Below are 60,948 nucleotides of genomic sequence, written 5' to 3'. Positions count from 1 at the left end.
TCCAAAAACGAACAAAAGTAAACGTTGACGTGGGGATTAGCAAATTAAATTTGCAATTGGCAGGCATTTTGCTATTCAGTTGAGATGGCAATCTTTGGGTTCTGAAATGAAAACCACGGATCTGCAAGCGCAACGTGAGACAGGGTGGACAGACGGGCTTTTTACGATAATTGAAAGACGCTAAATGCAAGCTGCTTCTAAACGGTCTTATTGGAAATCTATGGAGAAGCCAGCAGTTGACGCCCTAAGTCTTTATGATGAATTCATTGCTTTTAAGTTATATGGACATTGTCTTAAATTTTAATAAAAAATAATAATTTTAATCATTACGAATGTGTAAAATATGTGTTAAGATTAATTGTGATTTTAAGTATACAGTGATAAGTACACGTAATAACATAAACCAAAGGGATTTTTAATAAACTATTCAAATTATACAGCAGCATAAAAATTACGACCATGCAGCGTTTCGTTAAATTCGGTAGTGACGTATTGAATTTACTTAAAATCAATAATGCACCAGTACCGGCATTATGAAAGGTGAATGAACTCTTTTTTTTTGTTTGTTAAGATCATCAATTGCTCAAACCAAAATATCGTGTCATTGTTAAAACATGAAATGCAATAATCTGTATAGTATTGTCATATTATAATAATAAAAATTCCTTAACCGTTACGTGCAAACAGTTATACTTATTATGTTTTAATTACAATACCGCTGATGCCTGTAAATATTATTGCTCATGAATCAGAAGTTCCTGGTTCATTGTCAATCGTCATTTATGTGTTCATACATAATTGAAATAAGTTACTAACTATTAACACATTCGTTTAATTAATATATATTAATCATCATCCTGTCGGCTATTAGAAACCCATAACAAGGCATAAGTATCCTCCAAAGATCGCTATAAGGACCGTTCTCGCGCTACTCACATGCAACGACTTCTCGCAATCTTGACTATGTTGTTGGTTCACCTATGCCGCGTTTAGCGGTTCGTGGTCGCCCCTCGAAAACCTTTCAGCCCTAAAAGCAGTCGGTTGCACAAGCCATGTGACCCGTCCACTGTCACTTCAGAAGAGCAATAATCCAAGCTTCTTCGGTGATCTAGGTTCTTCCACAAATATCCTCATTTACCGTTCGATCTCGCAGCGAAGTTTCAAACACAGCTGTTTTCTTACAAGCATTATAATATCTCTCTTTCTAATAATATTATTTTAATTTTCCTATAATCTACATTTATAAAATAAACATCACAAGAATTTAGAAATGGTTCATGCCAAACAACACTAAACACAATCTTAAGTCGTATTTCCTAATCAATTTGACTAATGACGTACTTAAATGAATATATTCTTGAATTCTAGTGTCACTTCAAACAGAAGTAGGCAAACCTCCTACCACACTAAACAGTGTTCTCCACTTTTGCTATTACTAGCGTACCTTACTACATACTATTGTACTTAAGTACGTTTTAAAATATTGTTTATTTTCTATGTCAACTCAATAGCGTAAATATAATCCCTTTTTTCACTTGTTATCTACAATCTGAAAATTTTATCTCTGTTTCTTAATCCTATTAAATAAATGAAACAAAATAAATTAAATTTTGTTCAATATTACTATATAAAAAGGAAAAGAATTGCTTATGTTTACGTTGTGAGAGTTGAAGTCCTTGATTTCCACCGTTAGCATCTTATAAAGTAACGTTGTTATTAATACTTTAGTAAGGTCGAGCTGTCTAGACTGCAAAATCAAATAATTTCTAGAATTTTCATGGTACAATTGATGAATGATATTAATCTGTATTGTTACCGCATTGTTTCGTGTACTTTTGTTAAATGAAAGTAAATCATTGTTTAATTATATAACATATATTTAATGCGATGATGTTATATTATGATCTAATTGACTTTTTTCACTATAAATGGGTTCGTTAATGTATTATTAGGCTCAGTTAGCCCGCATTTCTTTCATAGTCGATTTCGTGTAGATTTGTGTTGGATTTATCAACGGTTAAAATATTACATCGCTGCTGTTCATGTAACCATTCTATTCTTTAGATGACGTCAAAGTAAATAGCAGCTCATTATTTTTACATCTTTATACAACAACTAACCAATTGGCAAGTGATTATAATATATTTCCTCGTGTATATCATTCAAATTCCAAATTTTTGCTGCCAAAAATGCCAAGAATTGTCTAAAAAATAATCTAAAAAATGCAAAATAATATGACAGTTATATTTTTAATAAAAAATAAAATAAATTTTCCAGATCAGGCAGCGTTGAGATACAAAGCAGCGTCTCAGAATGTCGTGAATCAATTGGTTTAAAAAATAGACCTCGCAATGGTTTTAAGGAATACCTTATAGACTACACCCTTAATACTAATTTACACGGTCTTAAGTATATCGGCGGAAAAGAGCAGACATACGTTGAAAAGTTAGTAATATATCGATTACACAATATCTAAATCTAAAATTCGCGTTTCTTTATTTAACAGTGTGTTAATAGTTTTAAGTGATATTACTTGATATCATAAGTAATCTATGTCATCATTGTCACATCAGCCGACAAACACCCACAGCAAGGCATAGGCCTCCCGCAAAGGCCGCCATGTTTACAGGTATTGTAATCTATGTATAATGTAGTAATATTTAAGTATTAAGTGCGCAACTAAGTTCTCGTTTTTTATTTTTATAAAAGTTCAACGTAGTTGTGCAAATTACTGACTAATTGCATATACTACTTTTTATTATTTTTCTGGGAGAGCTTGAATACCGTTTCAATAAAAGTATTCGTCTTTTGAAGCTATCAAGCTATATTTCGGTATTTTCATATGAGTGGAACTGTTGAACTGCCACACCATGTGTTATCGAACGAAACAAGTAATAATATGGCGAGACGCGTAGGACTTCCCATTAGGGGGTTTGGTAACGAGTTGGGCAACATGAGGTCGAGCGTTATCATGCGATAGAACCTCTTTTTTGTGGCTTTGCTCTTATCAACGCCGTGTGCTCAGTGTGATGGTTTCGCTTAGTTTCAACATTTCACATTAAATAATACTCACCTGGTTCCGCCTAAAGTATATGGTTGGCCGAGCTAAAAACGTAGAAGCATGACCGAGCAGTTCCCATGATATTCTTTTACTGAATTGATATAATGATCAAATTTTCATCAATCGTTACTATGTTATGTTTTTTTACTATATTTCTAAGCTTATTTCTTGACGTTTTAGATATGTCAAAATCTACCAATACTAACTGCAGAATCTATTGACAAATAGCGAAAATTTAGCAGTGTATACGCTATTTAGTATTTTAATTTAAATACTAAATGGAATGTAATGTTATTTCGTTAAAAATAATAACATTTTTATTGTGCTATTATATTCCCTTATTATATAATCACTTTTAATTTAACTTTTGTCAATCGTCTACATACGAGTTCATTTAGAAACGTAATAGCAAGCTATATTTCTTTACGCAAGGTACGATTTTTATATATTGTATTATATTATTAAGTTGTAATTAAATTTTTAAATTTTCATTTTCAGGTTTTTTTGGTTTTTTATGTTTACTTGTTGTGTGATACTAAGTGCTGGTATCGTAAGTAAAGCGTGGACTAAATGGTATGATACTCCTGCTATTATTCACTTTCAAGAAAATTCCACGCCACTTTGGAAGGTATTAATTAAAAATATTATTACGGTGTTGTAATGTCTTGTTAACTACGGCAAACCGATATTTAGACGACTATTTATGGTTATTATTTCACTTTTTATAAACGAGAAATAATATTTCATTAAACAAGGGTTAAATAGGAGTATAATGGAAAAAATAACCTAACCTTCATTAACATTTTCAGTGAAAACCAAAATATCTTTTTGGTAATTTGAATACCGAACGCCCTTTGATATTATGTTTGAAATCTGTAGAGGAATAACATTAGCAAAGAGTTCTTAACAAGAAAAAAATGCTTACGCTCTTCTGTTTCCGGCCTTCCCAGGCACCCTTAAATCTGAATGTTAAACACGTTTTGAGTGACAGCTCAAACCAAGGTCTCCAGAGGACTTTGCGCAAGGTCACTTCCCAGACCGCGTTTGCCCAAATGATTTAAGAGCTCGGAGTCTTAACCTAATAATATTATAAAATATTACGTACCGGACCTAGCAAAGCTTTCTAAGGGAGTTCTCGAACTTTGTTATCTATTTGTACCAACGCTAACGCTTTTTAAATGGAGAATGTCGGTTGTAGAAGTTCTCAACATTATTTAATAATAACAACTTACCATGTTAAGTTTTAAACCACTGAAGTATCGTCGAATTGGAATGTTATGTGTTGTGTGTGTTTATCGATAGTGAAAAGAAGATATTATTCCAGTTATGAAAGTATAGTGTTTAATAAATTTACTGGGATAACGAACTGAAAATAAAGTATATATGAATGATTATTTGAATTTAAAATTGTTCCTATAGTGCTGTCGAAACCGCTGTACTACGCCTCAGTAAAGCACTTGGAGGTGAGGGCCAAATAATAAATGTGCGGTAAAGGCTGGCTGACGGAACGGAGACCTCTTCTTATCCCGTCGCGCCTTGCATATTCTTAAGGCGCGATATAGCGATTTCAGTAACACTATAATACCAAATTTAAATGAGTAAGATTATTCGGATATTACGTAAAATTAAATAAGATTTTTTCTAAAGTAGGCAATGGTTTTTAAGAGTTAACGTATAGATTAATGCACAAGTATTTTACAATTATAATTTATATAATATAAATAAGTTATCATACTTACTAATTTATATAATATAAATATTATCATACTTACGTTATCATACTTAACTTACGTTTTTTTAAAAAGTTAAACTGCTTTTTTTTTCAGATTCCCTTCCCTGCTGTAACCGTATGTTATGAAACTAAATCACTACCGACACGGTTCAATTACACAAAATATTATCACCTCTACAAAAATAATATTACGTACATGGAAATGACAGAGCACGAGTATGTAACTTAATTCTTACGCAATGTCTGTATAATCTAATTTAATCCATGATTTTGATTCAAAGATTTTAAAAACTTTACAGAAATGCAGATTAGTTATATAAAGAATGAAAGGAACGAATGTATAACTCATTTGTCACAAAAAAATTTATACACTAATTTCCAGTCACCCTATTTGAATTGATCACTTTGAAATATGTTTATTTTTTTTTCTACTGCATTACTACAGGACAATAACTTCACAGCACTGTTTGACTAGTTCGACAATATATTTATACACTATTTGTAATTTCTGATTCCCAAAAATAAACATTTATTTTTGGGTAGGGAGTAGCATGCATTAATTGACAGCAAATGCATTACATTCGCACCTTTAAAGTTTTAGATTTATAACCAATCAGATTGTAGATAAGAATATTGGACTCATACTTCATTACCGAAATAGGTTAATCAAAAGGACTCCCATAGCCATATGCTGTAACATAAGTGACTTTTTAAATATAAACATAAAATGTGTTTGACATATAACTTTTTAATCTTTAATGACTTCAGCTTAGCAGATATATAACGTTTTACCGCCCATTTCATTCACCAACAATATTTGAACACGTTACGAAAATAGCATATGAAAAATTTTGCACAACGATTACTTGGCTAAACTAGATACCGTATGAAGTTGTAAATTAATTCCTCGAGCCATTTTAAAAGCTTGTCGTCTATATAATGACTCATGTATTTCCATTTAGATCTAGGACGATTACGTATTAGTACCAGAATGTATGTCGTCAAGGTTATATCTATTTCAAAAAGGACACAATAATATTAAATAACAAATGGCGGGCGCCAACAGAAAACTTTCTTTAATTACCTTGTCTATACATAAATTTAATTTCGAAACATCTTTGTTTAAATAGGCATTTACGCGCATTTTAGAATAGTCATAAGTTAAGAAGTAAACTTGCTGAAATACTGATCTGCTGAGAAGAGCCGGCCAGAAACTCATCAGTTGTTTTTAAATGAAATTTAGCGATATTTTGTATGTACGTTATAATATTTACCATGTAAATGAGGCAACAACCCAAGTTCAAAACAACCAGAAAGTAAAAACTCTTAAATGATATAATTAGATTTGTTTAATAATACTTAATTTACAACTAAAATCCGTATGCGTCCCATTGAGCATTTGTTGACTTTTTCAAGATGAAATTTAGCCGGAAAAACAAACCATATTTTATTGTAAGAGAGGAATAGAGGGTTTTTTTTTTTAGACGGAACATGTTTGAAGACCTCAGTTTGATATGTCACGAACGGTTGGCACCAGCAAATGGTCGAAAATTCTCTAACAGCAAAGCAACAGTCGAAAATTTAAAACAGGTAAATTAAAACAAGCATTTTAAATAATATGTATTTCATATAAAGAATTTTTAAAATTGACATTATATTCATTTGTAGGTTGTCCCAAATATAAATGAATTTTTCTTGGGTTGCAAGTGGAAAGACGTCCCTAGACACACCTGCTCTGAAACGTTTTCATCGATATTAACAGACGATGGTTTCTGTTACACTTTTAATATAATGGTCGCAGAAGAACTATTTAGAATGGAGAAGTATTATTTGGTTCTTTACTATTTTTTATTAGAAAAGAAAATACATGTCAAATCTAGTAAAAGTAATCTTTATGACGAAATAATATTTTGTATGTTATATATTTTATTTTAAAATATACCCAAAATTTTAATTTAGAGATATTAACGCCACATCAAGTGACTAGACGCCTCCTAATTATATAACTCCTGAATTCTTTTTTAGCGATCTTGAAAGATAATAAGGCTATAATTAATTTAACATACCATTGATTGTTTTTGTTTTGTTTTATTATCTTTTAGTGAACGGTTTGATACTGTTTTCAGTTTTATTCTGTAAATAGCGGTCATATATAACAAAGTATGATTATGATCAGGGCTGTGTACGCTTACAATAGGCAAACATGTTTAATTTTGTACTTTGTTTAATTAAACTAATGTAAACTTGTGTTATGTATTGCTGTTAGCATGCCTATTTGAAATAAATAAATCTACATAATATATACAATATCTGCTACCAATGGGATGATTTTGTAATTTAAAATAATAGCTGGTCCGGGTAAGTCGATTGTTGAATAGAAATCTGAAATCATACAGAAAAGTAAATACCCAACGTAGCATTAACGTGATTTGTAATTAATTTTTATGTCCTTATAACTTTCCAAAGGTTAATTTTAATTTGTTTTTAGTTTACACAAGGAGTATAGATATTTAGAAAATATAAATACTAGTCAAAAGTGGTCTTTGCAAGGGGGATATCGTCCAACGGCACCATTAGAAACTTACCCACACAGAGGCTTAGTATGTACCTAAAAATTTTTTTACTATAAATTTTTTTGCCTATTTTTAATTTATATTATTTAATTTCGCGTAATAAACTTTTATTTTTTATTTGAAACACCGCGGTAAAAAATTTCGTAATCTTTTAATTTTTCTGTCTTCTCTAAATTTTTAAACTTCTAAAAGTTCTTATTACACAATAGACTTCAATTTTTAATAATTTGACTCTAAATTTTAATTTCCAAAATACTTATGCGAACTAATCAAAGTAACCTAAGAAAACGACCACAACTACACGCACCAGCTGCATCTACAAACTACAGGCGCAACTTTTTTTCTCTTTTCTGCATACGTGTCTTAAAAGCTTATAACGATTTACAATTACACTTGGATATTGATCTATTTAACATCAACGCACGTTAAATTAGAAATACCCTAAGTAGGGAATATTTTTGTGATGATGGGAGATAGGCAATAGGTGCGACAATGTAGCACGGATTGGCATGGTTCATTAGTTTTGCTGTGTCTTTTTTTTCTCTGTTTTTTGTATGTTTACCATCAACTAATATAAACGCTAATGATACCATATAAGTGTAAGCTTGTAATCAGCAACTGTCATAAGCAATTGTCGTATTTTAAAATTTGTTATTAGTCTGTAAGCTTTCTGTAAAATAAAGTAAATTAATAAATAAATCATTATAGCTATATTTTAGGGTTACGGAATGAAAGCCGGTTTGACATTTATATTACGAAGCAAAGACAAGGATTTGGATTACATATGCAAAGGTCCTGTGCAAGGCTTTAAGGTATTTCTTTGGAACTATTTCTATTAAAGGTTAAAAAGATTACTAGGTATCCATATTGTTTTAAAAATAAATAATTGTTTTTAGATATTGTTACACAACCCTGCCGAATTGCCACGAATGTCGCAACTATATTTGAGGCTGCCCTTGTCGCACGAAGTTATTTTAGCGGTCAAACCAAAAATGACCTCTACTTCAGATGGCTTGAAACCTTATCATCCCTCTATGCAAGTTTTAATTAAAAATATGTATATTTAAGAAGAGCGATTCATATCTTTCATTATTTACATCTTTATTTCTTACAGGATAAACTTTTTACCAGTGATTGGTTAGTTGTAAAATGTGGTGGAGGTATAGCTTCTGTTAGCAAAAACTTTTAAAACGTTTACACCTCCTTCAAATCAACCTGTATAAAGTGATCGTTCTGGAATATGTTGCATTAATTTTTATTTAGTGGAGTCAGCAGGGACAGATAGTAAACAATAACTAATTTTAATATGTAGAAATATCAATTTTGTAAACGTTTTTTCTTACTGTATTGTCATAACGTTATTTATTATTTATAAAACCATTCGTTTTCGGACAGGGTATACCCTCAAGCGAATGATGCTATACACTCACCCTTTTATAGCTTTTACACCTATAGCCAATCACTCTGTATACATTAATTACATTTAATTCGATTATAGACGACAATGCTACTTACCAAGAGAGCGCTACCTTCGCTACTTTAAAGTTTACACCCAAGCAAATTGTGAAATAGAATGCTTGACGAATTTTACGTACGCTCGATGTGGGTGCGTCCATTTCGGCATGCCGCGTGAGTTGATTTATAAGCATGCAATACTACATTGTGCATTGTGCAACCTATTACGACTTAGCTAATCCATTTTTAAATTATTTTAGACGGCCCCTGTATGTCAGTATGCAATGCGGGTAGTGTTGCCTGTATGAAAAAGGCTCAGAGTAAGTATTTATTTTTAATATTATGGAATTAACGGTGACACATTCCTTAAAACACTTCTTTTCTGTGACTTGACTACTCTTAGGCTCTGAAACTTGTTATTGTAACCAGCAGTTGATTTGGTATATTGTAAAAATATTTCGTCCAAAAGATTAATATTATAATAATTATAAAAACAATAGTATTTAACTGCTACTCATACATACCACAGTGTCGGAGCTCTATGCAATAAAGGCCACGTTCTATAAAGCCGGTACAGAGCCAATCTTTGCTATAAATTATTAATAACATTAAAAGTTTTTTTACATGCCCAATGTACCAAATCAAGCCAAGTATAATATCAAGTTCTGTGAACGCTTAAAGTATGAAATGAAAAATTTTCTTACAGTCGACCTGCTTACTGTAAATATACAAGTTCAACTAGAAAAAGAATTGGTTGAAGAAGAAACAGTAGAAGAGGCGCGTAAAGTTGTTTCTCGATGTAAATGCCTGCCAGCTTGTACATCTCTTGAATACGAAGTCGAGACATCACAAGCGGAATATAATTGGAGAGATTTATTTACAGCATACAATATACCTAATGACGATGAAATGCTAGAGTAAGTTGTATGTTTTAAAAAAACTCGTGATACTTAAGTTTATTTCAGAAGAAATATTATATATGAAAAGTGAGTTGAATATTTTAATTTTCAATTCATCTATGTGACCCTTAGTTTCCAAAAAAATTACTGCAAAGAATAAAAATAAACTTGATAAGGTAATGAAACTTTATATTCACTGTCATTACTTCGGCTCTAGAATATATACTGCCAGATCTGAGCCTACCTCATAGATTTCTAAGAGGACAGTAAGCGGCCTGCAATCCACGTCTTCCGACGATCTTAACAAGGTATCTTGTACATCTTGTGAGTGGACATACAAACCTGCGCCCTTTCATGGCCTTCACCATAATATCCAAGCGGCCATCTATTCAGTGCGTTATGTGGCTGTATGCAAGCTACGTCGATAACTTTCGTTCTTATCAGGATTTCCTCATTCTTAATTCGATCACATAGGCAACACCATAGCACTCTTCATAGCTCGTTGAGCGACTATGAGTTTATCAAAAGGCCCGAAGTTGGAGACCACATATTAGTGCCATAAGTCATTTCTAGTAACACCAATATCGCCGAGGACATTTTTCTTAAGGCACTAAGGGATATTGAACTATAAAATATTTAGTAGCTGCGAATACGAGTTGATATAATCGCATAACCTTTAAAAATACATGCCATACGTCGTTACTAAACAAAGGAATTAAAGCGAATACATTGACGCGATATAAAATTAGCAGTCATAGTCATCTGTCACTGGCAGCATATAACATATGTTCCATGATATGTGCTACATTTTTAAATAAGAAATAAAATCAATTGGGCGACTCAAACTGCCTTAAAATTGATACATTTCTTTACCGTTGCGTTCTACATTTTTTGCTTCAATTATTGTTTGAAAGTAATACATTATCCTTGGTGTATTCCGCTCTAAAAATATTGTCAGAACAAAGTTCAATATGATCTCATGTCTCAAGGTAACGAAAGCAAATGCTGTGCGCTAAATTATTGACTTAGAATTCCTTGCTTAGTATTCAATTCATGACAAATTGTAAATAATTATTTGAAATTTCACTATGGTGTATATATAATTGATATAACAAATATTTCAGTCAAAAATTTACACGTGTTGTCATTTTCTTCAAAGAAGCTCTGGTCACCACTTCTCTGAGATCCAAACTCTACGACTTAACGGACTTACTGGCAACTTGCGGCGGTCTACTCGGGCTGTTTTTGGGTTTTTCAGTACTAAGTCTTGCTGAAATATTATACTTTCTCACTTTAAGGTAAATAAATCTGAGCTTCTTAAATTTATATAATAATATCTACAATAACCTAATCACAACAAATATTTAATTGATTGAAAAATAGACAGTTTACATTGAATCTCTAAGGAAATTGCGAAACATGAATCACTTTTAGTTTAAATAGATAATAACTTTAAACAGACGAAACTGTATTTTTTAACTTTTATTTTCATACTAAAATGAACTTATTAATACTATAGTTATTGTTAATAATAACTTATATTTAAAGCAAACGTCAATTAATGCTATATTCGATTCCTACATTTAAGTAAAGCTGTTCTATAATAAAACGTTCAATTAATTTGAAATCCACATTCAGAACGTTCAACTTTGTATGTTTTCAAAAGATGTCTGTAAAAGACTTTGACTTGAATTGAATAATCTTACAATCAGCCTTGGTTGAATGAGGCACGCAGCCCTCTTTGAGATGTTTGAATTTCACCAAAAGTAATATCACAAGGCAAATAGTAATTACATAAAGATTATTTGTATTTTTCATTTCAGAATCTGCTGTACTATTTGGCGTAAGAAAAAAATAAAGAATGGTAAACTTGACAAAAATAATGCACACTATATATCGAGTCCGAAACCGGTTGTTTTGAAAGATAATAATTATTGATTTTCAAAATGCCATTATTTTTTTAACATGACTTAAGCATATTATGAACATCAATAATAAATGACTTTGGTAAACTTTACTGTTTGTTTTATTTATGAATCCAACGCCAGTCTTAGTCCTAAATGAGAGTCAGTGCGAAAGTTGTCAAAATAGAAATGATCTTTGCTTCGAATTATCTATTACTTATTCGCTTGGCGGAATTAATGCAGCGGAATTTAACGGCACTTTTTTAAGCGCGTTAAAGAAATGATGTAGCAATGGTTTTAACGGACGTCGAAAATAGTAAATAAATGAAAAGATCTGTTTACACGTAGCCACTTTCTATTGACTCTCTTGGGCTAATTTACAAACTAACATATAATAACTTACTAAATTAACATTGTAATGCACTATTTTTGGTAGAGAATTACCGTTATGATGTACCATTACAATTATAACAAAGGACGACGCTACGTATTAAAGTCAAATCTCCCGGGAACGTATGTTTAACTAAAACCATGCCACATAATAATTAGAAATTAAAAGTGGGCGACTAAAATGCCGTTACCGTGACACGACTCTTTCGCATACTTTTTTGAAATACAAAATTTACATATAAGACCTTCATAATAGCAGCACATTTCTTTTTCTATATCACACAAATTGACGATTCGAAAGTGCGTGTTAGTGTGTACTTGATAAAAGACCCTTTAAATTTTAATATCAAGTTAGATAGAAATACAAATCAGCAATCACCTGTGTTAATTTAACTGTGTCTTTACGTAAAAACTGTAAATTAAAACAATTTTATTCCGTAGTCATTAATTGCAATACATGAAACCTTTCGTATGTAATCAGTCATATACATTTCACAAAAACAAAGGAACTTGTAATTGTTAATCAACTGAAAACGTATAGCGAAGAAGTGGAACAGTCTATCTGCGTCAGTATTTCCTTGAAAATTTGACGGTGACGTGGGTAGAACAGTGAATAGGCCATAACTGGACAAATACGTTGTTAACAAAGGTTACATCAAAACTTGATATAAGGTGAGTTCGTAAATCCACCCACATGAGTCATAAAACCAAATAATATTAATTAATCTTTATCAGCTATTTGATTTTCGATTTATTTGAATGCATCTAAAATTCCAATAATTAAGTAAAATTTCGATAGGTATGAGTAGAATATGGCAGAGAGGTTCGCTGTGAAATCGAATCAGAAATAAGAAGACCCCCAGAAGAACCCAGATTAACGACGTATACGGTCTGAAGTAGCAATGAACATGGCATAACGCTTTTGCAAGCGATGCCCTTTGAAGTCGAAAGGTTCTCTAGTAGAATTCACGAACCAGAAAACGCGGCGTGGGTAGGCACTTACTAGGTGAACCGACAATATATATTTAAGGTACGTGGCCAGTCATCGTGGCGATCTTTAAAGCAGATCTATTCGCTCATATTCGCTTCTATCGGCTGATATGATCAAGTAATATTTTTTATGGAGGATTTTCCTTCTTTATAAGAGCTAATCAACTGTAGTGATATTTCGTTGTAATATTTATTTGCCTGCCAAAGTTAACACATTTTTTCAACGTAATTATTGTAAGCATATGAAAAAAATAGATTATAGTAGTGGTCATCAACAATGTCAATAAATCATATCATTCTTTTTGATTGAAGAAAAATGATGTTGGGTTTTCTGTTGATCAAGAAAACGCTGGTTTGAGATAACAACGAATGTAAGAAAACGCCGAATCACAGATTAAACTTAAATTTGTTCAGAAATACGCAAAGTCGTAAGGTAAATAGGAATACTCGACGTAAGAGCAAATACAAACGACAGATGCATGTAAACACATCCTCGCCTCCTTATAACTAACCAATGAATTAATTTGTGCATTTTCTGATAAAAATTCATCCGACCAACACAGTAACATTTTATATTAGCCTAGAAGTACCTACGTAATGATCACGCATATAACGGGCCAGGTTATTTTCATTTAAAAAAAATTGTTTATTTTTAATTTTATAGCTCGCGCTAAGTCCGAAGAAGCTGTAAAAACAGATCTGCTAATAACGTCCAGCTCTAATCGAATATAGCCTATAATAAAATAGTAAATAAAGCTTTTCGTAATATCAACAGTTATACTTCAACTGCTAATTTAACACGGGTGCAATAAGCTATTGTTAATAAAAATATTTAAATAGCCACACACAATCCACTACTACACTCCTATGTATCTTTACTTAATATGCTTTTTATTTAACTAAACTTTACTTTCTACAATTTACAAAAACATGTCAAGTTCAAAATGGACAACCCTTGCTTAATATACAACTCATGAATTTTTTTTGTTTATGTTAATAATTCTAAGTATTCGCTTTAATTTCATAATTGGCAGACATTTATTTCCTAAGGGATATACGTAATGGTATTATACATTGTCCATACACCAAGCCCAAATAAAAAGCAAACTAAATACTTTTGTGAGTTATTTCAATTCGTACTGTGCAACATGAAGCGCCATTCAAGGTTTTTATCCATTTTCTATTATTAATATATAAAGCTTAAAAATCCTTTTTTAAAAAATAACTTCGTTTTAGAACGGAAAGCATAGCAGTTTCAGAGAGTGATATAGAAAAGAAAAATGAAGCACCAAAAGCTATGAAAAGGGGTAAAAAATATACTATTAAAGAATATTTAATAGACTACACAGCCAATTCTAATCTACATGGTCTTAAATACATCGGTGAAAAAGAACGAACACCTGTCGAGAAGTAAGTAAGATATAAACAAAAACATTTTGATAATGTTACAGATAATTAATTGTTTTTATAGCAGTAATAATTATAACGACACAGGGGTAAAAAATAATAAAGAGCAAGCTATTTATTTTTATAAAAGTTTTATATCTCTACTTATTTGTATCAAAAGTCATATGAATTTAAAATTTTATGTTTTAGGTGCTTCTGGCTGTTTATGTTCACGTGTTGCGTGATACTTTGCGCTGGTCTTATAAGAAAAGTGTGGATTAAATGGAACGAAAGTCCTGTCATAGTAAGCTTCGCAGAAAACTCAACTCCTGTTTGGCAGGTAATCAGATTTTGATGTTTTAGATAAAGCGTTTGCCATTAATGACAGTATTTTCTTTATTTAATTATACCAGTAAGTGAAGAGACATTCAGCCAGAATTATCATCAGGTGATTAGCCAAATCACCTGATGATAAATGTTGCTGCCCGCACACCATGTACTGGTTATGTGATACAAAACTTGCAAAAAAATATTTTGTCAACATAAATAATTGTACACGACAAATATTTTAATAATTTCTTCGTCGACCGATCAATCAAAAACAAATCACTGTAGTTTCGGCTCAATATCAATTAAAAATGGACTCAATCCAATGATAACATTTACAAAGATAAACTTCAGTTCATACCATAATATGTTATTGTAGATACCCTATCCTGCTGTAACCGTCTGTTTTGAAACCAAGTCACTGCAAACAAGATTCAACTTCACAAAATATTATCACCTCTATAATAATAATGAGACGTATATGGAATTGACAGAGGAAGAGTGAGTATTTATACTTTTTATAGGACATATTATATAATTAATTTTATTATCACAAAAAATTATTTATGCAAAAATTTACCACAGTCACTCGTTGAATTCGAGTACTACGAGTGTCATTGAGTTACCAAGTCTCCCGCAATGTGTCTGTCTCTTGCCGTGGCATTTCCTCTGTAAAGATGTAGTAGTGATTGCATTTTAATTAGCTTTTATTTTATCCGTGCCATAATGCCCTCTAGATCTTGAGCAATTCACACTGTTCTATTAAAAGTTGCGTTATGAAATACCACAACATTTATATGAATTAATTAACGATCAAATCTGAAGGCATGTTTTCTTTTTGCTATATTTACTGAATCGTTATATTGAACTAACTTGCTGTCGTAGTCCCGTGGCCTTACCTTCTGTGTATTGTTACTATCAACCGGGTGTAATAATAGAATTAATCATTTAGTGGCTAGTATATATCAGCAAGCAACGCAGTTATAATAAGATGGGAAGAATTAAAAGATTAATTAAATTAAAAAAAACTTAATTAATTTTAATGTCACTTCGTACATCATTCAGTGCAATTATTTATAGGGGTAGAAAGTATATTTACAAGGGGGTACAAGGCTATTGAAGTTGTTAATTAAATAATGCGGTATGTATTCCTTTATTTGATGTTTGATAAGGAGACCAAGTAAGGAGACACGCCATAAAATACTACTGGATTAATTTAGCTAATTAATTCACATCAACACTCTTGGTTTTATTTTCGTGATTGCAATTGAAAATAACAAACTATGAGTTTATTAATAGTTAAGATATTATAAAGGTGAATAAAAACGTTTTGATTTAGACGAAATATGTACGAAGACACGACTTTAGTATGCGATGATCATTTAGCTCCGGCAACTGGTAGAAAATTCTCCGATGGGAACGCCACCGTCGAAAATTTAAGACAGGTAAGGGAGAAACAAAAAGTGTTTTATTAATACGCGAACTTTTATTTTAAACTTTAATATTGTTTGCTTTTAAAGGTCTCACCCAACATAACCGAATTTTTCTTTGGATGCAAATGGAAAGATATACCCAAAGACAGTTGTACGGATCTTTTTACACCTATTTTAACTGAAGACGGTTTCTGCTACACTTTTAATACAATGGGGGCAGATGAACTTTTCAGAACAGAGAAGTATTACTTTATTACTAATAAGACAAGTCATGTACCAAATTATTTAACACTCGCGTCAATAACTAATAATATGTTGGAGTGCCATATAGTAGTAGAAAAAATATATCCAATGAAGGTAATATCGTCGGCGAAATAAGAGCTTGGTGGCCCTTCCATATGGTAAAATAATATTATGTAGCAGCTCCCGAGCTTAGCTACTTTAAATCTCAGTGTGGGCGCCTTTTGCACCCTCACATCTTAATTCCGCGGAAACTAGCCATTTGGGCAGCAGTGGCAATCCGATTCAAAAAGTCAGCCGAAGCATTCTAAGAGCTGAGCGGCCTCCTGTTTCGGTGAAATAGTAGTAACAGCCGTGATAGTCCGGTACAAAAAAAAGAGATAATTGACGGCGCAACATCTAAATGCCTACGTTATCCCACTAAAATACAGCAAAAAATTTACACAGGTGTCTTTGTCACATATAATAATATACATTAAATGTCAAGGTATAATTTCAAAGAACAGTTGAAGACACTGCATTATTAAGTTGATTTTCGCATTAAGATATGTAACATTTTTTTTTAAATTTGCGTCATTCAAACATATGTGCATACAAAAATAAATATTTTTATTTAAAAAGATATTAATAAAAGTTTTAACCAGTTTTACGTTTATGTGCTATAAGGTTTTAATTAATACAACCAAAAATGAGTTTGAACTTTTTTTACCTCCAAATAAAAATATAAAATACGATAATCTCCACATACTAGGTGGATTTAAAAAAAACTGGTGGGTTTTTACAATTCAAGTATTTTTTTTTATTTCCTTCTAGCTTACACAAAGAGTATAAATATTTAGAAAGTATTAATATGTCCCAAAGTTGGTCGTTAGAGGAAGGATATCCTCCATCTGCCCCATTAGAAACTTACCCGCATAGGGGTTCGGTAAGTATCTAATTCTTGCTCAAAAAGTTATAAAGGACGCGAAATACAGGCTGATTGATTACCGGTCTAAAATGTTTAAAGATGTAGTTTAAATGTATAGTTTATTTGCTGTAAATTGCTACACGGTACACCTTGCACAAATATCCAAAGTTTCTGACAAAATAAATAATGATAATAAAGAAAAAGCGTTTTCAAAATTCCAATTACTACATAATAACAATTATTATTGTTTACTATCTGTCCCTGCAGACATTGTACTGCCAGTAGTTAATGACCAATCGACTCCAAATAGAATAAAATATTTAATGTAATATATTTCAGAGTGATCATTTTATAATGTACATACTCGTAATTTCTTGTGCGATTTAAAAATGAATTGCTAAGGAAATGTGTGTTATATTAAATACTTCTAATAGTAAAGATTACAAAATTTTATTTTGTATTGTCTTAAATATGATTATACATTTAAATGTTATTCATAAACGTCTTATCATCCTGTATATCGAGTATTCCTAAAGCTTAATACTTTAGATGTTTACACTAACAAATTATAAATTAATAATATGTACATTTAACACTGTATGTTTATAATAATAACAATGTTATTGTTTACCCTTCTTATATTTTTAGGGCTACGGAGCTAAGGCTGGTTTAACGTTTTTGTTACAAACTAAAGAAGTTCATTTGGATTACCTCTGTAAAGGGCCTGTGCAAGGTTTTAAGGTTGTCTTGAAATTTATCTTGAATAATTTTATAATAATATAATAAAGAATAGTTTTTATAATGTTATAATTTAACAAAAAAAATTCAAATGTTATTTCTAGGTCTTGTTACATAACCCGGCCGAATTACCACGGCTGTCACAACAGTACTTTAGATCACCGTTATCACAAGAAGTCGTCGTAGCGGTGAGACCGAAAATGATGACGACTTCCGATGGACTAAAGCCATATCATCCCTCAGTGCAAGTATTTAATTTCTTCTTTATATACCTCAGCATGTAACAGTTTTGAGGAACAGAGCTTTGATGATATCTGAGGTAAATTATGATTATCTTATAATAAGAAAAAGAAATTACACGGCTATATATACATCTGTGAGAATGACATTATAAAGGGTTCAAAAACCGCGCGGCTTACAAGTGGATCGTTGTGAAGACGTTTGTCAATGCGGTGTATTTTAAGCGTTACATAGTCTATATAAGATTGTATCCTGACATTCTGCACACGATCAGTAACACTGACTAGACTGTCTTAAGCGCGCTAGCCGCGAATTCTGCCAGCCGACTGGGTAGCGCGAGGTTTGTGTCCTCGGGGGGTCGGCTGGGTGAGCCCCGCTGCTACTGTCTCGCGGCCACTACCTTGCTGTGACTTCCTCTTCCTTCCCCCGAGTGCTAATGGAGGTTCGAAAACTCGAATCCTTTTATTTTGTATAGTTAGAAGCTGTAAAAGCCGAAAGGCTAACAGCAAAAACATCTCAAGAGGCTATAGACTGTAGAATCGAACCCGTAACGACCCGTAACCTTTGCTCAGTTATAAACATAATTAGTAAAATAAAACTCTATCATAAGTTTTGGTTTTCTTCAATTTACAGACGACAATGCTATTTTCCGAGTGAGCGATACCTTCGTTACTATAAAGTTTACACCCAAGCCAATTGTGAAATAGAATGCTTGACGAATTTTACGTACGTTCGATGTGGTTGCGTTCATTTTGGCATGCCGCGTGAGTTGACTTAGCAACGTATTTCTTTGTTATGTATGTGCAAATATTAGCTTTAATTGACTTATTACAATTTAATTTTAGATGGCCCGGGCATGACTGTCTGTAATGCCGGAAGTGTAGCCTGTATAAAGAAAGCCCAAAGTGAGTATTGTTATAAATATTTTTTTAAGAAATATATTACCAAAATTTATCATCATTTTAGCTGTAGGCGACTCTCTCTCTTTAACAATTTCTTATTTACCTATATCTTTTTAATAAAATTATCAAAGATTAGTATAAGTCTCACTTTTCGTAACTATGACAGACAACAGTGTTGTTTTTGCCAGAATAATATATTTAAAGACGTTGAATATAATTTGAACATACTTCCTCATGCCGTCTATAGCTGAAATAGTAAAATAATGAAAAATATACAACTAGAAAAATAAATTTCCATCTTTTTTAAGATAAAACCAACTAACCCTACGGCAGTAGCAATCTATGGAGCCCAGGTTTGACTTTCTCGTATCCCATAAAGCCTCAAGATCCTTGAGCTTCTAGCCTTGCCTTACCTGATAAAGAGATACCATAAAATACACAACTTATGTTGATGATATATAAATAACAACTAATTTTAATTCACAAATATTAATAAGTTATTTAGAAGCTAACTTTTTTATTTACACGGGGGCAAAATATGATTCTAAATATATTGATTGCACGGTGCGGACTTATTCTGTTACTTTTGAAACCATTGTTTTGATTTAAATTGAAATAAATTCCTAACATGTTTTGGCGGCTCTAGAACCAAAGATTAACGCCATAGACAAAGAAAATAACAATACAAAATTGTTAATGTATAAAACCAATAACCACAGAAAATGTTTTAATACCGACATTCTTGGCTAATCTAATTTATACTTCTTTGTAATGTTGTTACAATTACAAAATTTAATAATGCAACGATTTGAATTAACAAATTTTGTATTCTGTTTTAGTGGAGCTGGTTACAGTAGAGATACAAGCGAGACTAGAGGAAGAGCTAGAGCAAAACGATACATTGGGAGACGCACGTAAAGTTGCGTCACAGTGCAAGTGTCTCCCGGCCTGTACGTCGATTGAATACGAAGCAGAAACATCGCAAGCTGATTATGACTGGAAAGCACTGTATAATGCTTACAATCTCACTATTGGCGACGACATACAGGAGTAAGTGCTACACTATTTAGTTTGACAGACATCGTTGTTTTTTTTTTTGCACCGGACTTGCTGGCCACGTGACATTTACAGATTCCGCGGGTTCGAGGTGGCAGAATGGAGAGAACGCCTATCTTAAGGCCTTATTTTAGAAATTGCTTGAACTGGAGGGCCATCGAGATCGTAGATCGCCTCGGCGGATGGTTTCGACACAAAGTTCCCTAAAAGAGCCAAGTCATTGCTATTGCTTATCTAATCACACTACAACAACTTCGGAAATCGTTAGCGCTGGGAGAAAAAGTAGTGGAAAATCCCGTGACGTCGATGCTAATGTTTTTTGCAAACAAGTACCATAACTAAAAAAATAGAGCTACACTATCAAATGTTTCACAAATAATATTGTATAGTTCGAATTAAGAAAGCAGTGAATTATCATTGTCCTGCCTATCTATTACCCGAAACCATTCAAATCGTTCTTGGTCACTGTGAACTTTCCTTTATAACTACATAGACTATGATAATTCATAATGCGAAGAACTGTAGTTACTTTATTTTACGTTTTTAAAATAATAAATAAATTCTAATGTAACATTTCCTTTCAGTCAAAAATTATCGCGTGTTATGATTTTCTTCAAAGAAGCCCAATTTATTACATCTAGACGATCGGAACTTTATGGTCAAACGGACTTTCTGGCTAACTGTGGCGGTCTCTTGGGATTGTTTATGGGTTTCTCAATACTCAGTGTTGCAGAAATTATTTATTTCCTTAGTTTAAGGTAAACAATTGTAACAATTATATCTTTACTACTATATAAAAACACAAAATGTAAATAAAAAAATTAATAAAAGCACAAACGCTATATCAGGCATTTTACCAAATTGACGACGGTTATCTGAGTATTTTAGGCTTTAAATTTCATCCGAATAAAAATTTAGATAACAATTTTTTTCATTAATATGCAGTTATAAAGTTTTTTTGTTCGTTTCTTCTTTTTTTTATTCAATATTTAAAAAAGTGTTACATAACATTATATTATTTTTCAGGATTTTCTGTATACTTTGGCGCAAGCGCAATTCAAAGAAACGTGAAATTGAGATTATACATTCTGACTTTGGTTCCAGCCCGAAACCAATTAAATTTAAAAATTAAGTTTTTGAATTATATTCCATTATATTACATGTTAAATTATTACTTAGATGTTTACACCTACTAAAATTAATATTGCGAGTGTTGTCTTTTCTTAATAGTTATAGTTATTGTGTAAAATAAATATTATTTAATAATAAAATAAAATGTCAACGACCAAATAATGACTATTACTCATAAAACCCTTATTCGGTAGTAAATTGACGGAAGTTGTTTTTTTTTGTCTGAGCAGTTACTAAGTTTGCCTTCAATAATAGCACATGGCTACTTTTTTTAAAAGTGAATAAGTAGAAGTTAATAGTATTGATATAAGTTATACAAATATTCCTTGCCATTGTTGTCGGAACAACGCACCAAATCACAGATAAAACAACAATCGTTGTAAGAAGTCTCGGGTTAAATAGAAATCAATCTTAAAACGCTGTCTTACGATAAATACGAACAATCGACAAATAATGTCGTATCTAATTATATTCTATTTTTTAAAACTTTTTTCATTTTATATGACAGAGAAAGAATAAATAGTCAGTAATATCAATAAGTAAAAGAGAAGGAGCCTTTGTTTAAAGAGGCACTAAGAGTACAAAATTATATGCATTAAAATTTTCCCATGTCTAAATTAATTATCTTAAATTTAAAACAAAATTAAAATTTGTGTTTAATGTTGTTTAGCGTAAAAGGTAGGATGCGACGTTATCTGTTCTTTTGTTCCTGTGTCAACGTATTATTTCGTTATAATTATCCAATGAGATAAGTTGTGCATTTTCTGTAATCGTCCAGCGAATGCAATATAGTAAAATTACCAGATTAATAAATCGCCCCTACTTCAAAAGACATAACTTAATAAAAAAAAAAGAAACCTATAAGTTATATTTGAAATTGCTTTAAATTACTGTACACATTGTGATTCTACAATTTTTATTCCAAACCTGCAATTATTAAGGAAGAGGGAATATGAAGTAGAAGAAAGTATAAGGGAAGCAGAAAGGAAAACTAAAACAGTTGGTTGGACGAATATTTAATAGTATAATTGCCACATTCTTATGTGTTTGCTTAGTTTGAAATTATACTGTAAATATATATTAAACAATAGTGCAAAATAAACAATAAGTGAATAGTTTCACCCCACTTTCTTGAAACCTTTCTCTTTCATTTTGCAAACTTACTAAACTTAAAAAATGATCCGAAAACAAAAAGTATTCTTGAAGAATATTTAGGTTTAAGTGAAATTTAGTTCAGATATAAAATTTTCAAAACAATATATTTAAAGACTTGAATTAATTTTACAAGAAAATGACTTGCAAAAACTAGATTATTTTAAGTACTCAACGATTCAATTAAATAATCTAACATTAACATTCTATAGGGTAAATTAGTACGAATAAAAAAAAACTCATTGCTTTTACAAATTATTTTAATTAGTATGACAATTACTTCACTACCATTATTTTATACTGTACTGGGACTGCTTGGTTTCTTTTTAGGGATATATCCAATTCTGTTGTGTATTTCTTCAGTTGTTTTAAGTCCATTGCCAAGGGTTCCTGGTGCATCTTCTTGCATATCACTGGTGGTAGATGAATTATTTGTTTGGTCTCTCCTAACAGTTTCATACTCATGCAAATCATTTAATTTTAAAGTAATTTCTGTTAATGGTCTTCGAATCATTATTTAATCTGTGAAGAAAAGTAATTAAATGTGATCGCATTTTTAACAAACAATCAATGATTGCATTTTATTATAGGTTGAAAGTTGGTACCCATGAAATACTAAGGATGTTCAATAAATTATCGAAAAATTAAAGACAATTGACTGTTAAATAATTTGGTATAAAACGAAATCCACTTTGAAAGATTTATATCTTATGCATAAACAATTAAAATAATTTTGTAAAATATATACATGTGTCTACTTGTATACGAAAATCATGCCTGAGACATATGCTAATGGTTTGATATACAAAACAAATAATTTTAACACTAGGAGGCATTATAAATTCAACAAAGTTAAAATTAAACAAAATATGCGTTATGTAATGTATCGATACTGAATGAATTAGCTTACTGTTAGCACAACTCTAGCGTTACAAATGTACAAACAAGTGACGTTAGAGAAAGAATCCACGTCAATGTGTTGAATTGATTTTGTTGTATAATAAACATTGTACACGTGAACGGATTTAAAATTTCTATACTTCATCAAATAATAAACGTAATAACACTCACCAAAATGCTTTATCTCGAGGATTATCTGGAAAGTGAGTTACTTTTTGTTCATTTAGAAACGACGCTAATGTACATTCGGTTGGTAGTATTGAGCCTATGATGGTATTAATTTTGGCGCGTACTTATAAAAAAAAGTCATGTTATCCATATTTATAAATTAATCTTTATTTTTCAGTGATCGAACATTTACCGCAAGAACTTAGAGACAGATTCACTGAAATGAGGGAAATGGATTTATCTGTACAAAGTAAGTCTAATTTAAATACAAAAACATGATAAATACGGAATATTATTTTAGCTTTCAAGTTATTTACGATTTTAGATAAACCGATTTATGTATGGAAAAAAATGTGATCATTATAAGGTTTTATTTCGTTGGAATTTTAATATACACATAAGATGTGTATTTTTAATAATAATAGCAAATTTCACATAACATAAATATATCAGTTAAGATATTGATAAAACATAAATAATGCTCATAACGATTTTAATACTTAAAACCTTTTCAGTTGGCTGTTTCATAAGTATTTATAGTTTTGACTTATTAATTAGTATGTACTACACTCTTTTTTTTTTTTCATTTTTGATTCAAAGATAACATGGATACATTAGAAAAGCGAGTCCGAACATTATTCGGCGGATGTCGTCGTGGTGAAGTGAGTACTGAACAAGCAAACACTGAATTTGCTGACATCAAAAGAGGATACAATAAGACTCTTGAAGAAGCCGATGAGAAAGTTACATTGGCTAACCAAATGTATGATCTGGTTGACAGATATTTACGCCGACTAGGTTTGTTTATTTTATATGAAAATTATTAACTAAATTTATCAAATATTACTGTTAGAATGTGACTGTAGAAATAATTTAGTTAAATTCACTTGTATCACATCCCTTTATTTTCTTATCAACTTTTCATAATTTTTTTAATTTTTTACATGACAGGGGTGCACTATTAAAGGAGCGTCACTAATTTTTGTATTAAAATTATACCTTATGCAGAAATTAGCAAATATTTACATTAAATGGTATCATACAGTTTTGTATTTGCTATATCTATTCAAATTTATTTCATTAATGGATATTTAATTATATTAATTATTAAAGACAATACCCAGGCCTTGCTAATGCCATGTGTTATAAAAGAAATTATATTTCAGAAATTTACATTATGAACATCATGTATTAGTGAATATAATTAATGTTTGTAAATTGACACATATAAAATACAAACATTTGAATTTTCAATTAAGATTATAGTTAAAATATATTGAAAACTTTCACTTTTGAAAAGCATTTTGTGAATGGTTGGTTAAGATAGTAAAACAACTCTTAATAGTCTAACTAAGGTGACAAACTTTGTCTGCTTTTGCATAGCTAGACTCGGTATATAGTTTTTATCATTATTTATCTATTAGTAACTCTTGTAGCTACCTTCTTAATTTCTTTTCCAAAAAAATAACTGCAAATAAGCATCTGAATCTGATTTGATTGACTCTCCCGTTACAAATTTATAGTTTCAAATGTATAATATTAAATAAATAATTAAAATAATACTTTACAGATACAGAGTTACATAAGTTTAAATGTGAATTAGAAGCTGACAACAAAGGTATAACTGAGTTACTGGAGAAACGCTCACTGGATCTTGACACAAACACAAATCACTCTAGCACATCTGGTAACAACCATTACAAAGAAAATAGGTTTGTATTCTATTTAAATTTATAAGTTCACATTATATTCTGTACCAGCTATCTCCTACTTGCTTCACAACTTAATGAATATCCCCATAATTAGGTAAGTCGCAATGAGTTTTTATTACATGAATTAATATTGAATATTCTACCTGCATAAAAGTAGATTTCATTTGCTATTTTGCCTACACTAGCAGAATTCATCCATCTTATTTTATTATAACAAAAATGTTCACAATAGTAAATTATCACTTCACCTTTAAGTTAAAAACCTGCATTTGAAGATCTGATTTTAATTAAAAAATGATGGTGTAACTGATAGTAGATATAGCTAAACAATTGACAGCTATAAGATATAAAAGCCCAAGATATATTTTTGGAAATAGGCATTTATATGCATATCTTCAATTATTTTTAATATTATATAAAGGTTGAACTAGCCTACCACCACTTCGGAATGTTGACCTGAGAATATCCAAATAGAAACTTAACATTCTAATATAATTCTTGCAAATAATTTTAAAAAGAATAAGTTCTACACATTTCAATGAACCATAGCTCATGGTTGTTTTGGTAACATGCTTAGTTGATGACTAAATAGATTCATAATTCTTTAATGTTTTTGATATGAAGTAAAACTGTATATTTTTAGCTTGAAAATTGAAATACAACATAATCATCAAATATAGATAAATTTAGTGAAAATCATGTGATTTTCTTAGCTTTGCACATAGACTTCATAGGTTTAGTAGATAATAATGGATTTTTTATATTTTAGGTACAGAATTCGTGCTGAAAAACGACGAGACAGTTGGGGTACAAGGGATTCAAGAGCACATACCAGTAACGGGAATCTTTCCAGGACAGATACTGCAATACAGGTTATTCTTTTATATTAATTTCCCAAAATGTACAACTCAAGTTTGACAGGTACATAATGCTATTAAGTCTACTAAGAAACCAAATGTAAATAGAGTAAAATTAGTAATAAAAGAAGAAAATTGTAAGAAAAAAAACTGGCGCAAAAAGACTGTCGGTTTAAGAATATTGTAGATTATATAACTAAGAAACGATTATGACTAATAACTAATATAACACACAAAATATTGTCTCAATGAAGGAATATTTTAGAAGTGATATTTAAATTACAGAAGACAAAATTTATACAAAAAGGAACATAATATTTATATTTTGCGTTTAAATTACTGTGAAAAATATTTATATTGGGTGTGTTGGCCATGGCAGCGCTGATGTCTAGAAGAATTAATAATAACAATTTTATGCAGTGTTCTATTCACCCATAAACAGTGAGATGTAGGTAGTGTGTATATTAAACCTGCTTTTCTTTAAAGACTTGTTTACAAAGATATCATATTTTTATTTCTCAACCTGTATATAATGCCTATACATAATGTATATAATCTTGGGACAGGCTGTACTGGGTCGAGATTCATTCTCCTTGGGACATGCAGGAAGTACCATAGCAGTAGCAGCGAGTCAAGCTATTGCTGCCACTCAACAGGTACAACTTCAACTATTATATAATTTTATTAGTTATTTCATATTATTAACTTAGACATAATATTCTTTCAGATATTTTTGATTTATCATTACTTACGTTATTTATTGATTTAAAGTTAATATTATTGTTGTTATACATAAGCTGTTTGTTATTAACATGTGTTATATAATAAAAGTAACAGAATTACCTTTTAGTTAGACATTTATATTATAAAATCAAAACTGACGTTTTTAAACTGAATGTGAATATTTATATCAGCGACTTCAGAACCAATACAAAATTTAACAATACTATGTATTGTACTGTGTAAGTGTTGCTGTACATTAACGAAATTTAAATTCTAATGAAATCATTATAAGTATTTATGCTTTGAATTAATAGTCTAAGTAGTAATTATTTAGACTCAACTATGAAAATATTGCTACTGTTTGTACCTAGTTAAATTATTATAAATCTTAATTATTGTAGTATCTGATTTGTTTTTAATGATAAAAATTATAACATGTTAAATTATTTATTGTAATATGGTAAATGTTATCTGTCTGTATAATAGTTACCTGTCCATACAACATAAAAAAATAAATGTAGCAATAAAAATACTGACTTTCTAAGTAGTGTGTTCTAAGGAAAACTATTAATAAATAATAGTGAAATGGTAATAAAAACATGTGCCGCAATTTATATTAGTTGTTATATATGTTTAATTTACAGATGCATCATGGGCGTCGAACAGCATCTCTGAAAGCTTCATATGAGGCAGTGGCTGGTGGAGAACTGGTTCACCATGCTTTGCATCAAGCTCATCACACACACCATGATCATGGTTAGAGAATTTATTTATAGATATTCTATGTGTTCTGTTTTTTAAACTTTGAACTATTTATTTTTAAATTGGACCGAAAACACAGTAGGTAAGGTCGTAGGAAGTGGTTGGATGCGTTCAGTGCGAGGGCTTTGCTGCGGGCGTCTATTGGCTAATATGATGATAATACAAGATCTTTACATTCTTGTAAAAATAATCATCTCTGTGCAATATCTTACTATATGATGTCCTTTTTAAAAAATTAAAACTATGGTAATTTTATGTGAAAAAAACTTGATGAAGGCGGTTTAATCTCTCTTCGTAGGTCATGGACTTTCTCAGTCGAGTCACGGTCAGACCAGCAGTGTACATGGACATCACACCACTTCTCATACGCATAATAACTCGTCGTCGTCCAACAAGCGTCACAACAAGCAAAAGTAAGTATATGTAAGATTAAACTAGAAAATAAACCTGGTCAATTCATAGATATAGATATATATATGCAAATTGTATACATAATGAGTTACAGGTGTATATACTTTAAAGGTGTAAATGTAATATATGCATTTGCTGCCAATTAATATATGGGTAATATAGTAAAATAAAGAGTTTTCCAAATTCGGATTACTATCTGCCCCTGAAGACTGCACTGCCTGTTGCTTTCGTAAAAAATATTAATATAAATAGTAGTATGTAGCGTCTTGAGACGAAGATCCCCTGGGAACCCACAAGCTTAGCTACCTTAAAAGAGGTCTTCTATCACCGGTTCAGAATGCCGATCTGACGTGAAGAAAGCGAGCAAGAAAATAACTACTGTTATTTTAATAAAATTAACAATGTTATAATATATACTTTATTATATCAACCTTGTGAATGAGTAAAAAAGAAACAATTTCCACATTTCAATCAACTAACAGCTCTTGAATGCTATAACAGGATTTGTTTAATAATATATTTTTTTTATTTAAATTTAAAACTAAAAATTGGAAGGTCAGATGTCTTGTGAAACATTATATGTAAATATATTTAAAATTATTTTTTTGAAGCAAATATTATAATTGACTAAGGTAATCAGCTTAGTCAATTATAATATTTATTTTATATATAATTATAATATTAATAGCTATATCGGCTCAATCGAGCCAACATGCTTTTAGGTATTGTAAAGAGCTTTATGCTAAGAACCTACAGCAAACTGCCACCTTATAGATGATTATTTAATAAATATTGTGTCTTTTCCTAGGAAAAGCACCTACAGCTCCACATCTGGTGTATCATCACATACACAACAAACTGTTTCTGCTGCTGCAAGCCGTTCATCTTCACCAACAGTAGTGTAAGTTATCTCTACAAAATATTAAAATAATCCTAAAAGACATCAATATTAACTTTGATTACTGTAATATTTACATCATTTCTTTATTGTCACAAGTTTACTATCAATATTTGAGCATATAATCATTCAGTTATTAATATTTGATACAAATTACAAACACAGCCTTATTTAATGATAATTTTAAAGTTCTGATAAAAAAAATGTATATTGCAATAGCAGTTAAAGTAGTAAAAGCAGTAAAAGTAATTTAACAATATCTGTTTTGACTGACCTCTGCACTCAAATGTCTAAACTTAATGATTTCAGAGGTACCTATATTGGGGCAGAATTACTATGATATATGTAAAATCATTCATAATAACTAATAATTCCATTTTTTTTACCTAAATTCTGGTTTAATAAGTTTATTAGCTAAAACAACTTAAACAGATACATATACAATTATTGAATCTATATTATAAATGATGTTTATTTGCAGCGGTATCGCAAATGTGGTCAATAATGTAACTATAGAAGAGCCAATGGAAGAGGAATGGACTTATGACCCTAACGAGCCACGTTATTGTATTTGCAATCAGGTGTCTTATGGTGATATGGTTGCTTGTGATAATCAAGACGTAAGTATTAAATATCAATACATTTATAGTCCAGTTTATATTTTAATTAAAAAAAAAATATTCATAAAATTTGTCCTCTTCTCCGTCTGTCTCAATCTCCAATAGCTTACCAATATAACAAATTTTTTTTAAATATTTATGTAAACATATTAGAATGTTATACTTTTCTATCTTGCCATATTATTATAAGAATAATGTGATTAAATTATATTTGTAAATTACTACTAATTTTAATATTGTGACATTTTAATTTTTATTCCCAAAAAAAATTGTATTTGACATTTTAATCCCCAGAGACGGCTTGTTTTCTTCCATTATTGTAAGTATTGATTGACTACCAAATTAATAATGATTTTTATTTGCAGTGTCCATATGAGTGGTTCCACTACCCGTGTGTGGGTATCACTGCTCCTCCAAAGGGGAAATGGTATTGTCCGCAGTGCCAAACCAACATGCGTCGTAACAGAAATCGCAAAAACTAAAACAAATATTGTAATTACACATAAAATAAAATGGTAATAAGTACATATTAATGTAGCCAATAATAAACATTGTCTTTATAACAGTTCTTATTTAGTGTCTGTATATGGAAAAAAGTTAAGAATTTACCATTCTATCCAATCAAATCCAATATAGTAATTAATTTCCATTTCACCGTTTGAATAAAAAGAACTGTAGTTAAATACTTACTAAATAAGACTTCAGTTTAGTAAATCTTAATCTAAATTAACAATATAATGTAATTTATATAGTCTCACTATGATTATAGTTAAATTAAAGCCTATACACTCAAATTAAATATCAAATAAAGCTTCTACTTACAAGGGCCATTATTGTTTAGGTTTGATTGTAGTTTCATTATGGTTATAATCTTACATCTATATTATATTCACATTACACAAGTTAATATCAAAGTTTGTCATGGAAGCGTTTACGGATATGTTGTTGGTAACGTGCGAGTTCACCTTCTCTTATGTTGATTGATCATATTCCTGCTAAAACTGGGTTTATATACGTTAAAAATATAGCCGCATATTAATTTTAACTCATCCTTAGATTTCTTTAAAATTGTTGATCCAACTGCATTGACATTTCCTGTTCATTTGTTTACAAAAAGGTCTGTATTGACTTTCCGGCGAAATAAGTATGAATTTTACGAAAGTATGAAATATATTATAACATTAGATATAAAACTACCTTAAAATTATAATTTTATTGTCAGTAAAAATTGAAGCTAAATCTAAATTTATAAAAAAAAAACATTGGTTGTATATTTAAATATTCAATAAATAAGAGTAACAAAGATACTGAACTTTTCAAACTGAGAATTTTAATTTACTTTTTGTAAAATATTACTGAACAAAAAAATTTCAACTGATTAAGATATGGAAATTATTAATTGAAAAACAGATTTCCTTTACCTTTATTGTTTATTTTTATTGCTTATGTACACTTTAGAGACATAGTATTGCTATAATTATTCAAGAATAGGCATATATCATCAAACAATAAACACCAAACATCAGTTTTACCTATTATATATAACCCATAAAAAATTCAGTATCATTATTATTAGGTATTAATTACCATGTATGTAAAAATATGTACATGCCTTCTTTTAAGACTTAAAACAAAGTAATTTTAATCACTATTACACTAAAATACATGTTCATAATGCCAAGAATGTAAGTTTCATTAAATTATTATGAACAAGTGTTGTTGTTTAGATTATAATAAAATACACAGCTTATTTATTCTGTTATATAAAGAATAATATACTGCAACATGTATTAAGTGCTAATGTAACATATTTGCTGAACAGAGCTAATATAGTGCTTTTTCAAACGCGCTTTCCAAAAGTGAAAGAATATTTTATAATGCGTTTACACTTCTCTATTATTTCATAAGAATCATTCATTCATTTATATTATCATTAAATCAGCCCTTAGGCTCGCACAGCAAGGCATTTGTCTCCCTTAAGATCTTCACAATGACTGGTCAAAAGATACGTAAGTAATATTTTTTTATTGTTTGTAAGTCGAAATTTCACACAGAGACTCAAACAGCGCGAGTCAACAATTACATTTTATTACGCTGTTAAATGATTACTTTTGTAAAATGTTTTAATCGGATTTTAAATAATAGAACCGCAAGGGAAACAACGAAAGAAGAAATGGCATCAACTTCTAACTAAAGAATTTTACTAACATTTTGCCCCCATGTAAACGTATCCTTAACGTTATTACTAATGAGGTTAAGTTGTGTAACCTCGGATATTAACTCTATTTGGCAAATACCTTTTAAAAATTATTGTCATTATCGAGCAAACAAAATAGGATTTGTTTTGTTTGCTTGATAACAGATATAATAGTTGAATATTTTATTTAAAACAATATGTGAAAATAATACGTGGTGTACACAATTAACGAGAGCGGTAAGTTGAAATTGAATGTAATAATAAACTTATTCACAAAAATGTTTTTCTTTTAATTATTAATCTGCTTTTACTAAAAGAATTAAACACAAGAAACTTTTACTACATAAAAGTTCTGTGCATCTCGTAAATCAGTCCAAAAATTTCAAAGTCTAAGATGCGCTTCGTTTTTGTCGCTCAATGAGAGACAAAATCGATGCCTTGATTTTAAGAGAGGACCTAACATCGACGCATCAGTTGGTAAACGTAGCATAAGCATTTACAAAAAGCTGTTACGACACTAGTTCACTAAAAGAAATCAAATGAACTGTGCACTCGTACATGATTGTAATCAAACCGGACCGTTTTTTGTAGAGACTGATAACAGGTTATGGAAAGTGGATCACGTTTAACAATCTTGCGAAGAAGGTTCTGATCGAAGCTCAACCAGGGTAACTCACAATAACGTGATGCTTTGTGTTTGGTGGGATTGGTAGATCATCGTCAAGTATGATCGTGTACCTCTAGGCAGAGCCAATCGATTCGAATCTTTGCTGATGGGTTAACCCTTTCAGGACCATAAGGTTACGGTACCTTATTTAATCAATTTAGCTAGATGTAATGAATTAATAGGCATCCTAAAAACATAATTTATACTAAAAATTCAAAAAAGGTTTACATATTTTTTGGAAATTTATGGGACAAATATGTCCCTATGGTCGCTAAGGGTTACTTTCTACTTAAACTCTAAATTTTGGTTTACTTATTGGTAAGTCTGTTTTGTTGAAAATAATGTACATTTGTTACTTAGTGTACTTTTTTTTACTTGTTTATGAATAATATAAATATAATAGGGCAAGTTATTTGTGGTACTCGGCGAAACAATTCCTGTTGTTAGATGATTGGTTAATGATTAGATGGATTATTTTTTGAGACGTTGAAGGGTCAGGTGATTCTTGCCGTTGAAGAGTCGTCGTTTCTTCAACCTCGACATCAAATACCCCTTGGTCATCATCCTGTACTAGAAGTCTTTGGTCTTCGTCATCAAGCACTAAGTCATCTTCCTCATCGCTATTGTCACCCACAAAAATTTGAAGAATTTTATTTTTTCGAAGTTCAAAAACTCCAAGTCCCTTACGAAACATATTCTGAGAAAAATATGAATAAGAAAATGATAGTATTTTGGTATATCACCAGGCCAAAAGTTAAGAAATTCCGTATAAAAAGTATCCCTTTACGCCGACAGGGACATCCGTGTCCCATAATCTTTATAACGATTTATCACAGAATACAACATAAATACATTACTACTGAATATTTAGAATAACAATTTACTTAACAGGTAATGATAATTTGACACTGTAAAAACTTGAAAAGCACTTTTACAATATCAATTATTTATTCCAAACAGCAGATCATTCGCGCCAAAAGAACTCTAACGTTCCGATGACGATAGACAATAAACGGTGTTAGTTATCCTATATTGCCAGTAAAAAATAATAAAAAGGTACTTTCAGAAATATTAAAACAAAAAAATAATTTACAATGGTTACGTAAATATTTAATTAATCCATGATTTTTGCTTGGGACACCGGCGTCCCCGTGGTCGTGAAAGGGTTAAAAGCAAGTAGGGCGAAAACTGTCGGAATTAATCAGATTAAAACGTGTGCTTTCAACAAGGTAACGCTAGACCACACAATTTATGAAAGAATGACTAGGAGATGATAATGCATCTGCAATATAGCTTTGACCCTGTACCGGATTTTAGATTCCCATCTGTTACGGTCTCTTTCGAATATTTAAGCAGTGTCAGTTTAACATAAAGAGAGAACTGCCAAAACTATTTGTTTCATCTTTTGATCACAAGTCTCAAACTTTCTACAGGAACGGTATATCACTATCTACTAACAATATTTCAAATAGTCTAAGAATCAATATTAAACTTAATACATTACATTTTTCAGTATTAATTCTATCAGGCGTATACTACTTTTTTCGGATATTGAAAATTTTATAAAAATTAACAATGCCATATATTTTCAGAAAACTTAAATTAACTCACGTTTATAGTTTTCGGAATAATTAAGTTAATAATTTTTTACAAATTTTCTTCTATTTAAATCGATATTTGTTGTAATCTGAAGTCATCGTAAATTCTAGAAAATGCTCGATGGCATCTATATCAATGTTTAGTTTGCCGGTTGTTCAACGTTCATCGTTGGTTGTTACGCGCACGTTATGAATTTTTCGCAGATCATTTACACAAATTGGTTATCGTGGGCATAGCTTGAACGCTTAAGCGATTTAAATTTTATTTCGTAATTACTTATTGAGTAAAAACTAAGATTATTTTAAATTAACTTCGTATAGAAGAGTGTACAAAATGTCAGAGGCTAAAATTAACGAGGTGAGTACTAGGTTGCTTTACCTCATATTCAGCATTTGTCATATTGCTTAATATTTAAAAAAAACACTACGATCTTTTATAACATAATTTGTTTCTTAGGTCAAGAGCGATATCGATGAAATCAATGAATTACTCAAACTGGCCAAACGGAAAAAAGTTCAAGACCTGTTGTCTGTAGAATTACGGAAATTGGAAACTGAATGGATCAATTTAAGGGATAGTGCTTCATCTTCCGCTACTCCCATGGAAGTCTCTCCCGTACCCACAACCTCTGCCGCTGCTCAGGAAAAACGATACCAAGTAAAACTTAACGGATATGGTTAGTAGTACCTAACAATATATTTCCTAAATATCTGGACTTTAATGCATGATGATTTGATATTGAGACAAGGTTTTAAAATTGTTGCAAGACACTTGTTTAGTTTTTTTTACATGGATACGTGCATAAATCTCATCTTGATATAGATCTTTTATGTGTACTTGAAATGTAAAAGATTACTATAACTGTTTTTCCGAACATCTGCAGAAGTTAATTTCGCTTTGGTTTGCATTTCAGGATGGGACCAATCAGATAAGTACGTAAAAGTATTTGTTACGCTAAAAAATGTTCACAATCTGCCAAAAGAACAGGTTTATTGTAAACTAACTGAGAAATCTATGGAGCTAGTTGTTGAGAATTTAGAAAACAAAGATTACACATTGCTTATTAAAAAATTGCTTGAACCTATCAACATAGAAGAAAGTCATTGGAAACAGAAAACTGGTAAGTTGATTTTTTAATTATTCTCTAATTTTATGGTTTTATATTTATAGTGTTGGTCATAAAAATTCTTACAAGGATTTTTTTTATCTTTCAAACAATAAATTACTTTAATTTGTGTTAGTTTATATATTACAAAAATAACATTAAAAATATAAGAAACTCATTCAAAATTATCTCCGTTAGCTAAAAACAGGCTTTGACAGCAAATGTTGAGAGTAGTTTTCAATAGAACACAATCTATTAAATTCAGACAAAATTAGAACACTAGTTTTCAATCACGCTTGGATGGATTGAGGTTATGAACCAGTTATCAATCCTGCTAAAAATGACTAATCTTGGTTAAAGAAAATGGAGCTGTTAAGAGGCTTCACTATCTTTTCAAGAGTTATATTTTGATACACTTGTGCTGGTGATTTTCTACCACACCTTTTTCACTAAAATACAGCTTAGTCACACATAGATAGATAAGACACCACTAAAGTTTGGTAATGTTCATATTGTATGAAGGTGAATAGATGGGAAACTTCTATTGAGCTTTCAACATATCACAAGTCTGTCATTCTGTTTATTAAAACTTTGCCCAAAAGTTTGTATTTGGCTTTATACCTCCTTTGTATGATGTATTATCTAGGACCAAGGGTGAGCAACCTTTTGAATCTAATTTTAATAAGGCTATCTTAAATTTTAAAATTGTTTGGCCGACTGCACCTAAAGTAAAACTTATTAATAATCTACAAAACTATTTATATTAAACATTAGAATAAAGAAATGTCAAGTTTGTATAACAAGTTTGAACAGTTCACTGTTTGAGAAACCCATCCACAAACACATTTCATTCTAGTATGCATTACCATTATAATAATTAAATAAATTAAATTTTTGAAATGCCTGGCAGGCTTCATAAACATGTTGAAAGAGCCACAAGCAGCTCATGGGACATGTTGTTCTTCCCTTGTATAGACTATTACTGAAACTTAGTTTTCTTTACCAAACCAGCCCCATTTTAACATTGTGAAAATATTTAATACCTATTTCATGCGAAAATGTGAAAATATTCATGTAAGGAAAAGGAATTCCAAATTGGAATTAGATTTTTTTTTATTTTAATGGTATTGATGGTCAGACATTTATGAGCAGTAGGAATGATATTGTAAACTACCATTGATACTGCTCACAAATGGTAAAGGAAACTATAAGCAGCCAACTTGTCATTGCAAAAATATTCTAATACATCATTCCACACAGGTTTATTGTTGCAACCTGCACACTCTTGAGAGGAGGGAGGTCTGGGTGTGTTAAGCACCATTATCAAGCTCAAGACATTACATTGTTACTAAACTATTATAATATAATTTATCTATTACATTATTGTAGTATTAAGTAATAATAATTTTAATTCAAAACAAAGCACTTAGTGTAACTATTTGACCTTGACTGATTGCATTAATATATTACTTTTATTCATAGATTGCAGTACAATTTTTTTATCTAAATGTAGTATTTAAGCAATTTAGAAATATGTATGATTTCTAGGTAGGTAGAGGATTGTGGTGGCACTCCAGGTTTTTTCCAGAGTTTTCCAAATAAAATAAATTGATACATTAGATAATTGCTATACCTCATTTAAATAATCAGTGATAAATAACATGCCATCATACTTTTATTACTGCCTTCTTGATTTTTTTGGGAGGCATTCTCGTTGATATTTCAACTGTGTATCATTATTTATTTATTTACACTTTATTGTTCATCCAAATATTAATAAAAAAAACATTTAGAGGATTCCTGTTATAGGCTATTGTGCATTATAAACTTAAATAAGAAGGGACTAATATATGGCTACTACCGCTATGCAGTAGTAGTGCAATGATGTGCACCGCCCGCCAGCCCGCTGATAAATGCGCGTGCGCTAAACAATGCTAAACACAACTATTAATTTACAACACTATTAATTTACTCTACATGTGTTTTACCCCTCAACGGGACATCCTCAGATGTTACAACGACCAGTGCCAAACACTAAGTCATTATAAACTTATTCACTTAGGGTTTAATATTATAATTTCACTAAATTATACATTTGTTTACAGATATGGTGGTCATTTTTCTGGCAAAGCTAACTCCTAACACCAAGTGGTCTCATATGACTGAGATTGAAAAGAAATCTGAAGATCAAAGGAACAACCGTTTTAAAACAAATGATTTAGACAAGAAGGACCCTCAGGAGTCTATTATGAGTCTTATGAAGAACATGTAAGTAATTTTCATAAGCAATTATTAAAGAATTGTTTTTATGGAAAGTAATAATGAATATATTAAGTTATATATAATTAGATGCATACTTCTCAAGAGAGTTTTTAGTTAAGAAGTCATGATGATACACTAATAGAAAAATTATAGTACCTAGCAATTAATTTGGCATATTGAAGAGAAACTAGGTTGATAAAAAAGAGGGGATTCAGTTTGTAGAGCATAGTCTTTATCATATAGCATTTCAATAACACAGTATGTATATTGACATAAACACAAAATGGACACCTGACAACTCATAGATAGATTGCATTTTTATCAATATTAAAATTAGTGAATATTTCTGTATTGAATAGAAATAACTAATTTTAATAATGAAATGTCAATGATTTTAAGGTTTTCATAAATAATATAACCACAGAGTTTTATAAATTCACTGGAGTAATAAAAAAATAAATAAAAAAGTTGTAATATTTTAATTCTTTTATATATGTTAACTTTATGATACTTAAAAACGTTACATGTGGGTTTACATGACTTGTACAAGATGGGGGTGGCTACATTGCAACTTCTTAAAAAATTATAAAAGTTAATTTACTGTTGTGAACAGTTACATCCTTGGTGGATACTATTTTTAGTTTTCTCACGATAATGTAGAGTACCTATGGCCATATATAATTATATTAATAAGCCATTGATATTTTCGAGACATTGGATCAAATGTCGTCGGTGCAATACTATAAGAAACTATTCTATGGAAGTCTGTTCTAGTGCGGTGTTTAGTTAGTGAGTCGGAAACCCTAATTTTTCGAAACAAAACTTCTTTTCATAATAAGACACAACACTTCAACTTTCGGTAGAATATGGATCTGAACATTCTATCCCTAGTGTAGATTTTTGTAAGAAAATATTGAATTATTAAATTTTTAGTGTTTACAGTTTGATATAATATTAACTTAAATTTTCTTTTAAGGTATGAAACTGGTGACGATGATATGAAACGAATGATCTCCAAGGCTTGGTATGAAGGACAGCAAAAAAAAAAGACGGACACTCTTGATCTATAAATTATTTCTAAGATTAAGATTTTAGTTTAGTGAATATTGTAAGAGATTTTTTTTTTAACAGTAAATCTATTTTATCAATAGTACTGCATAAATTGTATCTTACATTAAGAGCAAATCTTAACTCATTGTATTACCTAAGATGAATCTGTGTAATTCCATGATATAAGTAATATTTAAAAGAAGAAATGGCAGAGTACAGCAGTAAAGAAAGACCACAATTGATTTTAAAAGCCAAAACATTGTTGTATTGCCTTCTGAAAGAATTAAAACTTTTAACAGTATCAAACAGTTTTTTTTTAATTTATCTACCCTAAACTTTGATCCAGTATAATTTAAAAAAAATTCACTTTTAATTCTTATATCTAAATAAGGACAATGTATGGGCAATCAAACCATCTGTCGTACATGACACATAATTGTTGGCTTAGGACATCAAGTTTTACAACTGCCGTGGGGAAACAAGGGAAAATTGACGCTTTTACACCAATAAACTTCCATCGATGCTCATCATTGCTCTACAGTATTCCCGTTTGGAATGCTTGGAACACATCTTGACAGAAAAATTACACCTAATGAAACCGGTGTTAATATTTACTCGGCCTCTTCTACCTCTAATGCAGGCAACAGACTTTCCAAGTAGACCTGACAGAAACCAAGAGGACTAAGAAAGTTAGCGCTCAACAATACACGCCTTACACAGTAACCTGTGCAGGAACTCGGTCTCTGGCTATTTATTTTAGTATTCATATAGGATCATTTAAAGTCAACACATGTACGTCACGAGAAGAATGCCTGAATAGCTTAATTTAATAGAAATTAGACCAAAAAATACCGGAAATATTAAACGTAAATGTAAAAACAAATGCACGGACTCTAATGCCAACGTGGAGTACAGATCCTAATAATAATAGAACAGAAACTAGAATCAGTTTGTAGTCTCCTATAAGGCATTATCCAACTATTGTCACTTAAAAATAGTATTAACTTTAATATTAATTGATATTGTTATATACCTAGACCAGATTGTTACATATATATTGCCGATATACCGTCATAATATTTTCATTACTAAATGATTATCTAAGGAAGTCCAGTAGTGTTTCCTAACGTGGGGCCCGCTCCTCGCAGGAGGGTAATTTGTTTGTTAATATTACATTTGAAGCGTAAGAATTTTAGAAAGATTAAGCTGGCGCATATAACAAAAAAGAGTGCAAAACTGCTCTAAAGCATGTAATATAGATTACAAGCAGCTCTTTTTTTGTAGCTCTAAAATTGTATAGATATCTAATGGAATCAGGCGTTACCTCGCGGAAGTCCATCCTAAGTAAGAAAAGGACCAATATTTAGCCACTTCCGCACATGCAGTGGTAGTCGTTCAACGAAATGCACCGCCCGCCAGCCCGCTGATAAATGCGTATGCAGAGAGTACAGAGTCACTCTGTGTTTGGCACTAATCGGTGTAACATAACTCCTGAAGATGCCCCGTGGAGGGGTGAAACACGTGTTGAGTAATTTTTTGACTGCAGCTCACCAGAAATAGGCTTTTTAATCTCCCTTTAGAAGCGAACAGCCGCCTTTGGTCAGTGTTTAGGCCGGTGGCGGTCTAACAAAGAAATTTGACACATTTGGAAGTTTTATTACCAAAACAAATCAAACATACTGCGAGCCGCGACAATATAAACGATTACATTGTACGTTTGTACACTTAATGGAATTTGATGTTCAACTTACTCTGAATGACCTCTTTGTAATGGAATAAGTGGAAAAGAATCGAAAAAGTGAAGCTAGACCGACTTAGTAGAAGAGCTGGAGGCTTCAGGTCAAACAGTTTGAAAGTGTTCATAATTAACAGTGAATTCAGAAATATAAACCTAAGAAATTGTGCGATTTAATCCTTTATTCCAACTGGTGCGTTTTTAAAAAGATTGAATGTGCTCGCATAAACAAAAATGATACTTTATTTTACCAGTAAAAACTCGTGCATAAACAAAAATTAGCCGAAACGTAGAAGTCTTAGGTTAGGCGCCCGCCACCTCAAACAAATGAAACTGCAAATACCATTTTGGTCCAAAAAAACGAGCGTCATATACTTGTTGACTCGTCTAACACTGTTCCATTATAAATTTCGGTGTTTAGATTGATTTATATTCATTTGATTTGACGCATTCTTGCATTGATTGTTGTTTAATCTAAATCACTTATGTATTACTATGGTATTTTAATTATTTATTAGTTGTTCGGCCATCCTCAACCATAAATTGAAATAACCAAGCACACTGAAAACAGTTAATGCAAATTACATTATCCAATAGAAATAGTTATCATAATATGCCGCTGGCTGTGTGAGGGGTAATATATTACTTCTCATCACAAAGTAGTTTACCAAATGGAGAATCTTGCTTTATTCTATTTTTAAACTCGGAATATTACAAAATTGACAACTTCTTTTGTAGTATTTACTGCTACATACAGTACTCGGCAATAAATATTGCACATTGTCCTTTAAAAAGATATAATCGGCTAATTCCGGCTTCTTAGAGCGTTATCTCTGTCGCACGAAATATGACTGACAAAACGTCACAAAGGTAGCGTGGGACAGAGATAGTGCTCTACGAAGCCGAAATTAGCAGATCGTCTTTACAAAGGTCGATGTGCCTTATTCATCGACAGGTACTTTATTTAATTTTGAAAATCTATTTAAAAGGTAGATCACATTAAATACGATGATCCTTGTATAATGTTTTTTAATGCAATAGCATTAATAAGGAATCTATACAATTTATTTAGAAAATATTAATGATGATCTTTGTCCTAATAGAGAAAAATAAAACCAAAGTTGAAACTTCAGAGGTTCAATTTTTTATAATGTTCTTAAATGTTAATTGTATCCATAGGATTGGATGACGGATGTGAACGGCGCCGTCACCTTGGCCACCTTCTCACCAGCCTCCTTCGTGATTTTCTGGAAATAAATAATAAACTTAAGTACTTCAATAACTCCAGGAAATTGGCAACAGTAATAATTATAAAATCAGTTTGAAAGTTTTTTCATTTCATTCAAATAATGTAGGTAAGTTGAATAATCATCATTTGCATAGGTATAGGTATTGTATTAAAAATTTTTGAAGTAAAATCTTTTTTTTCTCCAGCCAGGGGGACTGATTGAATTTTTAAGCTAAACGGATTGGATGGCAATGTGCCCCACATTGCTCATGTTCAATGACTGTTGGGGCCAAATGGTTCTCAAGTGGCAACTACAAGCCAGTTAACACAGCATAGGCAGGCAGGCTCTCTACTAGGTGGACTGACAACATAATTAAGGTCGCGGGAAGTCAATGTGCGTCTAACGGCCGAAAAGGAAAATAGGAACTAACAAGAATTACTGTTGAAGATCGGAACAATGAAGCAAACATTATTAGAATATACCTTAAGTCTTCTCTCAAAGGCGATTTTGTGGATGGCCTTGAACTTTCTCTTGTCCTCTAATTTACGGACGACGTCACGGTACTTCCATCCTACTTCGTGAGATAGACGTCCAACATGACAGTACTGAAATAATTGTAATTTAAAATACATTCAGTTAAAAATTAAAAAAAAAAGCTAAAACAAAGCTTAGGCTAGCAAATTACTCAATATTAATAATAATTAAACTCCAAATAATTATAATTTATAAAGAAACAGTATACAAAACTACTATTTTTATTCATAAAATACATTAACAAACACATACACAATTTAAAATCCATCAATATTATTATGATAAATTTCTACAAATATTGTTTGTATTAAGTTTAAATAAAAAAAAAATTATAACAAGCAAGTAGTTACTTCTGGTTTTTAGATGATTTTTTGCAGATGCTACCAAACATTACTCTTAATTTTATTAGTATCTCATTAAAAATCATCAGCTGTGGTCACATCTTAATAATGCCTAAATAACTTTAAGATTTAAAAAAAGTTTCATTAAATTTGATTGCAAAGGGTTTTTATTTAGCAATAATTTAAAAGTTATTAGTAATATATTTCATAATATTGAGCCTGTGACAAATTATTGCAATAATGAAATGTATTAAAGAAAAGTGTTAGACTACCTTGCGGCCAGGTTTAAGACAGAAGACTCTGAGAGCAGCAGGTACTACTACACGACGGCGGTTATCATAAGGAGGTGGGCATCCATCATATGCTCTAAGTCTTCTAAGAGCATCCTTTCCACGCTCAGTCTTGTGAGGAATCATTCCTGGAAATTCACACACATTTAAGGAAAAACATTTTCAAGCAATTAATTCTAAAATTTAAGACAATTTACTTCATAATTTGTTTTTCTATCATAAACATCAAATAATGTAGGTAAAATATTAAATAATCATGAGTGTTTTATATTATTATAAACAATTATGTAATTACATTGTATAACTAGTTTAATTGTATTATTACAAAGAATTACTGGAACCACAAAGAATAAACTTTACTAAACAATGTTAAAATAACCATTTATTTTATGGAAAAAGCATTACTATTTGTGTTATTATTTTTATTACTCAACCGATTAAGGATTGCTAATAATATTACATATAAAAACAACCTTAAAAAATGCTGGATGCTAATTGCATTTTAAATGACAGGAAACCACAACAATAATGTGGTATAAACAATAATGTAATATTATCTATGTACTTAAATGTAATTTAAAAAGTTAGTATGTAAATATTATTCTTCATGTACCTACTTATTAATTATTTATTGTAAGAATGCTATGCATCATTAGTTTGTTCCAAAACATTTTGTTTGAATGGGATCATGGCAAATATCTAAATATTTATTTTTAAGCACTTATAGTGAGCTGAGAAAAAATGATAAGAGTGCCTTTATAGTGACAATAATAGTCTAATAGCATATGCTGTGGTCATTTATCTACTCCTTAACAAAAATTACATATTCATTTAAAATCCTACAAAAATATCAATTGAAATATTATTTTATATCTCTTAAGGTATCCAACCTTGAAATGAATACCAGGTAATCAGTAGAGATGAGATTATCAAGTATATATTAGCCCAATTATTTTTTTAAGGAAATCACTGAGCTTTAATGAGTTACTAATAGATAAATTAACAAAACTATTTACAGTCTGTCTGCACACCAAGTTGTATCTCATCTCATACAATAATGGTTTAAAAGTACTTTCTATAACAAACCAACACTTAACTTTAGTTCCTAATGAATACAATTTTTTACTAATTATACTGTTACCTCTGACTGTTTTCCACAGAATCTTGGATGGTGCTCTGAAGTGAAATGGTCCACGAGCTGGGTTCACATTGCAACGCTTACGCAGGAATGACATGAACTTCAGCTTGTTCCTAAAAAACAGCATCGTTTAATAAACATATTTATTAATATAATGAAGAGCTGAAGTAGTGTTAAATAAATCAGAATTTAAAAGCAGCAACATGTGGACGTTCAGTCGCAAATTACCCAAAAATAACACATCATTTAGAAAACTGATTAATAATAACGTAAACGTGAACCAAGAAACTAACCTGAAAAAGTTGCCAGAGATGTTTAGTTGTTCACATCGAACAACTACTACTTTGTTTCCTTCTAATAAAACTTTTGCAATAACAGCGGCCAGGCGGCCAAGCAGATGGCCGCGGCCATCGATGACTATGGCCTGAAATATAAATTTTTGGTCATATATGATTGGTCACATACATATCGGTTGTATACCGGATACCTAAACATATAACCTCAAAAAGAAGCAAGTTCTCATTTTTATATACAAGAATTATATCATTATAAACTCCTTTATTAGGCGTTTAATTTTTAAATTTCACCATAAAACTTTTGAGAAAATTTATTTGTTGCTATCATTTACAAAGTTAATGTTAAGCACGTGTATTATAACTACAAAGTGTGATTTAAGAAATATTAACGAACATTTTTCACTACACACAGAAGATAATTATTATCATTATAAATTTTAACAAAATAAATCAAAAATAAAGTTCAAAAATATAAGAAAACTATTTTTTGATCTCACCTTATTACTAAAGCCCGTCATTTTCACGACAACAAAACGGAAAAGGATAACTTTTTAAACTAACATGGCTACCGGATATCCAAATATTCTGTAATGTAGCGTTCAGAAATTTGGTTTTATTATTTAATGAATTTATTATTTAATGGACTGAATGAATAATTTTCTATTTCATCTAATAATAAAAAGGACATTATTTAATTTTATAATTACCCATTTAGTGTTAAATTTAATTTTACAATAATTATTTACGTCCACAAATGGTGATGACATATTTAAAAAAGTTAAATAATTAAGTTGTTACTTATATTCAATATTTATTTGATACTACGAATAATTTTAGCCGCTTTAGTTGTAGTATTGATAAGTAAAATCTTATCATCGAAAATTTCATTTTGTATCCGTTCAAAATCTGTGAGAATATGAAATTACATCACGATATTTATAAAATAAAAAAGACGTTACTGTTATGAAAATAGAACAATTTTAATGAAAACTATATTATTATACTGTATGTTCATGCGTAGAAATAAGTTGAAGTAATAAATATGTAATAACAATATCTTCATAGAAGAAGAATATCACCGCATCGACTATTAATGTTAAATGGCAGTGTGCGAATAAAATATTGTTCATTAATTGTCTATATATTTATACACCCCTACTTTACAGGTGGTCATTTTTGAAACATTGCAAACTATATTAAGCTAAAAACATTTGTTGTGATTGCGATATTTTTCTGATGACATTTATTTTAGCAGCTTCGTTGCAGTTATGGGTAACAATTGAAATACTGTCAGTTACAACAAATGTCAACTGATTAACGTAATGTTTATATTTCAGAGCAAAGTATATGTAAGAAGTTATTTTCGGATTTGTGTGGTAAACCTTAACCTATTGAATATAATCGTATCATTTAGGGACACGTCAGACTTTAAATAAAGTACTTTGAATTATGTACAACTAAGACAATTTGGCGTAGAAAATATTTAGTCAGTCAAAAAAAAAAAATGCCAAAAAGTAATTAGAAGAAATGGATATTCCGTATAGAAAAATTTTCATATATATTTTAACATTTGTTGCTTACGCATATTCAGGCGTAGGATCAAATATATTAAAAAACTTGAAAGATGCTGTTTTATCAGCGGAGTCAGTGTTCGGTGATATGTTTCGTAATGTGATTACTGTAGCAGAGAAGTTTAGATCTTTACATGATGTTTTTGATGCAGCTGTTGAAGAAAATTGTATTTATAGTTGTCCCGGCGGTAAGGAAAACCTAATTTTATTTTTATCGTTTTGCTAATATACTTTTTGTTTTACAATGTACAGGATTATTGGCCATAAGTTTTAAAAACTTTTGAGAGGTATACATATAGTTAAAATAACAGCAAAGTTTTAATAAAATTTACACTCATTACCATCACATTGCATCAAGTAATCACTTTGAATTTTTTTAAATTAATTTATCTTCTCTATTGGAATTCTTCAGGCCAATAACTTCTGGTGTTACAAAGACTGCAGGGACAAAATGTTAACATTAATTAATTTTAATATGTGGTTATCTTATGCTTTTTCTTAATTTACATTATCATTACTTTATTCATTATTTATAATGCAAAATGTGCTATACATTTACCCATTTATAGCTTTTACACCACATTATTACCAATCACACTGTATATAACTATTGTTTGCCTTTTACACATATAATAAAATAAACAATAATAAGGGTAAAATTTCATTTAGGGTTCTAATTTATTAAATGTTACAGGTCAGAAGCCAGTGCGAAACAAAAATCACACACCGAAATCAGATGGGTGTGGTTCTTTAGGTTTTGAAATCTCATCTGAATATCTGCCACTAGAAGAGATGACAAAATGTTGTGAAACTCATGACTTATGTTATGACACTTGTAACAGTGGAAAAGAAATATGTGACTTAGAATTCAAGAGGTGTTTATATAATTACTGTGAAACATATAAATCTGTTAATATAGCAGGTGATACCATAACCAAAGGTAAAATATCAATATTCATTGTTTTCTCTATTTTTTCATTAGTGTAAAAAAAATATCTTTATGAATGAGAATAACATTTCTCAGCTTAAAATATATTTTTAAGAATATGTATAAATTTATTGTATTTAACAAATCAATATTACATTGAACACACTATTGAACTGTATTGTGAAAGGCACACCTCCCTCAGTATATAACTCTGGTTGATAATTCCAAAACAAAGTTCAATACCTGATTGCTGAATTCATAAGAACCTTGGCAAGGATTAAAGAACAAACAAATTTGCTTTGAAACTGTAAATTAAGTAACTACACAAATGTATAGTGTAGTATCAAGTTATATTTTTTTCATTTAGTCAATTATTATTAAAAAATATTTTAGGTTAGGTTTCAGATTATATCAACAATACAGGATAATTTTTTTTTTCAAATTTAAAAATTATTCAACTTATGACAAATTGTATTTCTTATGAAGGGTATTTTGAGTCCACTACTTATTTGGATAATAAATGAAAAAGAAACTCAATGGGATTGTACACATACACACACACAAATATATTTTAAGATATTATATATATATATATATATATATATGTATATATATATATATATATATATATATATGTATATATATATATATATATATATATATATATGTATATATATATATATATATTTATTGTAATTGCACATTTAGTATATATCAATCTATAATCTGGGATCCTATTGTGAGAGCATTGTCTGGTACACAACATTTATTTTGGCCTTTATAGTAAGTACTTTATTCGTTTTGTGGCGAAAAATTATAACTTTACATATTTAATAATATTTATTCATAAATGTTTATTTTATATTCTTTCACCAATTAGAGGACCAAAATGTTTTTCACATAATAATATAACCATATATATTATATCAGTATAACATAAAACTATAAAGAAAAAAAATTTAATATCCAAATATTGTACTGAGATATTACAGCTTTAAAGCAGAATACACTAATATTTATATATTGAGAATAAACAGTATTATTTTATTTTAAGGTAAATTTCTAAACTGGCTGGTTTCTGCAACCAAATGTCATTGTGCTCATTCTGCATCAGAGTTTTAGGGTACATATCTCATTAGCAAATTGTAGATATTGGTAGCTAATATTCCTGTTTGTTACCTATATGTATATTATTGCACCCATCACATTGTCTTTAACTCTCAATCAGGTATGATAAGAATCTTTAGTAAATAAGCTGAAGTACATAGTTCTAAAGCTCCATGGCTCAAGAGCCCACTCAAGCATCTTGGATAAGCTTGGTGGCTTCCTAACCTATAGAAATAATAAAGTATGAACTGTTACTTTATTATACTCAAGGACTCTAAGGCTGCATAATGACGCCTCAAAACTGGTTGTTTATCTATTATCTGTCAATTCAATGGGTAAATAACACTTGTTAGTGATCAAAATCAGCAGTATGTGGGATATATGCCACATGAAAGGGCAAAGAAAAGTGGTAGGTTTCTTATATGCAACTCCTTCATACTCTTTTTTTTTCAGGTTGTAAAGCTGCTGCTAAATTATTGTTCACTGGAACACTTACACTCGGCTGTAAGTCTTATTTAGATGCACAGATGAATGCATGCTATTGCCCACCATCAAGAAGCAAGTACAAGAAGTATACTACAGGTGATGGGGAACTTTAGATTCAAATATGTTTGTATCTTCCTAATTTACTTATATCACTCAAAGTGAAGCTCTCATATTTATATATTTAGAAACAAAATAATGTAATTTATTTTAAACTATTTTAACTATGAAATAAAATATAAAATGTTGTTTATACTTTTATTTTAGCAATAAAATTACATCTTATTTGTGGCCCTTTGGGGTTAACACACCTTAATATAAATAATTTAATGGCTACATGTTATAGGCCCTTGGAAAATAGGTGCCATAGCAAATGATAAATATTACTTCATCTTATATATATTTAGTGCAAAATGTTTACAGTTGTAAGGCATTTTTTCTACCACCATACAGACTGTTAGTAATACACATTGATACTAATGGACGCAGCCTAAACATATGTTTTTCATTCATATGTTGAGCATATAAAAATAATTCCTTGCAATATAAATAAATGCATGTAAAAATATGATGATTAATTCCTTGTTCAACCATAATTTGATTTCATCTTAGCTTAAAAAAAATAAGAATGTGAGCGTTTTATGAGAATACTTAATTGATTTGAAGTTACATAACTCTTTTTATGTTAGTAGTTCTTTGATTTCGTCTTTTTCTGCAGCTTCTATATAAGGTGTACCATCTGGCGTTTTCCCATTCTTTGAAGCGCCCTGAAAAAATCTTTAGTAAGAATTGTTGACCCAAGTGTTGTAAATTAAAAAAAATATATATTCTTACATGTTTTAATAATGTTTTTACACAGTCAGTATGGCCCTCCCAAATTGCTGCTAATATTACGGAAATTCCATGTTTATCAACCATCTATAAAAAAATTAATAAATGTGAAATTGTAAAGAGATTGTATAACACAATAAATAATTATGCTAGAACCTATCTCAAGAGATTTCCAAATAATTTTATGAACTAATATAAATGATACAAAATCATATACTAATTACTACTACTATTACTACATTTAATAAGAATGCTTCAAATTTTAAAAACAGACAAACCCTTATTTTCAATTTCATATAATTTTGTAAAAATTTTAATATTTTTTATTGTAGAAGTTACATCTATATCACAATTTTCATAAATAAAACATCTCTTGTTAACTTTGATAAAAGTGCAATAAGTGTTTTAATGTGCATTATGTCACAATATAATAACAATAAATCAGGAAAAATTTAAGCTATAGATAGAAAAACAAATGTGTCATTGTTTTAAATTATTACTTACATTAGGATCAGCACCTTTGTCTAACAAATAGTTTAATACTGCTGTTTGGCCATAATCGGCAGCATAGTGAAGGGGTACCCGGCCATCAATAAGTGCATTGACGTCAATTTTCTAAAAAGAAATTAATTGAGGCTAATACAATAAAATGCATGCGATCAAAATTAGTACAATACCAAATTATTGTAATAATTTTCAGTTTAACTTAAATTTTATATCAGCGAGAAAAGAAAATTTTAATAATTTCAAAATAATGTACATTTACAAAATCATCTGTACTAGAATTAATAACAAAAGTTTTACATTGTTTTCCACGATGTCTTTAACCTGATCTATGTCACCGTTTTTAATACCCCAAACTAATTCACTCATTTTAAAGTACTTTCAAAGTTATTACTGTTTATTTTCCAAAAATAAATTAGTGCAATCTTCATCAATGATTAAAACTCAAGAGATGACAGAACAGATTCCTGTAAAGAATTACCATAGGATATTAATACAACAGCTTAAACATGATGTTGATCCATGCTTCTTTTTTAACACAAATTCTAAATATTTAAATATTAAAAATCATTCAATATTAAATAGATTAGTCTCTAATATTTAATGATGCGATTTGCGGAAATTTACTCTTTCATAAAAAAAAATCTCTTTACGAGTCCAATGACAAAGTTTATTAATAAAAATTTAATTTAACATTTCAATTATTGTAAAATACGGAAGAAATTACCTTTTTGTGGATTTGCATGCTTTATTTTCATAAAACAATCTATTCGAAATCCAGAGATGTACAATGCATATACTTCCCTCCGTGGCGGAAGGCGTTTTTTTATTCTGGTACCTATTGTATTTAAATCTTAATAATAAAGGTTTTAAAAACTAAAGTAGTGGTTCAAATTAAAATAGTATTTAATTTAAAATTTTATGAACCAGTAAAGCGGTAGGTATTAATAAACAGCTGATAAACTGCGTATACCCAACTCAATGTTTTTTTTAAAGAACTTTTTACCAAACGTCAAATTTAACGTTTTTTCTTTTAAATTATCGAGCTATTGTACTTGTATCTAATTATAAATAAAATACATGACATTTATAATTGCTTAAATCCTTTGGTTTTAGAGTAATAAAGGAAAATAAGTTTTATAACGCTTTATTATTGTACAAGATTGCTAAATATCTTTTGTAATCAAAGAGATTTATTAAAATGGATGATAAAATTCTAAACCTTTATCAAGAATTACCTGAAAATATCCAACTCGCTACTAAGCTGGTATTGGTAGGTTTCTTGATGACATTTATGTGAATGATTTATTTTCATGTTTAAAATAAAATTTTGCTTTTTTCAGGAAACCTTTATTGTTAAACTTTATCCTCTCCTGAATAAACTTAATTGTAATATAGTAACGTTATTGAAAAATGACCAATTTCAAGAAGATGTTAATAAAATCAACAGTCTGTTTCGGCTATGTATTAGCCAAATAAACAAATGTTATTTGTTATTGTTTGATATTTTTAATTTAGAACAAGAAAAGAAAGTGCTTTTGCTGGTAGGTTATTAATAAAATTAAGTGTTACTTTTATAACTTTGTTTAGATCCATTGAAGAATACATATTTTTGATTATTATATTTACATTTAACAGAACACAATAAACAAAAAACATGTTAAATGTCTTTTCTAGCCTTATTCAACAGAAGTTTTTTAATGTATATATTTTTATTATTAATTTCCAGGAAAGTCGCGAAAGTACTTTAGAAAGACTCTCATGGTGTTGTAATAGAGTAGTTGCAATTAAGAAAAGTTTGGAGGAATTACAGTCAGAAAATAGACATAACAATTGTTTTGATGATTCTATCTATGCAACACCTCTGCACTTTGTTAATTGGATTGATCAAGCATTTGATAACTTGAAAAAGTTAATAATTTTATTTTCTAATGTTAACAAAGATCCAGAGGAGTTATGTGATGGATGGAAGAATGAGGTGATTATTCCTGTCCAGTAAATACTCGAAAATTCATCATTATTATTTATAGCTAATAAATATCAATTGCTGGACTTAGGTACCCTCCATAAATTTCCCAACATGTTCCAATAAAGTTCTAACTTCTATCTATAAGCAGTGTTGTGAACCCTTTGAAAAAATGATCTATCCTATTGCACTTGTCTCTCCATTTTCTCACTCAAAAACTGCTAGACCACAGAAGCAATCTTTTTGTTATCTGTCCACCAGGGTTGTAAAACATCTATGCTATACTGTCTGGTGCATGGTATGGACTCCTTAACCTTAAGTCCCATTTAATAATTGTTAATACATTTTTTTAAACAGAATTCTTCTTACTTTTTTACATTGATTATTGTTTTATTTGTTTTAGTAGTATTAAGTCCTCCTATTTTTACAGCTCAAATCATTATTTTCAAATTAATTCATATATATTTTTACTTAGATATACTTACATTTAAGTTCCTGCCATTTGAATCTTTTATTACATTGCAGGTTATTGATTGCTTAGGTACTTTACATACATCAATAGATGAATTATTGTTATCGGCTATGACATTGTGCAGGTATTGTTTGCCGAATGATCAACATGTTATAAAAGTTAGATGTCAAGTGGTATGTATACAATGGATATTTATTACATTTAGCAATACATAGAGTAAATGAAAATTTGTGTGAATACACATATTTGAAAATGCACATTGTAGAATAATATACATGAATAGTCTTTTTTGAAAATGTATTCATTTATTCGATGACCATAACATGACCATTTCGTAATAATATACAGACTGTCTCAAAATAAATCAACTTTAAGCCGAATGTATGATAGAGCAGCCTATACCCCAAATATTAAATTTGCATAGTAGTTTATTTTAAAATGTTTGGTTAAAGTTGTATGCAGTAATAAATTTCAGTGCATTGTTTGAAGTACTAGTTTATTTTAAAATCCGTTGATTGAAATATGAATTATCATTACAGAATAAAGAGGATATGAATTAAAATACAGTACTTTTGTATATGCTCTCTTTTTAACAGGTGTCAATAAAAAGACCTAACCAATCTTCATAAAATAGTTAAACCTCTGAAGATTTGCCACAATTACTATTTTTGTTTGTATTCAACACTGACTATACTGTAAACAGAATTATTTTAATTATTTTCATTATTCAAAGTAACATGTGGTTTTTTACCTATAATATTTCATGTATCACATTAGTTATGTTTTTGTTATTTATACATATTTAGGGATGAACCCTGAATTCGTCGCTTGTTTATTGTAGAAAAAGCTAAAATATATGCACTTTCATGTATACTTTATAAATAAATAACAAAGGAAATATTTATTCCAGGTATTACGAGAAAAAAACTCTCTATTTACTGAAGTTGTTGATGGTGATATTAACATAGAATTTGATGCAACATTATCACTGAAAACACCAATTAAACCTACAAATGTAAATGTACTCATTCATGTTTTGAAAGATTCACTTTACATGTTAGAGACCAATACTAATACAGCTTTATTGGCGTTGTTAGTTCATTGCTTTAGCCACTACACATCACCTGTAGATATCTTAAAGGCACATTATGACCGTAACAAGGGTATGTGTCAATGTTTATCAAAAAGTGAAGATGACACAACAGAGACATGTAATTTTGTAAAGGAATTTGATTTGCATAATGAGAGACTGTTACAAATTGCATCATTTGCCATATCATGCTCTTCAGATCAGAAAAGTAAGTTGCTGTAATTTATAGTCTACCAATAGATTAAGTTTACTCTTATATAAACGTTTTTTGTGTCAATAGATATGTCTAGATGTTTAATTTCTTTGCATGTTTTTTCAGGAGTTATAGGAATTCGAAGCAATCTTGCAACTCTAGAAGCTTTAGATTCACGTTTAGTTCCAGCTTTAATAGTGGCACCAGAGAGCCATCATTCTATTTTACTGAAGAACACCTGGGATAAGGAAGTGTTGGAGATCAGAGATAGTGTATTTCTGATTGTAGATCCCTCTGCATTTTCAGGGGTATGCATTTTGTGGACTTTTTATTATGATTGCACATTTGGATTTTAACACACCCAATTTCGATTAAATGACTTGGGCATCTTTGACGTGAATCCGAGATCTCTCAAGGTTTCCTGCCGTAAAAGAGGTTTTAGGCTGAGCACCGTCGGTGCTATGCCCCCTAAACTCCCGGAGTCTGAAAATGCCACTTGGGTAGCAGTATAAGCCAGGTCAAAAGAAATTAGTAATTGGAATATTTATTAGATTCATCAGCTTTTGCAATATGTTTGTTCTGTGTTAGAAATTATAAGTAAAATTGAGATGAGGTATATTAAGAATATGTTTTATAATTTTTCTAAGTACAAATTGTTAATACATATTTTCGAACTGAAGTATGTATGTGACATTAATACTTCTTTTTAATCAGTTATTTACAATAGGCAACAGGCCAGACCTTTATTATTTTTTATTATTTCAGAAAGCTAAGCAAATGATGCACCAAATGCTATTGGAAGTAATAAAAGAAAATGCCTATGACAATGGAAAAATTTGTTATATTATTAATATTGCATGTCTTGTCTTTGACTTTTTTGATGTCTATAACAAACATGAACCTGATGCTATTAATGAACGTGAGAAAATGCTTCCTCTTATGGCTGATTTAAAAAAAGGTAATATTTTTAATATTACGTGATTTATTATTACATTTAAAGAGTGTGAACTTTTTTATTATTAACATATATAAATTTCATATTTTCAGTTCAATCGGAATGTAAAGTTGTAAGCGATTTGTTAAGTTCTGGAGACGATTTCGTGTATAATTTCAAAAAATCTGATTCTGCAAAGAATATTACATTTGAACAAATCCTCAAACGTATAAAGCTTCTCTATACAATCATAAAAAGGATAAATATGTTGCAGCAGCCAAAAGATGAAGATTTTTTTGAAAATGTCGATGTACTTATTACAGGCGACTATCAAACACATACAGTGTGTACAAGAAATAACGAAACGTATATAAAATCACCAAGAAGCATTTTTGCTAGAACAATTAACCTTAATACTCCCACAAACAATATTCCACTGTTTAAGCTAACAAGGCATTTAAAGACTAAAAAGGACAATGCTTCAAGTTTTCTCGCACAATTTAATGACTTATGTAATGCTGATCTCAAATTGGGAAGCTGTCAAAATTCTAAGACCTTCTTCTATTCACCTCTGAAGAAGCGGCAATCCATAAGGAAGTCGGTTTTAAAACAGCACAAGTTGATAGAAACAGATGAATTTGAAAATAACATGAAATATGGAATTGATAATAATATTTTTGATGAGTCATTGAGTTTGCAGATTTCAGGTAAATACCTATAAATATCAAATCATATATATATTTTCTACAGAAATATGACATAATATCTAAAAGTAGTAAGAATTTGTATCTAAAATGTAAATCCTTTATTTTTCCAATTCAATTTCATTCCCTTTAAAGTAATACCCGTCGTCAATCGTAACTTATCGCGTTTGAGACTTAAAATGTCTTTCAAAATGGTTTTCGCTGACCCGACAAATGACATTCTAACTTTTGGACAAGCAGCTTCCTGGCAAATGTTGACAAGAGTCCTTTCATCCTAGGAATAATAAAAATACCTGCTGAGGTCCGGGAGTTTTGCCTACTTATTTATATGGGTAGTACATAAAATTTGATTTGGCAGATTTTAATCTTACAAACACTAACTTAGATTTAATTACGATATTTATATAAGGATGTTTTCAATGTGTCAAATTAAATGCCAGGGTAGAATGAGATAAATATGCATCAAATACAATAGTTGACAGTGTAAATATATGTTAATTTTAAATAAATCTAACAAATCATTAACAAAATTTCAGAGGTTCTGAATCAGATAAAGGATTTAACAACTACGTTTAGTGGTAGACAATGTCTGACTAGCAAATTTTGTAAAGAAAATCGACAAGAAGAATTAATGGATACACCCAACATAAATAACGGAAATAGTACAATAAGAAAACAGGTTTGGGGTTTTCCAATATCAGACAAAATAGATCCTGATATTAGTTTTCTTACAACTGATGTTTCACAACCATCAAATGTGACTACATTGGAGAGGTTGAATGATTTAAATTTTGTAGAAAGTAAGTTAAGTGATTTAAGAGTAATGCGATTCGAAACTAGTTTGTAAGAATAAAGCATTAAATATGTAAAACAGAGTGGAGAACAAGTCATGCATCACTATTACTGGTTATATATAAACCAATAGCGATGGGTGAGGTAGTGTTTGTTAAGAAACATTTTTATGGCCTGTTACGCCAAACAAGTTATGTAATTTTTTATTAATTTATAAGTTAATGTGTATTTAGCCAGTTAAACCTTTCCAAAATGAATGTTTACTAATTGTTGTAAGTAACAATGAAGTGGTTATAATTGTTTGGATTTAAATCTAGAATTTTCTCCTAGGTTCAAAAAGTTAATTCAAAATGGTCTAGATAAATTTCTTAAAACAAATATTCAGTAATAATTATAACTAACAATAACATATATTATTGTTCGGATTATAGATCTAGAGTTTTCAAGTATTTTCATAAATTTAATTTGAATTGGGTTAATTAAATATCTCAAAACCAATACATCCAGTAATTATTGTAAGTGAAAATGAAGTGGTAATGATTGTTCGGATTTGTTACTGAATTTTCTTATAGTTTCATTTTTTTTATATTCATATTATAGTTTAATTTGGTTACTTCAAGGCCTCAAAATCAATATTCAGTAATTATTGTAAGTGAAAATGAAGTGGTAACGATTGTTCGGATTTTAGTTCTAGAAATTCTTTTATTTCTAAAAGTTAATTAGAATTTGGTTAATTGAATATCTCAAGAGCAATATTCTGTAACTATTGCAAATGAAAATGAAGTGGTGATGATTGTTCGTCTTTTAGTTCTAGAATATTCTTATAGTTTCTAAAAGATAATTATAATTTGGTTACTTAAAGGCCTGAAAACCAATATTTAGTAACTATTGAAGCCAACAATGAAGTTGTCATGATTATTCTACGATTGGTTCTAGTTTTCTCGTAGTTTGAAAAATAAATATGAATTTAGTTAATTGAATATCTCAAAACCAATATTTAGTAATTATTATAAGTGAAAATGAATTGGTAACGATTGTTTGGAATTTATTTCTAGAATTTTTATATAGTTTCTAAAAGTTAATTGTAATTTGGCTAATTAAATGTTTCAAAACCAATATTCAGTAACTATTATAACCGACAATGGCGTGGTAGTGATTGTTCGAATATTAGTTTTAAATAGAAATAGTAACTTGATGATAAAATATTAAAAGGTAAATGATTGGTAAAGTTGAAGATATTATTGCTTGTATGGTTAGTACAATGCGGCGCGAGGTGGTTATCGGATGATTTCAGTGTAATTTAAGTGAAAAATTTGATGGTGGCTTTAAAATCTTACACAAGGTCTACAACATCTGAGAAATTATTAATTAGGGGGACAACAATTTCCATTCTAATAACGAATACACAATGTAAATGCAGCCTTTAGGATTTGCTTTGCCTTCTGCAACTAGCTGTTATTCTATTCTCTTGAATTATAAATTCTTCAGTATAATTTGTAATAATTAAATTGGAAGATAAATTTGATCTGTTAATATCTGATGCCTACCAAAGAAACAATATTGTATGGAATGTTGTCAGGGCAATACTCAAATATTCCTCTACTAAATCTAGAGCAACAACCGTGGTATTGCTGCATGCATTCTCATACTCTTTAAGTTATGTAGGTAAACACTGTGACTAACGGCTATACAGGATGATTTTCTATTGGTTTAAAGGCTAGGGGTATTGAATAGATCATTTTCTGTCAACGTCTGATACACGCTATAGAAAAATCGAAGGTTTCAGAAATAATAACGCAATGATAATATAACAAAGGAAAGCGTTTCCAAGATTGGTATTACTATATAGCAAACTCTGTGCTGCCAGAAGTTATTGGCATTACACATTTACTCCTTTAAAGCTATTACACCTAAAACTAATCAACCTGTGTATTAAACCACCAACAATTTTGCGCTAATGTAACAGCGCCCAAGAATCGTTCTTTAAAAACATTTTGCGTTTTTGATTTATATAACGATTCATATGTTTAGATAAAAGATAAAATTCACTTATTTAACACTGGAACTTTAATTTATACATTTTATTTTTGACTCTGCTTCGTAAGGTGTTTTAGTCGTGGAGAAAAAGCAGGAATAAATTCCACAATTTTCATAAATGTCAAAAGAGTTCATGTTTTTTGTCATTTCTGGAATTTTATTATTATTAGATAACAGAGTGCTTCAACATTAATGTATCCGTATATTGCAAACTATTCTTGTTAAAAAATATGAAAGTTTATTTTTTGTTTCCGTCCAATATCCATATGTTCTGACTTGGATTAATTAGTAATTTCGATATTAAAAAGTTTGTCAGTATTTAAATAAACATATTTTTGGTATAATTTGTTTTATTTTCATGTTAAATATTCCTGTTTACCAATTATTAGCATAAAAGTTCGACAAAAATTTGCGAAATAGAAGATACTGGTTCGTAAAATAAATTTGTATCAATATCTTGGAAATGCCGGAATAATTAGATATATTTTTTTAAATGAATATTGTTAGATTTGTATGTCAGATTTTTAATGAAATACTAGAATTATTTTATGATACTTATCCAGTTATGTATAAGTATATGTACATAAGGGATTGTTTCCAGTCCCCATCTCTTGTCACAGAAGGCGGCAAAAACGAAAAAGATCCCTATTGAAATTTATTCGCAATTAGTTACTTTTAATTTGTACTCTTCCTTTAATGTTTTTATATGACATAATTATCAAAGTTTTTAAGTGGTGATACATTAAATAATTGTAGATTGTTTCATCTAAAAGACTACTCGTACCAGAGAACTTTTTTGTTTACTATATTGCCCCGTTATTTTTATAATCTCCTTGAGTTAACGGATTATGCTTACAATTGCGTGGGCATGTTCGAGTTTTTTTCACTTAAATTAATTATGTTCTTTTTTTTGTGTTCATTGGGGAAATTGCTTTAGCATATCCATAATCATTCATTTGTTGCTGTCCCACAAGAAGTTACATACTATCACACAGCTTGACTCTGGAGCCCCGATGATAGCACGCTATGAGCATGTGACTTCCTTTGGAAAATCTTATTTGACATGCGACGCTCCTTTAAGAACGCCGGCCCAACAGATATCGTGCTTTGAGTAATGACCCCACCACCAACAACGCATTTTAAGGAATAACGCCCCAACGGACACTCCTTTTTTACTTGACTTACACTGTTGCTCTAAAGGAGAGAGGACGCTTAGCCTAAAACTTCTTAAGGCAAAGCTCGAAGGCTCTCTTTTAAGCCCCGGCTCAGGTCGCTACATACTAGAGTTTGGGAAGCTGCCGAGCTCTTTGATCGCTTAGGCGGAGACCTTATAGAATGACTAGACCACCTTGTAAAAAAATCGATTTGATCTGCCGATAATAACCGTTTAGTATTCCGAGTCAAGGGTACCTAAGAGGACCGAACCTTAATTTGGTTGCATATCTGCTTATGGAAAGAAAGGAATTTACACCGATTGAAAGTCCCACTAGGTGTAGCTTGGTTTTAATAATTCATTTTTAATAATGTTTTTTTTTTTTAGTTTTAAAAACAGGTACCGATTCCAGATGCTAAATGCTTATCGAATAACAGAACAAGCCACCTTCCGGGGACACTTTCACTACGGGGAGTAAAGAACGTATAATGAACGTAGCTGTAAAGTTTAGACTAAGCGCCTTAGCGTTAAATTTTATTTTCTAAGAAGTTCATTTTCATGGCAATAGGCACTAATAAATAGCAGTGCCGTCAACCGTAAGCATTAAAAACTATTTCTAGCATCTATAGTATCGAATACAACAGAAACTTTTACACTGCAGTTGCCGTAATGAAAGGTTGATTCATAATACTTATTAACAAGAACTATGCTTAGGTCGTTCTTGATTACCGTGTCATGGATATTGTTGTGATTACGCACATCTAAATAAACATTAACTTTTTTGAGCTGTCCATTTTCATATCTTAGCCGTCGCGGGATTGTAAGGTGTGCCAAAATACCGCCCTTTTTGAAAAGCGAATGCCCTATGCAACGTTCTATCGCTTAATATTAAAAAAAATTAATTATTCTACTTTAGTTCAGTTTTTCACTACCCGTTAAGATTCTTATGGGTTTTATTTAAAACAAAATTTTAATTTTGCATTTGATTGTTTCACCATATGTTTCTCTAACTACATTAATTTTTTTGTGTCCATTTATTTTTTTGTATGTACACACATAAAAGTAATTATTTATTCGTATTTTGTAATGGAGAAAAATATTGAAACTTTCCACTTTTAAAGTACTATTGTAGTAATGTAACATGTCTTTTGCTTCGAAAATACATCTTTTTTTGATAACATATTTTTATTTTCATGAGCGGTGTTTATATTTATTATATCGTGTTTGTATAATTTAATATACTTGAAGATTATTTAAATTAAATGTTAAAAAATATTAACGTATGACATTTTATGAGATAAGAAAGTTAGAATTTTCATTTAATAAATACCATACTACTCTAATGCTCTACCATAATCTCCCAGCCGCCAATAAATTGCAACTTGATAGTAATAAGAGGATTTCAGCATTCCCACCGCGTCCAATTATCGTTGATTTGAACAAGGTGTCGGTTGCTCAGATAGACATCATGACGTAATATTCCTATTTTTATTACTTTTCCTTTTTAGAGTTAATACTTAATAAATTGAAACACTACACATTTATTTTATAGTCAATTTCCAAAAAGTATTTTATCGCAGTTATTAGCTACATGTTGTTTTTGCAATATTATATCTTTGCCGTTTAAAACTGTTTCATTCAACTGGCCCTTGAGCTTATTCACTCCATGTAGCTTATGACAAACCGATCTAATATCTCGGCAGCCTTCCAATCTGGTAAAGAGTAGCGTCTCTAGCCGAAGCCTCCCATCGAGGCCTCGTATAAGACGTCTTAAGCTCTGTGCTCAAACCGGGTCCCAAATCCACAGTATCTGCAGATGCCACTTAGGCTATAGATATAGTACGATCCAAATAAAATAAATAAAAATGCGGAATATTCTAGACAACAAAGTGAGAAGTTGAAACTGCATGTATTGGCAATGAAAATTAATTAATGATTATTTAGTTACCGACGTCATAACCTATTTTCTTCTGAAATAATATAAAATACTTAGCTGCATGCTACATCGTCGCTTTTCATCAGGCGAGTTGGTAGTCAAAGGCGGACAAATCAGCATTTGACTACCAACTTTATTTGAAGGAATTGCTCTACAATAATTATTATATAGGTTGATTGGTTAGTAAGGCATTTAGCCTTAATGGGCTGAAAGTATCGCTCATTTATCTGTCTGTTC

At 30.3% G+C, this 60,948-nt stretch overlaps 8 protein-coding genes across 8 annotated transcripts; 6 read left to right on the top strand and 2 right to left on the bottom strand.

Annotated features, from left to right (window-relative positions):
- Positions 1-514: 514 nt before the first annotated feature.
- LOC137918991 (pickpocket protein 28-like) lies at positions 515-11,658 on the top strand. The gene is made up of 14 exons (XM_068761950.1): positions 515-540; positions 2,278-2,445; positions 3,560-3,689; positions 4,888-5,009; positions 6,278-6,383; positions 6,462-6,616; positions 7,282-7,393; positions 8,086-8,178; positions 8,263-8,402; positions 8,865-8,995; positions 9,082-9,141; positions 9,528-9,738; positions 10,845-11,018; positions 11,544-11,658. The coding sequence occupies exons 1-14, from the start codon at positions 515-517 to the stop codon at positions 11,656-11,658; spliced, it is 1,743 nt and encodes a 580-aa protein (XP_068618051.1).
- A 2,494-nt stretch (positions 11,659-14,152) lies between these two features.
- On the top strand, positions 14,153-21,365 carry LOC137918821 (pickpocket protein 28-like). The gene is made up of 14 exons (XM_068761734.1): positions 14,153-14,169; positions 14,241-14,414; positions 14,601-14,730; positions 15,097-15,218; positions 16,057-16,162; positions 16,238-16,392; positions 17,204-17,315; positions 17,946-18,038; positions 18,140-18,279; positions 18,909-19,039; positions 19,121-19,180; positions 20,017-20,227; positions 20,818-20,991; positions 21,260-21,365. The coding sequence occupies exons 1-14, from the start codon at positions 14,153-14,155 to the stop codon at positions 21,363-21,365; spliced, it is 1,731 nt and encodes a 576-aa protein (XP_068617835.1).
- A 2,103-nt stretch (positions 21,366-23,468) lies between these two features.
- Positions 23,469-30,081, top strand: Ing3 (Inhibitor of growth family, member 3). Its single transcript, XM_068761569.1, has 11 exons — positions 23,469-23,619; positions 23,763-23,834; positions 24,185-24,382; positions 25,155-25,296; positions 26,066-26,168; positions 26,720-26,809; positions 27,521-27,632; positions 27,937-28,051; positions 28,858-28,950; positions 29,429-29,567; positions 29,933-30,081. The coding sequence occupies exons 1-11, from the start codon at positions 23,592-23,594 to the stop codon at positions 30,047-30,049; spliced, it is 1,209 nt and encodes a 402-aa protein (XP_068617670.1). The 5' UTR covers positions 23,469-23,591; the 3' UTR covers positions 30,050-30,081.
- Positions 30,082-34,160: 4,079 nt separating this feature from the next.
- Positions 34,161-38,738, top strand: LOC137918804 (calcyclin-binding protein). Its single transcript, XM_068761714.1, has 5 exons — positions 34,161-34,387; positions 34,487-34,706; positions 34,944-35,150; positions 37,241-37,403; positions 38,374-38,738. Exons 1-5 carry the CDS (start codon positions 34,364-34,366, stop codon positions 38,465-38,467), a joined length of 708 nt encoding a protein of 235 aa, XP_068617815.1. The 5' UTR covers positions 34,161-34,363; the 3' UTR covers positions 38,468-38,738.
- Positions 38,739-41,303: 2,565 nt separating this feature from the next.
- RpL13A (ribosomal protein L13A) lies at positions 41,304-44,603 on the bottom strand. The gene is made up of 6 exons (XM_068762008.1): positions 44,508-44,603; positions 44,008-44,138; positions 43,718-43,827; positions 42,559-42,704; positions 41,894-42,016; positions 41,304-41,429 (listed from the first exon to the last, which is right to left on the bottom strand). The coding sequence occupies exons 1-6, from the start codon at positions 44,526-44,528 to the stop codon at positions 41,346-41,348; spliced, it is 615 nt and encodes a 204-aa protein (XP_068618109.1). The 5' UTR covers positions 44,529-44,603; the 3' UTR covers positions 41,304-41,345.
- Positions 44,604-45,316: 713 nt separating this feature from the next.
- GXIVsPLA2 (phospholipase A2 group XII) lies at positions 45,317-48,347 on the top strand. Its single transcript, XM_068761578.1, has 3 exons — positions 45,317-45,769; positions 46,276-46,521; positions 48,070-48,347. Exons 1-3 carry the CDS (start codon positions 45,538-45,540, stop codon positions 48,213-48,215), a joined length of 624 nt encoding a protein of 207 aa, XP_068617679.1. The 5' UTR covers positions 45,317-45,537; the 3' UTR covers positions 48,216-48,347.
- On the bottom strand, positions 48,326-49,889 carry LOC137918702 (myotrophin-like). The gene is made up of 4 exons (XM_068761579.1): positions 49,735-49,889; positions 49,435-49,545; positions 48,934-49,017; positions 48,326-48,866 (listed from the first exon to the last, which is right to left on the bottom strand). Exons 1-4 carry the CDS (start codon positions 49,801-49,803, stop codon positions 48,780-48,782), a joined length of 351 nt encoding a protein of 116 aa, XP_068617680.1. The 5' UTR covers positions 49,804-49,889; the 3' UTR covers positions 48,326-48,779.
- A 706-nt stretch (positions 49,890-50,595) lies between these two features.
- On the top strand, positions 50,596-55,768 carry LOC137918854 (serendipity locus protein alpha-like). The gene is made up of 9 exons (XM_068761779.1): positions 50,596-50,707; positions 50,778-50,978; positions 51,164-51,412; positions 51,926-52,045; positions 52,783-53,170; positions 53,282-53,463; positions 53,921-54,113; positions 54,203-54,796; positions 55,330-55,768. The coding sequence occupies exons 1-9, from the start codon at positions 50,636-50,638 to the stop codon at positions 55,638-55,640; spliced, it is 2,310 nt and encodes a 769-aa protein (XP_068617880.1). The 5' UTR covers positions 50,596-50,635; the 3' UTR covers positions 55,641-55,768.
- The last annotated feature ends 5,180 nt before the right edge of the window (positions 55,769-60,948 follow it).

The sequence above is a fragment of the Battus philenor genome, unplaced genomic scaffold (genome assembly GCF_028537555.1).
Source record: "Battus philenor isolate CCGP_79_NKW_IND1 unplaced genomic scaffold, ilBatPhil1.0.hap1 SCAF_15, whole genome shotgun sequence".
In the NCBI taxonomy this organism is placed as follows: domain Eukaryota; kingdom Metazoa; phylum Arthropoda; class Insecta; order Lepidoptera; family Papilionidae; genus Battus; species Battus philenor.
This window is presented reverse-complemented; position numbering and strand designations above follow the sequence as displayed.

Bases quoted from the DNA above. Each gene is read 5' to 3' on its own strand.
- Ing3 (XM_068761569.1), top strand. From the start codon at position 23,592: ATGCTTTATCTCGAGGATTATCTGGAAA. The intron at 26,810-27,520 runs GTACAACTTCAA...TTTAATTTACAG, and splicing joins CTATTGCTGCCACTCAACAG to ATGCATCATGGGCGTCGAAC. The intron at 28,951-29,428 runs GTAAGTTATCTC...GTTTATTTGCAG, and splicing joins TCATCTTCACCAACAGTAGT to CGGTATCGCAAATGTGGTCA.
- LOC137918991 (XM_068761950.1), top strand. From the start codon at position 515: ATGCACCAGTACCGGCATTATGAAAG. The intron at 8,179-8,262 runs GTATTTCTTTGG...AATTGTTTTTAG, and splicing joins GTCCTGTGCAAGGCTTTAAG to ATATTGTTACACAACCCTGC. The intron at 11,019-11,543 runs GTAAATAAATCT...TTTTCATTTCAG, and splicing joins TTATACTTTCTCACTTTAAG to AATCTGCTGTACTATTTGGC.
- RpL13A (XM_068762008.1), bottom strand. From the start codon at position 44,528: ATGACGGGCTTTAGTAATAAG. The intron at 43,828-44,007 runs GTTAGTTTCTTG...GCTGTTTTTTAG, and splicing joins ATCTCTGGCAACTTTTTCAG to GAACAAGCTGAAGTTCATGT. The intron at 42,017-42,558 runs GTAGTCTAACAC...CAATTATTTCAG, and splicing joins GTCTTAAACCTGGCCGCAAG to TACTGTCATGTTGGACGTCT.
- LOC137918702 (XM_068761579.1), bottom strand. From the start codon at position 49,803: ATGAGTGAATTAGTTTGGGGTATTAAAAACGGTGACATAGATCAGGTT. The intron at 49,018-49,434 runs GTAAGTAATAAT...ATTTTTTTATAG, and splicing joins ACAAAGGTGCTGATCCTAAT to ATGGTTGATAAACATGGAAT. The intron at 48,867-48,933 runs GTAAGAATATAT...AGATTTTTTCAG, and splicing joins TAAAAACATTATTAAAACAT to GGCGCTTCAAAGAATGGGAA.
- LOC137918854 (XM_068761779.1), top strand. From the start codon at position 50,636: ATGGATGATAAAATTCTAAACCTTTATCAAGAATTACCTGAAAATATC. The intron at 53,464-53,920 runs GTATGCATTTTG...TTATTATTTCAG, and splicing joins ATCCCTCTGCATTTTCAGGG to AAAGCTAAGCAAATGATGCA. The intron at 54,114-54,202 runs GTAATATTTTTA...TCATATTTTCAG, and splicing joins TATGGCTGATTTAAAAAAAG to TTCAATCGGAATGTAAAGTT.
- GXIVsPLA2 (XM_068761578.1), top strand. From the start codon at position 45,538: ATGGATATTCCGTATAGAAAAATTTTCATATATATTTTAACATTTGTT. The intron at 45,770-46,275 runs GTAAGGAAAACC...TAAATGTTACAG, and splicing joins TATTTATAGTTGTCCCGGCG to GTCAGAAGCCAGTGCGAAAC. The intron at 46,522-48,069 runs GTAAAATATCAA...TTTTTTTTTCAG, and splicing joins AGGTGATACCATAACCAAAG to GTTGTAAAGCTGCTGCTAAA.
- LOC137918821 (XM_068761734.1), top strand. The intron at 15,219-16,056 runs GTGAGTATTTAT...GTTTTGATTTAG, and splicing joins ATGGAATTGACAGAGGAAGA to ACGAAATATGTACGAAGACA. The intron at 17,316-17,945 runs GTAAGTATCTAA...TTATATTTTTAG, and splicing joins CTTACCCGCATAGGGGTTCG to GGCTACGGAGCTAAGGCTGG.
- LOC137918804 (XM_068761714.1), top strand. From the start codon at position 34,364: ATGTCAGAGGCTAAAATTAACGAG. The intron at 34,707-34,943 runs GTTAGTAGTACC...TTTGCATTTCAG, and splicing joins AGTAAAACTTAACGGATATG to GATGGGACCAATCAGATAAG. The intron at 37,404-38,373 runs GTAAGTAATTTT...TTTTCTTTTAAG, and splicing joins ATGAGTCTTATGAAGAACAT to GTATGAAACTGGTGACGATG.